The 64,203-nt window shown below is 39.7% G+C and overlaps 1 protein-coding gene and 1 long non-coding RNA gene across 4 annotated transcripts; both read right to left on the bottom strand.

The window, feature by feature from the left end:
- Window positions 1-3,967: 3,967 nt before the first annotated feature.
- KIF5B (kinesin family member 5B) lies at window positions 3,968-37,348 on the bottom strand. Of its 2 annotated transcripts, none has more exons than XM_054650093.2 (26): window positions 36,970-37,348; window positions 29,588-29,675; window positions 27,974-28,047; window positions 27,426-27,530; window positions 26,972-27,020; window positions 26,617-26,672; window positions 26,417-26,504; window positions 24,902-25,026; window positions 23,372-23,476; window positions 22,830-22,975; window positions 21,217-21,365; window positions 19,658-19,851; window positions 18,658-18,726; window positions 17,507-17,713; window positions 15,617-15,760; window positions 14,762-14,947; window positions 13,784-13,901; window positions 13,382-13,443; window positions 13,159-13,268; window positions 12,882-12,983; window positions 10,768-10,828; window positions 10,587-10,658; window positions 10,328-10,432; window positions 9,618-9,834; window positions 7,782-7,911; window positions 3,968-6,527 (listed from the first exon to the last, which is right to left on the bottom strand). In XM_054650093.2, exons 1-26 carry the CDS (start codon window positions 37,093-37,095, stop codon window positions 6,521-6,523), a joined length of 2,895 nt encoding a protein of 964 aa, XP_054506068.1. In that variant the 5' UTR covers window positions 37,096-37,348; the 3' UTR covers window positions 3,968-6,520. The 2 variants fall into 2 exon arrangements, with proteins under 2 accessions (XP_054506068.1, XP_054506060.1); XM_054650085.2 differs by having other exon boundaries at window positions 14,762-14,950; window positions 36,970-37,347.
- An 8,434-nt stretch (window positions 37,349-45,782) lies between these two features.
- LOC129122477 (uncharacterized) lies at window positions 45,783-49,898 on the bottom strand. 2 transcript variants are annotated; one of them, XR_008534589.2, is made up of 4 exons: window positions 49,642-49,898; window positions 48,444-49,539; window positions 46,441-46,550; window positions 45,783-46,208 (listed from the first exon to the last, which is right to left on the bottom strand). It is a non-coding gene; the product is annotated as an uncharacterized LOC129122477 (long non-coding RNA). The 2 variants fall into 2 exon arrangements; XR_008534590.2 differs by lacking the exon at window positions 46,441-46,550.
- Window positions 49,899-64,203: the final 14,305 nt, after the last annotated feature.

The raw sequence follows: 64,203 nt of genomic DNA, 5'->3' as shown, positions 1-64,203 counted from the left end.
TGCATCACTGATTAGCCCATGACAGGCGAGGTGCATGTCTGCTGCATATTGTCATTGAATTATCCTGTGCTGGAATTGCATGCCACTGTTTGTCACTGGGAATGAAACGTTAATTTAATGCCATCTGCATTTATTAGAGAGCAAGCCCATTGTACAGGCTGCCAAGGGAAACTGACAGTCCTCTACAATAATGAGCGCAGGAGGAAAAAATCCATTTCTCATCAGGAATGACTCTTCCCACCTCTTCTGTGCTGCTCAAGTATCTGTGGATCAATGGAGACAAGTCAGCTGGAAAAGAGAGAAAAATACAAAAATGTCTCAAGCTTCACCTATGAGTGGATTTGATAATGATTCACCCGCTGCACAGGTCTGACTTTCTGCCATAAATTTATACCAGTCATTTTACAGTTCAAATAAAGAAACCAAATTTTGCGACATTTCCAAGTATCTTCCTGTAAAAAAAAAAAAAAAAAAAAAAAAAAAAAAAAAAGTGGTTTAAACAAAGAGTGGAAAATGCCTAGCGCAATATTCTGGTCCTTATTCAGAAACATAATGCGCGTCTTTTCCCAGTGTTTTAACGCCAGGACTCAATCCTGGGCAGCTCAGGAGGAAGGAGCAGCACGGCCGCGGCTCCCGGCAGGACAAGAGGGACCCGGTGGGCAGCGGTGCCGGGAGCCCCGGGCCGTGAGGACACCGGGAACCGAGGGCGATCCCGGGAATGCTCGGGGAGCCCCGGACACCGGGAACCGAGAGCGATCCCGGGAATGCACGGGGAGCCCCGGACACCGGGAACCGAGGGGGATCCCGGGAATGCACGGGGAGCCCCGGACGCCGGGAACCGAGGGCAATCCGGGAATGCTCGGGGAGCCCGAGCGCCCCCTGGCGCTGAGCGGGCACCGCGCCGGGGCCGCGTCCCGGGCGGATCCGGGCCCGGCTGAGCCGGGGCTCCGGACTGAGGGCAGAGCAGGGGCCCGGGCCGAGGGACGGAGCAATGGATCCGTGGATCGCCGACCCGGCCGTGCCCGGCACACGAGGCCCCATCGCCCCCGTTCTCGCTCACGGCCGGGAGGTCTCGGGCAGATTCCTGTAGGGGCCAGGTTAGGGCCGGCTGTCCCTCACTAGCTCGGCACCCCTGGAACTTCAGCCCCGGGTGGACAATTCTGGGTTTAGTGCCCCGAGCAGTGACACGAGACAACAAGAGCGGTGGTTACACTTCAACACCACCTTGCAGGCTCATCAACAAAACAGTCCTTTGCTGGGCAGGGAGGAGGACAGCCCTGGCAGTGGAGGAACTCATCATTTGGCTTGAAGTCAAGCTGAACCTCAGACCTAGAAAGTGTCACAGACCGAACTTAAAACCTTTATTACTCCATCACAGCCTGGCCTGAATTCCTTCCTCTCCTGTTGTGTAACCCTGAGCACACGGCCTCGTGTCTGAGAGGAAAGCAGACGCGGAGGAGCAGCAATACCAGCACTTTCCAGGAAAAGCAGGCAGCTTGTCCCTTCCCCCGGCACAAGTCACTCACACCCGAGGTGGGCAAAGGGGAGCTCTGCAGTCTGAAGGGGAAGGGCGGCAGGGGCTGAGCCTGGTGGTGACAGGAGCAGGGCTCTGTTCCCGCGTGTGAGCAGCAGGAGCTGCTCTGCCTCTGCAAGCCAAGCCACCACCAAGTGTGAGAGGACATCCTCTCCTACAGGAGCAGCAGGAAGGAGGCTCACCCTGCTGCCGCCCTCTGCAAAGCAGCCCCGAGCACTGCGGGGACCAGGCTGCTGCAGGCACAGAAAGGCTCGCAGGGAGCTGTGGCTGAAACGAGCCTTCCTGAGCAGCAGACTATTTCTGTCCTGGTTTCTGCTGAAGGGTATTTCCTGCAGTAAAAGCATTCAAAGAATCATTTACACCCTCTCAGGAAGATCGTTACAAAACACCCTCCAAATACTCGCTTGTTTATCGGATGATGAGTGATCACTTCAAACATCTGTCCCGGCAGCACAACCCGCCCCTGGCCGATGGAACCGGGCCTGTTGATGAGGGCGATAAGCAGACAGGATAACGCCCGACATTTACACTTTGTTGAGCTAATTTACCTTTCCTTTTTAATGCTGCTCCTGACAAAAGCAAAATCAAGAATCCACTGAAAGAGCAATGGGACTCACAGGTATCTTCAATACGCTGTTATAAGCTGTGAAGTGTATTTGTCTTCAACCATAGGAAACTATCTAGCTGACTTACAGGACAGGGGTTTTCAGGCATTTGCTCCTCACAACAGGAGCTGTGGAAATAGCTCTCTAACACACACGCGGGGGCACCTCCGAGTTATTTCCACGCCCAGTTTTGTGGATTCAGGAACGCGGAGAATGTGGGTTATGCTGCCCTCCTTGCTGCAGGTACATATCAACCCTTCCCTCGGTACCGGAGGTGGAGACACTCCATGGATTTAGCTCTGTTCCACAACACCGCCGTGCCCACACCATGCAGAGCACAGCCTGCAGGACATCCCTGGGTGCAGATATGCCACACAACGCTATGCAACGCCTCAGCTTTCCCTTTATAACCATTAGCCTCTTACTTTCCTTTTCAAATGCAAATAGAGCCTGTTTAGCCTTTCTTTTGTACTGTATTTTCCTTCTTTTCTTCTCTTCTGCCCATGACCCCGGACAGCGCAGCTGACTGATGGTACCCTCTGCCCCATCCATCAGCTTTGGCAGGGAAACACTCCAAGGAGTCAGCGGCTCAAACTGCCCTCCCCGCATTGCCCCCAGCAAGGGCTGGGTAAAAATAAAACAATGAACAGCCCCGTGCCGCGTTCAGGAAGACTCAGGAGCTCAAAACTCCCAAGGCAAAAGAAATGAGCTCAAAACTCCCCAGGCAAAATCTCTGACGTACCCATCAGTTCACAGTGATCATCTTCCAGAGGTGTTTCCTTCGTAATTTATTTCCTTAATACGTACTTAAGCGGCAGTTTTGCACATAGCACGTTAAACAGTGATTCATTTTGACACTTCCTAAACGGGTGTTACAACTCCTCGGTGCATTCAAGGGGGAAGGACCGAGGCCAGCCAATGAACTCCTTACCAGTTTGACAGTGCAGGTAAACACAGTTTTTCCCTGGCAGAGTCATATTTTTTGCTTTCGAAAGTGATTTTGGACCATTCCATTGCTCATAAGAAACTTCAGAGTGAAAGATTTCCTTTCCTTTCTGAGCAACCCTTAGTGGTTGTCTGCAATTAAAGAGGTCTGAGTTGATCATCCCCTAGCAGATTCAGAGATTTATTCAAAAGGGAGCTCTGTGACTGAGCCATCTTCTGTTAACAGGGCACACTAGGAAATATTTTACAGTCTAGATCAGCTCACTGCTCAACAGTTTTACAGATGCAATTTCTTCCTCCTGAGATCTTTGCTTTTACAGTAACTGTACAGGCAGACTTAAATCATTACCTCCTTTCTGCTTTTTATATATATTTATAGATCAAAGCTATACATCGAGCTAAATTTTTTTTCTGTGAAATTATCCAGAAGTCGTGTGCAGCCTTGCATAACCACACTGCTCCATAAAAAACATCAGTTCAATAGCACTAAGAAAAAGCAGAATCAGCTATTACAGATACTGGTAAAGGAAAATGAGTCCCTGGAAAGGAAAGGAAGCCTACAAAAGTCTAGATGGCACAGAAATACTGGAAATTGATTAATCTGTCTCAACCAGAATGGGGGGGTCACCAAATCAGCAGACACCAAGTTTAAGAAAAGAGAGGCTCACAAAGCAAGTGATAACTCATGGTAATTCCTTTCCAACCAAGTTTACATGGATTCTGGAAACAACTATCCAAGCATGTGGATAAAAAGAGAGCTTTGAGCACCACCATACAGACAAGTGACACCACAGTCAGGAGAGCCCCAAACACAACACACCTGGAAAAGATTGTTGCATCACCACATATTATAGAGATAATAAATGGAATAAATGCACAAAAGTTCAAAGATTTTTCTCCTCTTTATTTAAACACAAATACATTTACAGCATGCAGGTAAGTTAAAACTATATGGCGTCTTCCCCAAACCAATTGTTTTAATGCATCTTAAGTGTACTGAAGTTAAATCAGATTCCACAGGTAGACTTGTCCTCATGTCAAATTTAGAGTTACACACAGTAGTGAGTCAGCATTTAAGTTATGTAAATAATTTAGTTGTTCACCAGAAATAAATATTATTTCACCAAGTTCCTATCCTAAACCATCTTTTAAAAATATGATCTAGAGGAACATAAAAATAAGAACCACTCAAAAACTGCAAGTTGAAATAGCAGTGTTGAACATTCCCTGTATAGATTGAATACTTTCATTTACAAAATACAGTAATTGTCCTGTCTGGCTGACCTATGACAGCCAAACCAGAAAGCACAGAAAGTTGTGTGGTTTTTTTCATTTTTTACATTTTAAGAGGCAGTTCTTGGTAAACTTCATAAAAGGTTTAAAATAAAAAAAAAGTTTAAATATAAAAAGGTGATGTACACTGAGCTACACACTAGTTCCTATTTAATCTAATTTTTTAAACACAGCAATTTTCAGCACCAAAACCCATGACAATTACCTACAGGAATGAAACCCCCATTCACAAGCATGAGAAAAAATCCTGCTTCATTTGAGTGTGTTGTTTTGTTTTTATGATTGCACATTGACAAATGAAGGCCTGAAAACCTGTAGTTAACATTGAGAAAGATGATGGACAGTGCTGATTCCATGATGAGAAATTTAATTCAAACTATGTTGTTTCTTTATTTTTTTCCCTCATTATGCTGCCTTCAACTGTGCTCTAAAACAACTACAAGTTTGGAGTGTTTGGTGGCTTTAGTGAAGAAAACTGTCTTAAAAGCTGAGAACTCCAAAATAGTGGGATTTCCAACTGATACACTCAACCTTTAAAAATCAAACTACTAAAAATTCAGACTACTGTAGATATAGAAAAAAAGTGGTTCAAAGTCTAAAATTTGACTATACTCCATCATAATATAAATATTTTGCCTATTTTAAAATATAAAAATTGAAAGTGATTTGCTGTCTGAACAGTCACAGAGTTTCTACCGTTTCCACAGTAACTGAATACCCAGCAAAAAACTCAAGCCAGAACAAAAAGTTTTATCAACCAGGTCTGAAACTCACTGAATTCTTCCAGCAACACTAAGTTTCTTCTTTCTTAAAGACCTGGTAACTAGCTAGTTTCTATACAGAAGAAGGTTGTCCTAAAAATTATAGTGGCTAAACCCTATGAATAAGTTAAGTAAATTATACTATAAAACTTTAAACCCTGGATTCAGCTCAGTGAGAGTACCAGAGCTCAAAACAAACAAACAAAACAAAACAGAAAAATCAAAACCCCACGTTTTGTTTTGTTAGCCACTTTACAGGACTTTATTGCAAAGAGAAGAAAAAATATTCAACAGCTACTACTTTGGACATTTCATATACCTACTTACAAATGAATTACAAATACAATTCAGGGTAGCACTTTATTTTATTGTTATTTTAAACACATGCCTCTGGCATTTCTGGATACATCAGTTTTAAAAAGTTGTGTCCTTTATTTATGTATCTGAATTCATTGGCCTGTTGCTGAAAAAGGCTTTTTAAATTGAAAATTAAAATTTTAGTCAAAAATTCCAGTACTGTATGTAGTGGAATATAAAGTTACAGTTTAGATTGCCTTCATTTCACTATTACAAAATAGTGAAAGTGAACCGTCACAGATACAGACAAATGGCCAGACAGGCCCATCAGAATGAAGCAGAATGTTTTCACTCCACCAGACCGTACTGTGTGCAGAACCAGGAACAGGACAGATGGGATAATCCATTGCCAAAGTCTTTGTTGTAAACTCAGGTTTGCTCTCATTTCTGTACAGTATTTAACTCTAAGTCACCCTGTGGCCGGGCACTGGGTGAGGTAACAGTTACAGAGCCCTGTTCTCGCCCAGCTCTTTAGGTCGGCGGTGCCTCGAGGCAGCCGTGTCAGCACTTCAGGATCCTCGCACTGTCCAAACACAGTCAGCTCCAACGCTCAATGCAGCATTCCAAAAGAACACTGTAATGAGAGTGCCGCCCTAATTCAGTGGGACATGTAGTGTTATGTGAAGTGGTAAAAATGAAAGTATACTTAAAACACTGTTGCACATTCTCTAAGACAATAAGATGTACACAAATTAAGCTAGAAAATTTGAACTAAGATTTTTGTCAACGTACATTCAGCTTGGCACAGTGCAGACTAAATTTAAGACATGAAAGACAAACTGTGTAATAAGCAGAGCTACACTTTAAGTAACATGTCATTTTTCAAGACGCCAAAATTGCACTCTAGTTGGTTTTTTTTTGGGAATCAGTTAGCAGAATTTGTAGAAGGGGGAAGAGCTGTACAGGCCAGGTATAATTTATACAATTTTCAAAAAATAATCCTACAGTCCCCAAAAGGAGAGATTATTGTCATGGAATGACTCCCTCTACACAATATCCAATCCTCCTCATGCTGCATTTACTTTTCAGCAACTGTAAATGAAAAAAAGAAAAAAATCACAGAGTTAAGACAAAAAAGCAAAGTTATTTGCATTTACAGTAGACCATATCACTATTTACATGGCCTTTAAGAGCCCAGTTCTTAAACCACTCAGATAAGTGCTAATAAAAAAACCACTTTAAAATAGGAAATCACACAGCACACAAAGCATTTAAGCAATGCTGTCTGCTACCAACGATTTTTCAGCACCACAAACTGACTAGGTATGCAATTTGGACTGCAATAATGGAGTAAACATTACAGACAGAAACCACCACTTAGAGCCCAGCTCCATTTCCCACGACTGTTGCTGCTATTCCTGGGTAGTGGCAACTCCTTGGTCATTCAAGGCAAATGTTATTCAAGGCTGAAGCACCCATCAGTTTAACCTCTAATTCACTAAGAGACATTTCTGAACAGAACCAGGTACCTTGACTAGTACTACAGCCCAGTTTTCTCTGAATTGGAGAGAAAGCTTTGAAAAGTTAATCAGCTAATGAAAACAAACAAACAGAAACAAGATTGACATAAGCTGTTCTGGAGCCCTTCAGAAGAGGAGCACCCAGATTTCAAGGACCTCACCCCATTTTAGATGTATTTCAAACTGAAGGTGCAGATAAGTAACTAAGGGAATGTCTACAAGACATTTATAGACACATTCAAAAGTAAAGATGACAACAGGGAATATAAAGTATAGCATTACTGTTAGGTGAACAATAGACAACCAACTATGAAGCAGATTTTAATTAAAAAGAGAGATGATTCAGTAAAGCAACTTAAACATATTAAATACCATGCAACATGTAATTACTTTAGAGATTAGAGAAAATAAATAACATGAAAAATATAGTAAATTTTATTTCACCATCAAATATTTTCCTGAAGAAAACCATATTTAAAAAGATACTAGCAAGCCAAAAGAATTGAAAATATCCAATCCTTTCTCAAACAGTGGCTACTGTCTTTGACTGGTAACCATCTCCAACAGATTGTTTCCACATTTTGTTCTACTCCTGCAGAACACCATCAGAACTACCATTTTACAGCAAACACACTTAAGAAGAAAAGCAGCAGCATCTTTAGTCAGGTGTACATTATACCATCCCACTGGCTCTAAAATTCTCTAAAAAGGAGACTGACTATTAATCTGACTATTTGAGTGGCTTTATGCCACAGAATGAACTGTAATAAACCTAACACAAAGTAGTTTGATCACACATTTTAAAAAAGCTACAAGACAAACTTACACTTTGTCTTGCCGTCCGCCTCCGCGCAGCACAACTGGCTGGCTGTTCTGAGTGAACGCACCTCCACCGCGAATTGCACTTGGATGAGTTGGAGAAGCTGCTGGATGCTGGCCAGGGCGGATAGGCTTAGCTGCACAACAAGAAATGGGACTTACAAATATACACACAACAGTACCTTGGATTATTCAAATTTACTGATATCATTAGCCAAATGCCATAGTCACAACTGAATGCACTTGGAATAAGAAAACGAGTTTAGAGGATGGCATTGTGAGAACGTAACAGATTAGTGTCAACTACAACAAACCCTGGAGAATAGACAAGGTTTTGCTTTTATTGTTCCCTGTTAAAGTTGCAAAGCTTCTGATAAGGATTATCTTCACAAGAATTATCTGTGCCACCTAATGCATTACCTTCAATGAATCCTTTTTTTTGGCAATAAGAACTCAAATAAGACACAACACTAAGGCAGCTTCCTGAGAGTTATGTATCAGTAAGGAATCATACTTGCTGTCCTTCCCACATCTACTTATTTATAAAGTCAATAGTTTCTCTCTCTGCAGGTGGTTCTGTGTACCAATACTCCACAGATAACACTGCTTCATCAACCTACCACCACACAAAAATAAAACTTGCTCTATAGCCAAAGTAAAAACCCAGCAGTTCTGACAGGTTGTTCATTAGCTGCATACACTTAATAAACTGTATTTTCAATCAGTTTTGCACTTAGCTCTTAACAGAACACACATAATGTATATGTATGACTTCACAAAGTTCTGTAATATTAAAGAGAAGCACTTAAAATTTCAGCAGGCAAAAAAGAACCTACAGGCAGCAGCTGCAGCAGAGAAACACTTCTCAATTACTGCCTTATAGGAAACTGATCTCCAGGAAGACATGACTAGTTCATCTAGACATTTAATCACAAGAGGCTGTGTACCTCAGATGAGCTCACCAGAGAATTGTTGTTTTCTTGGAGACCATTTGAGAGAAAATTAAGACACAAAAGCACCTGTCTGCAAGCTGTCACTTCATGTGACCAAAAAATTTTAACTATTTTGCAACAGCTCTTTGCAGACCTGCAGAATATGAGTAAAATTTAACTGCAACATTCATTTTAGTGACATTAACAATTAAGAGAAGTGTATTGCTGACTGAAGTGTTTCAGTTCTACAGCTGTAGTGTAATGTGCACAGTTAAGTTCTCCACAGGTCACACACTTTCTCCATCCTCAGCACTTGGCAGAGTAATGGCAGGTGGAAGAGCAAAGGAATATGACTATTCTGCCTCCACCCTCCCACCCATTTTTCTGTTATTTTCCCCTAGAGAGGGCTGTGGATACTCTACATTTTGGAACAAAGAACTGAAAAGGTAATTAAGGATCTTTGGATATTGTGGGTTTCTGTCTGCTCCTCCGCCCCTTAAGATCAGGTCAATTTTGTTGATATTGTTGTTGAAGGTGATGGCTTAATCTTTCTTGTTTCCTTGAAATACCTATTTAGTCTTAGAAATTGGAATGGAATTGGAATCATCTAAGAGATTAATAAGACTCACATGCAGTGTACTGTTTCCTCTGGGAAATATAACATATTCAGGCTAGAAATCTAGGTTGGTAAGCATTTTCCAAAGCCAAATAAAATAAATAAAAAGGCAAACAACCATAAAGTATCCCCTCCACATACAGTCTGTTAACCAAAATATAACTCACAGCAGAAAACAGATCACATTGATATGTGCAGTTTCAATGAGGGCTGAAAGATCACATATACACAAAAACAAAACAAAAAAAAAAAGGTAGGAGAGATGAAGCTTTGGGGCAGGGGATTCTTCACTCACCAATTTGTGCTGAATGTCCTCTTCTGGCCATATTCTTGGATCTCACAGCTTCCTTTATACGATCTACTTCTTGCTGGTAGCGCTTGCGATCACGAGAAGCGTTCTCTTTGGCCTCCTTCAGGGCAGACTCCAAAGCTTTAACCCTTTCAGCCGTAGCTCTGAGTCGCTTCTCCAGTTTAGGAAGTTCGCAGCGCAGATCAGCATTATCACGTACCAGCTACAAAACCAGAAGTGTTTATTTTTGTGCAATCTCCCTTCATAGGGAGAGCTAACCAAATACCCTCCTCACCCCTAAAGAGGCAAAGCAGTAGCCTTACTACATTAACTTTGCTTAGGCTTTTAGTAAATCTGTGGAGGTCAGTGACATTGAGACTGTCATTTGCAAAATCAGTTACTGTGGAAGAACCTGCTACCCACAGAGACACCTCTTACATCTGAGACAGGCAAGCAGCCCTCAGACTCATATATGCAGTCTAAACACAAACCTGGATCCCCTTCTGTTTAAATGCAGCTATTTTATTATACACCCACATGTACTTAAAACAGCTAATTAATTTATGTTACAAAATAATAGACTGAAGTTTTCCTGTATCAAGAGACACACTTAAGATGTAGAAGTATTTACCTATTTTATTACCAATAGACAGTTGCTTCTGTAATAATGGATCTGGAGTAGTTTCATTAAAATTTGAAATGAAGTCTCACTGTACCTGCTTGTGAACCTTTGTAAGCTGTTCAAGATTATTCTCAAGGAAGGAAATCTTCTGTTTCTGTGCAGCACTGCCTCCTGTATCATCTGAGTCGATCTCAGCACTCTGCAGGGGGAGGGAGACAGGAGGCTGAGAACAAATCTGAACTTCCATAGCCATAAAAATTAAACCAAATAAACATCAGCTCCTACCTTAGTTCTAAACTGAAATTCATGCAGCATTCCCAGAAACAACAAGTTTAGCTACAGCACCACATTACCTTTTTCACTCTAGTAGCCAGATCTTGAACAAACAGCTTCCGAAGATTGTGAAGAGTCTGAAGTTCTTTTGCCTACAATAAAGGACAAGAAATTAACACAACCCAAACAAACTCTGAAACAAAAAAAAAAAAAAAAAGACAAATATTGACATTTGCTTTGGAATATATTCTGACTACTTACCACAGTCTCTTCCAAACCCTTTAAATCTTGCCTCGCTTGTTCCCGTCTGTCCTGCATAACCCTAAAAGAGAATAAATTGTTCCTGAAATATCCTAGAAAAATCAGAAATTTTCTTTTAGAGGACTAGAGTAATTAACACTCTATGGTACAAATGAAAAAAGTATTTTGGCTGAAGTCTTAAATTAAAGATGGAACCAACAGATGACACTCAGAAATCTGTATGGCATGGGGGTGGTGGGATTGGGGGAGTTGCAAAAGGAAAAGAGGGATGTACTTCTAATATGGAATACAAACAAGTACATTCAGATGCATAAATTGTAAAAGTTTCTAGAATAGTAAAAGACAAGACTCTTAGAGTCCACTTTGGAGTGAATATTTGGGGAGATCTTATTCTACAAATGTTCTTAGCTGTGACCAGCTGAGATAAGGATCATGTGCCAGATTAAAAATTTTCTCTTTGTTTTCTTTAACACCTCACTCTCAACACATTGGCAAAACCAGCATCATAAACAACAATGTCAGAGTACAGGAATAGAACCTGATGATTATCTGTATACAGAGCTGCTGTCTTGCCAGTTACTGTGAAAGCATTTTCATCACAGGAAATGTTCTTTCTCAGAACTGTAAGTCAGTGCAGTTACCAAGATGACAGAATACAGGAAAGGAATGTGGATGTTTCTTTTTATGACCTGAGATTAGAATATAAAGTGAAAAAAATGAAGCATTCCTGTTAAGTAGTTAAAAAAACTTCTTTTCCTCTTGGAATTTCTCCTCACTCAGTCAGTTTCACTACTAGCTCACAGTTAAATGACCAAACATTTGATCTAATAAATTTGATCTAGTATTCTAAATAATCCCAATATCCTATCCATTTTCCAGGATAAATAGTTCCAGGCATCTCCTACAACTTCAAATGGAAACAATTAAAGTGAATAATCTGCTTTCTTCCTGATCTGTCATTTGCCATGCACATTTATGATATTCAGTGGAAAACAACTGGATTCAAAAAGTCTAGGGGAGGACACAGAATACAATTTTTAGAACTTCTTTGCAAATATTTTGAAGAGGAATGTTCCTATACAGCAGGTGCTTTAAAGTGGTCAGTACGAGATGTAGCTGAGCCTACAAACTGAAATAGAAAGCAGTAATGTGGTATGTATAGCAAATCTTACAAGAAAACCTATTGTAGTTAATGTAAGTTTTGTAATAATTGTGGTAGATAGATAAATCAAAATAAGATGGAATCACAAGATCAGAGTACTGTTAAAATTTTAGTCAATTAAACAGGACAAACAAACAAAAAGGTAAAAAAAAAAAATAGCAAGCATTGCTTCTTGGTGATCAGCACAGATGAGTCAGGTCCCTCTGATTACTTCAAATACCATGATAAAAACCCCTGTGTGTTTTAAACTTAGCCAAAAAGAACTTTTCAAAGAGTACTTTTAAGAATAATGTATTTTTAGCTTCTGTAAAGATAAGTTTGTATGCACCAGGAAGGGGTTACAACTGATACACTTAGAAAGATTTCCAGGAGTTTAAGGTCAGATTTCTAGAAGCTGAGAACTCTTTTCAAGTTTGACTGGATAGTACCTGCAAGTAGAATGTAATTCCACTTTTCCACTAACTTTCAAGTCTCTAATTCACTAACACATTGTATTTAGTTAATCAATGAAGCATGCAACTGTTTAATTTTAAGAATAAACCGATTAGAGCCACCTAACAAGTTAAATCACCTAAGAACCATAAAAAGATTAAGGGAACAGAAGAACCACAAAAAGAGTAAGGGGAATTGTTAGAAGACTCTTGCACTCTTACAGAATGCAATGCTTAGCTGCAAATTGGAAAGCTAATTCAATCCATAGCATAACAACAACAAAAAAAACCAGTTGTGGCCTTCATATCTGTCAGAGTTTTACTTCCTGTTTTAAGTATTCACGCAGTGCAAAGGTTTTAAAAAAGGTTCAAGAAGGCCTCCTTAACAAGCATGCTATAACTAGTGACATGCTCTATAACTAGTGACCTAATATGATGCACTGCATCCTATTATGTCACTAGTTATAGAGCAAGTGTCCCCACACACATTTGTTTCATGCATCACTTTTATTATCACTCACGTAAGCTCATGAAGTTTTCTGCTTTTCTCCTGATCAGTCGCTTTCAGTTTCTCATGCTCAACTCTCAGACGTTCCTGTTCAAGCATCATCTTCTGGTTTTGGCTGAACACAAAGTAAATATTTTATCAGCTGAAACTTTTGCCCATTCAGTAACAAAATGGAAGACAGGAGGACAGTTCTGGAGGAAACTCTCACCACTTCCTCCCACTGCACTCTGCTTCCGTACTTGCCCAGTCCAGAGACATTTGGCACCACTAAAATAAAGACAAGTACTTACTCTTGAAGCTCAGTGATGAGCTTCTCCTTTGCATCAACTTCATCTCTTAGGCTACTGATTTGTTTCTGATGTGTCTCACGATGGCTCTGAATTTGCTGCTCCACAGCTTGCTATTAGAAAAAACCAGAACATATTAAATGCTCTGAGTTACCACCAGGCTTCACTCTGGAGGGATTTTGGTTGTTGGGGTTTTCTTCTTTTTTAAGCAATGAAATTGACTTACCTTGACTTCATTTGCAGTTTGAACCTTATTTAAGTGCTCTTTCTCCATTTCATGGACCTTTTCTAGAAGGGATAGAGAACAAAAAAACCATTCAGCCAGGTCTCTACGCAATCAAATGGATGATGGCATTGACTTCCCTTCCCTTGCCAACACCTTACAATTTGGAAAAAGTCCCCTCCCACCACAAAAATTAATTAAATTAGTAACACCTTTAATCAATAACAGTTCTTTCAAGCAGCAAACATGTTTTACCATGGATTAATGCTACATGTTTAGTAGCAAAAAAGCCTTTCTATAGCTCTACCTTTCAACCTAAACAGAACAGAGCAATTCCCACTTTATATTTATCACTATATTGTTAAAATGGTGGTGGTGGGTGGGGTGTAGGGAGGCAAGTCCTACCCTGTGCTCGGAGTTGAACTAATTCTTCATTAAGGGAATCCACAGATTCTTCCAGCTGCCTCTTTTTCTGTTCCACATTCTGAAGATATTCAGTCAGTGACTTGATCTTGGCTTCATGCTTGTGGAATGAAAAGATTCATTTACTTTGGAACTAGGTACTATGGAATTACATCTGCATAAACAGTTCATACTTATTTTTTACACAACAAGTAACCTCATCTCAAAACAAAATGGCGCCAGCTAGACTCTTAAAAGAATATGACTACTCAAGTAGATCTGTAATGCAGCCTTTAAGACAATGTCTTTATTCTGGGTTGGAATGAAATACATTTTTGGCTGGGAGATGTTTTGAATGTTAAATACTAGCAGAGGCAAGAGAGGGCCACTGTATTTAGAAAATTGTCCTGAAATGTGCATCTCCTGATTTTAAAAGAGATGATTATCTGTATGAAAAGCAATATACAGAAATATTAAACTGCATGTCTAGATTACAGTTTTCAGAAGTGTTAGAATTCACATTACTTATCTTTTCTAACAATCACATTAAAAGGGCCTTTCTCACATTAGAAATAAATTTAATCTGCTATACAAACCTCTTGGAATTTTACTCTGTTATTACCTCTCCCACTTCCAGCCTGGAGCATTAGCAGGCAGAGTGCCCACTAGCCACTGCTTCTGTAAGACTTGTATTTGTAAAGAATCCTGTGATGGAGAACACACAGGCTCTAGTATTTAATACAAGTGCTACAAAAGCATTAGCAGGCTACAGATGAATTGCAGGAATTCTGACTTCCTGCCATGCAGAATTACTTAGAAGCATCCAATCTGATGACAGTACTAAGGAAACAGCTGAGTCTTATGGCTGTTCACTCAGTGTGCTTTGTTAGGTGCCAAAAAAACCCTGCAACTTTTTTTTTTCTCCTAATAGGTTAATGAATTTAATTTATAAAGAACACTGCACTGTAGAGAAATATTTACCTGTGAGATCCGGAGCTGGCAGGCAGCCAACTCCTTTTCATTTTCTTCCATTTTCTTATTGCTTTCAGCTTGTGTGCCTTCTAACTGTTTGCAACGTTTCACCATTGTTTTCACTTCTGATTTCATTTTGCTAATGTACAGCCTTGCAACTGTGAATTCCTCATCTATCATGCCAGTTCCCTCAGGCTGCTGAAAAGGGTGGAATAGCACATTTAGAAAGCTCACATAACAGAAGTGAACTAACAGTGTACTGGAGCATCTTAATGGCCAGGACACATCCCCAGCCTCAACTGACAGCCACAGAACTTAAGAGAGAAAAAAAACCAACAAACTTACATTTTGGTATTTAAGTTTTCTGATTGATTATTGAGAAGTTTGTACAAAGACAATGAGTTGCTTGAAGAAGTAAATGCAATTCACAATTTATTTCTAATACTGCTCAGAATGACTTACTGCAAGTCATTCTTGCCCTACAGCCATCTTCTAGACTTTTATTTCATGTCCTCATGCTGTCTTTAATGTAAGTATCATCCTGATTGTCACTGTAAGTCAGTATTAGATTTCCAAGACAATGCTGTTGATTAAGACCACTTCATACAGCAGTTTGATAACAAGAATGAGAACACTGCTTCAGAAAAAAATCATGCATGCTCTTCCTTGTCTGTGCATAATCAAATTCTGTCTGGGACCTGATTAAGTCACAATACAAGCAATGGAGAAGCTTATGTCCAAATTATTAATATAGATGAAGCTTCCTATGGTAGTGATTTTTACCATACTAAGAAAATGTCCCCACCTATCCACAATGCATGTGTTTAATACATGGCACTGAAAACAGCAGTGATTAACTCTTACCTTGACATCATTATTTCCTACTGCAATTCCAATCTCTGCAAGATCTTTTAGTAAGGAGGCCATCATTTCTGTTGCCCGTTTCTTCTGATGGTTGGTCATTTCTTTAAGTTTCTGAAGCTCTGCATCTATACTGGCTAAAGTGACCTATAGTAAAAGAAGTTACCTTTGATTAGCAAAACACACTCTTGCTCTTGGAACTAGTGTCATACTATTTACAGAGAACCAGCATTTCTTCTGAAAGAGCTAACAACTACTGGGGACAGAGACCTTCAACTCACAAAATCTTAAAATTCTGCAGCAAAATTAGTGTTAACACTGTTAAACAGCATTTAGAGTTATATACAATTAAATATTGCAGGGAATCACATTTATAGAAAAAGAGTAAATGGACAGCAAGTCCAACACTTTCCACCATATTTTGGTAAATTAAAACAATTTCACCTCTATCTGCAGAGCTCTTAACTCTTTCCTACTTGCAAATCAAAAAATGAGAATACTCTTCTTGTACTGATATTTTATGAGCACAACTTTTATTCTTGAGCACTTTTTCAGTTGGTTTGAGCTGCTGTGGTTGTAGTGGGTGCAGCTCAGCAGCTTGCACGCTCAAGAGTCTGCTATTAGTCTGCATCTGAGGCAGAGATGCCAAAGGATGGTTACTGCATGGGTTAGCAGTGCCAGATTGGGATGTCTTCAGTTTATGACACCTCTGAACAGTTGCTTTCTTGCAGATTGAGTTATTCATGACACTCACTGGATGTTAGTTATAATATCTAGAATCAGTACCTATAACTAAAAACTACATCAATAAAGCAAACAAGAAAAAAAAAACCACATCAAAAAACAAACCATACACTTCAGAATCATACACACAGAGCAAGCCTACCCCAAAAGACTTTAAATGCTGCTCATAAGACTCTGACTTCCATAATTCTCTGACTTTTGGCCAATCTTTAAGTGATGTAAGTTACCAGTTCAGAACACTCAGAAGATTAAAAAGAAGTTTCATGATCTTGTGAACTTCAGTTACATCACCAGTGCTCTCCCAAGTCAAATCTTACTAACTGAAAATTGGAAGACACAGCCACTAGAAGACTCAGACCCTCTTATCTTCAGTAACAGAGAAGAGTGAAACTTGTGTCATGGATATTGTCATGTCTGCAATGCCAGCAAACATGCTGATCCTTTCCATTAATTAGAATTTTAGGACAGTAGGTAGAGTATTAACTGCTTAACATAAAACTGACTGAGGTCTGCCAAATAACTGGCTACCAAAACTGCCAGTTCAGAAATGTAAGGAGGATGTCAGTTCAGGGCTGTAGGGATGTGCACAGTAGCCTGTGAGACTGATGCTGCATCTGTATTTTAAAAGGGTATCTTGTGGAATACATCCCCATCTACTCCTTTCAGAAAGTGAACCAAACTGCTTATTTTTGAAGGCATCAAAGTAAGTTATCTCACATTCCAAACACACAGCAGGCAAATACACATTCCTTTCAAGAGAAACTGCAGTATGCTCACTGCAACTTCAAGATTGGAAAAAGCAGATTCTTAAGTCAGGAGTTTCCCAACTGCACCAGAAAGACAAACAAAACCAGCATGATGTAATGAAAGTGTTCAGTTTTGACACCTAGGATATTTGTGAACACTCTGCAGGTAGTAAAATGTCACAGGCACTAAAAAGACAGGCACTATCAAGGTCAATAATCACCATACAATTTTTCTTAAGCTTACAGGCTTTAGATAATCATTCTCTGCAAAAATAAAGTAAGTTTTAGACTTAAGATCTCATTTTCCCTTGTGAAACACTTTCAAATGACTTTAAAAAAAACACAGGTAAGGCAAGAAAGTCACACTGAAGATTGTCAGTAATTTCTTATCCCAAATTCATACCGATTTTTGATTGAGTTCATCACTAAGCAGTTCATATTCCTTTGCCTTATCTTCTACTTCCTGAGACTTCTGATCATAGTTGACAGCTAATTCTTCAAGGGCTTGTAGCACCTCTTTCACTTCCTCTTTAGAAGCATCATTTTCAGCCTGAAGACGATTCAACTCTGCTTGCAGGTTGTCTTGGTCCCGTCTGGTTGATGCCAGAAGCTGCAACATTGACAGAGGTTTAATAAAAATACAATAAATAATCATTAAGAAAACTCCACACATACCTTGAATTTTATTAATGCTTTCAGCTGCTACAATAGCTTGTAGCACTACATTCTACATTCCTAGTGACTAGCTTCATGCAATAAGGATACCAAGAACAGAATATAATGAAAAACTAAATTCACCACCTATATTCACAGTTCTTTAAGTTTTTAATTATCCTACAAATGGAAGTGATTATAAGTGAAGACATATAGGAGTAGCAACCAGAAATGCACATGGAATATTCTCAAGTTCTCAAAAAAGCCACTGAACACTACTCATGAGTCTGGAATGCTCAATAGTCTAGGGACTAAACTTCAGCATTTTAACACTGTTAGCTGCTGAAGAATAACTAGACAAAGGGTACAATTGCTAAAAAAGCAGATTTATTTATTTAAATTAGATTAAACAGTAGCTTCATGTGCATACAAATAATTTGAATATTCTAGCAAGTATGGTGTGAATTAACACATAGATGCTTCCTTTTTCATTATGGGCCTATACATTTCCCTCCTCTCCCTTCTCTCTCTGTACAGCAACTGACCAGAAGGAAACCTTAGAACAGATTTCTTACATTAAATCAAGTTACCTTCAGTTTTGACAACCTGCTAACTCTGCATAGGGAAGACAACTGTCTTTGAATTAAATACTTTAATTTTTTCAATCTTCATGGATATTTAAGATCCAAGTAAAGCTGGTTTAAGTTTGGCCATCAGCACAGTGTAGGTGGGAGGAAGGAACAGGCAAAGCATTTAGATAAGGCATAAAAGAGAACTATAGTGCAGCAGTAAGCTTTCATTCTACTCCCTGGTCATAAACTGTGACCTATTCCAAATACCACCAATTTCTTTAATGGAAAGACAATGAAAATAAAATATAGATGCAAGAGCAAAAGTCACCTCTTCCTGATCCAACATTTGTGTCTTCAGTTTTTCTACTAGTTGACTCTGCTGATTAATTTCTTCATCCTGTAGTTGAAATAAGACTGTGTTCATTAAACTGACAAATACCACTCAAAAAAACTAATCTACAAGACAGCAGACATTATGTATCTAACTTTTCTCTATTCCAAGATAATTACACAAAAAGCAGTAAAAGTAAAAAACAATTCTTTTAACTAGTTGATCTATTAGGCTCTTAACCTGGCATGTATGTGCAATACACCATGCTTCAGAAACAAAAGTCTTATATCTGTGCTTTTGCAAGCTTTCTCCAAGTTGTTCTAAGGAACAATTAACTGTTAATGAAAATATTTTCTTTATTCAAATACAGTACTACTGCTTACATTTGAGATTTTTTATTTCAAATAAAATATCCAAAACATGAAAAGAAAAAAATTTTGTCTTCAAATTACTCATTTTCCCACATTCATTGTTCTCCAGCTAACAAACAATACTCCTTTAGCACCAGAAAAGGCAACTCTGATTTCTCTTAATCAGAATTAAGAGGAAGTACTCTCAGCAAATACTTAAACAAGCTGAGCTAACAAATGAATACTGGCAAATTAAACACAGAATCACAGAATAAGCTGAGCTGGAAGAGACCCATGAGGATCATCAAGCCCAAGTCTCAGCCCTGTACAGGACACCCTGAGAGTCACCCCCTGTGCCCAAGAGCATTGTCCAAAGGCTTCTGGAACTCTGTCAGGTTTGGTGTTGTGACCACTTCACGGGGGAGCCTGTTTCAGTGCTCAACCTCCCTCTGGATGAAGGACCTTTTCTAATATCCCACCTAAACCTCCCCTGACACAACTTCAGGCCATTCCCTCAGGTCACAAGAGTGAAGAGATCTGTACCTGCCCCTTGGCTTCTCCTCCTGAGAATGATGAAGATACATTATACAATAATATAGTTCAAGACATATTTTCAACAGATCTTACATTAAGAAAGAATGCTATACCTTGTCATCCAGTTGTTTGTAAAGCTTGGCAATTTCTTCCTCACATTTCCTTCTCTCAGCATCAGTGAAATTGCCAGTTACTCCAATTGTGGTAGCTGGTTTATCATTAATAACAGTAATATCCTTGTCCACTGCAAAAGCTTCTAAGTTGGCCTTCTCCTTGTCAAACTGTTCATCAACTGGTACAGTCTCCCCTTAAAAGTAAACTTAATTTTAGTACAGTTATTCGTGACATATTTCCCAAAAAATTACCCTTGAGAAGTATTCCATATTTCCTACTAACAGTTTTACACAGTTAATAAGCAACTGAGTTCAGCTGATTATTTGGTAAAAAAACTCCAAACAAACAAAAAAAACCCCCACTAGATCATCCAAACTATATCCTGCTTACTACAAAACATCATATTTCACCCATTTACTCTGCTATGAGCTCCAAACTACACATCAAACCTTATCTTCTAGAAAGTCACCTAACTTTCCCAGAAGACACAAAACTCTCTGTCTCCCTTGGCACTGTTTTACTAGGTAGCCACATTTACTTTTACATTGCTCTGCTTCTAATGTAAAATCTTTTCAGTTACACTTTTATCCTTTCATGTTCATAAAGATTTTTCTGATGAGAACACTAACTGCACAGAGAAGAAGACAGAACATGCCAAGGCACTTCTCTAGTAAATGAAACTAAATTTCTTAGTGCTTTAGTCAAAACATTTCATGCAGTCCTTGGAAGGTATAGACTCTTTCCAACACTCCAGTATCTCATGTTAAGTATAGTTCTTTCAGAATATTTACATTTCAGGTGTGGCCTCATACCAGCTCTATGAAACAATAAAAAAACCCCAACAAAAACAAACAAAAAACCCCCCTACTTCCTACCAAACCTATTTCAGCAAACCCATTTTTTTTAGATTTTTATCAGGATGTGGTGCAGTTGTCAGATTTCAAAATCACCTTCTACAGCTGCAAAACTCCAAAGTATATCTGCATGACCTATGTTCTCTTTTCTTGAATTTATGGCTTCACTATTAGCCTGCATTTTGCCAGCAACTTGAACTGATAAGAAGTTAATCATTCAGGAAGAATTAACAGGCACATATTTGGTACTGTCAGCACCTTTGGGGTTTGTGTGGGTTTTTTGCCTAGTCACACGTTTTGAGTTTTAAATGAGGGCAGATCTTGTAATATTGTTTTGAATCACAAAACCAAAACAGGGGAAACATTTTACTTAGTTTCTGCACTTACAAATAATATCAGTTTTTTGTCCCCCAAATTAATTTTTTTACAATGTAAGTAACTCTAGCCTGCTAGAAAACTAAGTGTTGAACAATCTAACAGGAATACACTTTCAGACATTTTTGTCATAACACGATTATTAGAAGTTATTTCAGTTGCAATAAAGTGAAAAAAATCATGCTCCAAAGCTGACTCACTCCCATAGCTTTAACATCCTTATTACTGCCTCAAATAGTGCTCTTAGCTATTTCTGGTAGCCTAAAGACTAACTCAGTGTGTGTTGTCTTGCCTAAAGTTTGCAGAATAATAATAAAACTGCTTCTCACCATTCCTCCATCTGTTGAGCTCATTTTCCAGCCACTGTATGGTGTTACGCAGAGTCTTGTTTTTCTCTTTTTCCTTCTCATACTTTTTCTTCCACTGTTCTGCAGTGAGCTCCACATTGACACAGACTGTGTTCTTAATGGTCTTTGCTCTACACAGAGAAAGCAAAAAGCTCTGAAATGTCATTTTTAAAGAAAGGAATTAAAGGTTACTAAATAACACGTTCACATATCACTAGCAAAAACATAAACATTCCCATCTCTTCCAAAACCTTATTTCTATTCCCTGTCAAGTTACTATTCTTCTAACTGGATTGACACAATTGTCAAAAGACAGAGCAACACAACTTTTGGAAAGCTGAGAAATCTCAAACTGATTGAGTTGGATTGAGTTGGTAAGCTGCATACCTTCATCTGAAAGAATTGAGGTCAGGACAGTTGTACACAGTTTTGAACAAAGAACAGTATTCCTCATCTAGCAAACACTGTCCAATGGAGAGGACACTTCTAGCATGCAAACCATCTGGCTTATCTATGAAACAGCTCATTTCAACCAAAAGCAAAATCTTGGGGACACATTACTACTAAAAGAGATATGCTTTTCTACTATATTATATGATTATTACATAGCCTTAAGTTACTACAGCTGAGGGCTTCAGCACAAATTTGATATCCCTATTTAGTTGAATTATTATACTGGGCTAACGATAGCGGCTGAGACAGGAATGCACTCTGTTAACTCCTGAAAACATCAAGAGCACAAGGCAGTGAAGCTACATAGCTGCAGCTGGAAGACACTTTCCAGTAGCTCATTCACTAAATGATAAAAGGAAAAGACCTCCTCCTTCTAAAAGGAAACCCAAAGCCTCCACTGCTGCAGAATGCAGTCATTACTCCACACTCACTGACTACTCACATTCTGCCAGATTTCTAATCTGGTCTATTTTCCGTAATACAAAACTTCTCAGAGGAGGCCAGTAGGAAACTCTCTTGTTGGACTGAAGTGGCAGAGGTACACTAACATCAGATGGACTAGCAAAACACTGACTGGTTTTGGAATGTGCTCCACTAAATGGTGTGATTTAATCTAGTGGTCAGGAACTGGAGTATAACAAGGCAGCAACAGTAACACAATGGAAAATAAAAACTACCTAACAAAGTACTTAATTGGAAATGAGTATGTATAAATTCAGTTACAAATGACAGAGGAATTCACAAGAATCATTTCAAAGTTTACTGGAGTGTTAGATACAGACCAGAGAACAGGCTCTCCTGGCAAATAAAGCATTCAACTTACCAGGGGAGAGCTCCTTTCTACCTTCTTCCTACCTACTTTAGGGAGGGCAGGGGACAGGGAAGTACTTATAGCCCTTCAAGATTATACATTAAGCCACAATTTGAAACAAATTATATGCTTCTCCTGAAAATACAGTCTTCAGGATCCTGGTTTAAGGATTAATATATATTATGAGACAAAACAGATCACAACACTTAGGCACATATACACTGAAGAATTACAGAAAGTAAGTAAACATTCTAATTAATTTGGTTCAGGAATCTTAATAGAGCAACTTATTTCTCATTGTACGTTTATTCCTTTTAAGTCATGTACTCACCTTTGGCCAAACAGAAGAGTAGATTTAGTTTCAGATTCATTGTAAGAAGATGGAGAACAGCAAATAACAATAGTGGTTCTGCAATTACCCCCTAGTGAATCTTGAAGGATTCTGGTCATTTTGCTATCACGATATGGAACATATGTCTACCAAGGAAGAGGTTAAATGATCAGTCACGGGTTTTCAGACACATTTAATTTGCTGAAATATGAACTACACTTTTGCTAGGTATGACCTAATTAGAAAGACATTAAATTCTACTTTAATTCATTAATCATAAGACTGAAGATGCATGGGATGACAAAATTGTATTTCTAGGTTTGGTAACCTTTAGAGCACAAGGAAACTTTCAGTAAGATGCTCAGGTCCCTCAGCATTAAATGTGTAACTTCCTAATCTTTACTGTCAATACAGTACAAGAGTAATGGCCACCTGCAATGCACTGGCTCATATCACTGAGATTGGTAAGAATTTCTGCACAGTATGTTCAGAGATGCAAGCTTTTAACCTTTAAGTAAAAAAAGATGAAAGAGAACACTTACACTGCTTTCAGCCAGGGCTGAGATGACATTTCCAAGAGCAGACAAAGACTTGTTGATGTTCTTGGCCTCATCCAGCACAGCACCTTCTGCTCCAGTTTTACTAACCTATACAATATTTCAGGACATTACTATATGCATCTTCAAAACATACCTTCAAAATTTAAGAGAAAACTTATGTAATTTCCCCACTTATAAGTCAGTCTCCCTGACTTTATGAGGTACACATAAGCCGACTCTTAGTCAGACTTTCCCCAATTCATTATCAATTTCTCATTCAAGACTCAGTGTCTGAAGACATTTCTCATGTTTTTAACTGAAGTGAATATTCCCCCTGCAAAGTACACCTTTTTGTAGCAGAAAAATGTGTAGTTAATAACTTCTGTCAAATTAACAACTTCAGAAGTTTTCTGAAGTCTGTAAAAAAGATTAATTACTTAAAATAAGCATTATGAATAGTTTGTCCAGAGATCATCCTTAAAACCAAACTACCTCTCCCCTTAAAAAACCCTAACAAAACAAACCATAAAACCCAAACCACATACCACTACTACCCCTTGAAAACGGAGCAGAAAATCTTCACAAGCATGAATTGTGAGAACAGATTTTAGAGGCAGAATCTGACCTACATGAGTGCTCTAGGAGCTTAAGTAGGTAGCAGAAACATGAAAAAAATCTGACCTGATGCCATTCTATCTACCTTGCATCTTTTGTCTCTAGGGCTGAATTTGACTTACAGTTCTATAACTCTCCCTTTACTATTTCCACCAAGCTGTGACCATGACTCCAATGAAACAATTCTACTTTCCTGTGTATAAACCAATACAAGCCATTAGAAAACTCCACATATTTCAAAGGGACTGAGGAAATGCACCAATGTAAAGTTTGAAACAAACACTGAAAGGAACTACAGAGAAAGAAGACCTGCAACCCAGCTCTCTTCTTTAAAAGAAAAAAAAAGACTCTGACTAAAGAAACACATTTCAGATTAAATATAGGATCAGAGACAACAATAAGGTCATAGAAGAATGATGTAAGGAAAAACAACAGCAAGCCTGGAAGTAAAGACAGGGATAAACCCAGAAGCAAAGATGAAAAGAATGTCAGAAATCCAGCTCTTAGAAGACTAATTACAGTATGTATTTCCTTCTGTGCTTTAAGCTACTGATAAAGGAAAGCAAGCTGTCAACCAGTGTTAATCAGATCTTAAAATTAAGAAACTTGGTATCACTACGTAAGAAAATCCAGATATTCCATAACCATAAAACTTGATTCCTGTACCTGGCTAACACACACATCCTCAGATACTGAAACTGAACTTTACCCTCTTTCCCCACCCTAGTCTAGATTTACAAATGTCACTTGCAGAAATGTGGATCAGCTTAAAGCATCTAACAGCCAAGCCAGCCTAGGATTCAGAAACCATATTTCAACATCAAAATTGACACACCTCAGAGACGACAACTGAACCATGTAAAATACTTGACTGTAAAGAAAAACAATTTCAGAGCAGAAAGAAAAACTTATAATTACCTTCTCACTACCTGCCAAGTCCACAAGGTAAAGTTTTCCACTTAGTTTCTGTTCTGTTTGAGTATTCTCTTGTTTTACATTAATAAGAAAAATACTATGACTTCGGGAGCTGTGTTCATTCATATCTATAAATCAAAATAAACACATCAAAAAGATTTGTACAATCAGTCTCACTTAAAACAACACCTCCCCACAGTGCAGCAAGAGATCCAAAGCTAATGAAGCTGTATAGTGTAATGTCTCAATGACAGCAGACCTAGAGGCAGCAAAACCAATGGTATCATCTAATTGGGTAAGAAAGATCCAGTTTTCCCTTGGGTTCCTATTAATATCACATAAGTTCACTTATCAGGTTTGCTGGCTTGTCAACCATGGATTTCACACATTAATTTATTAGAACAGAAAGTATATTTAGTTCTTGATAGAAGAGTCTTTTGAAGACTTCCAGTGTACCCATTTTATCCTTCTCTGAAAATTTCAACTGGCCACAGCCTTTCATTCCTGCCTTGTGCTGCCCCCTCTGCTGTGAAACATCAAGAGAAAACAAGACGTGTTGAATTTAAAGTATTATTTTAATCCAGTAACAAAATTTAATCTAAATGAGAACATCAGGCCACTTCTTCTTCCTTTTAAGTATAAATCTCTCACAGTTCTAAAAGTACCAGCTTACTGATGTTAATGAAGCACAGAACACAAAATATTCTATCCAAATTTTCTTAGTGCAGTCCCCACTTGAACCTTTTTACTTAGGAGCAATGAAGCAAAACCACAAGACTGAAACATTCCTTAAAAGGAACATATTATTTTTGGTTTTGATCCTTAACCTAAGAAATGAGAAGAAAATGCTTATATTTTCTAATGACTGTAGAATCTCTTCCTGAATAAAGAACTAAACACAGGAAGATTGTGAAACATCCTGAAATTGGCTCTGAGACTTCTGACAGTCACCTCAGTTGCTAAGAGCTCAAGTCTTACTCTGCATGCACCTACATCTTCCCTTGTCTTCTCTAACCCCTCTGTCATTTCCAAATCCTGCTTTTTGTGGGAATTTGGAGACCTATGGCATGGCTCCTTGCAACTCAATTGCATGCTACAGCCAAAAATCTTGGGATGCTGTTTAAATCTGCAGCAGGTCTGAATTCTGATCAGCTGCTCTTGGAATATGCAACAGAATGATCAAACTGTGGATGAACCACACTTACAGATTTCTAGGTTAAGTGAAAGAAATTCCACAAACTGGGATTTTGCACTATTCCTAAAGCAGAACTACACCTTTTTCTCCAGTGATGCATAGTTCCTCACTGATGACTTACTTTCTCTTCTCAATCCCAGTCTAAGCAACATGATCTAACCAGAAATGGACTGAAATTATTGTTTATGAAAGACATACTGAAACTGCTTATGCCAGACCCTTTCAAACACCTGAATTATTTAGCTCACTATCTGTGCCTCCCCTCCTTTTTTAAGGCATACAAATAGATAAATCACTGAAAGGAAACAGAAGATGATACTTACTTGTAACTGCTACATGTCGATTTGATTTTCCTTCATCTATAGTATCCATAACTTCTTCTGGACTACATACAAACCGCTCTGTGCAACCCTTTGGAAAAAAAAAACGGGGATTGTGAAAAATAACACCACACAAATAAGGCACAAGTAAATGGTGCACACTAGAGGAGTGCAAGATGAAAATACATCAGACTGATGCTCACCTTTACATAGGGAACTCTATTTTTGTCCTCATGAACAGAAAGATTGGTCTTTGAAACTGGAAGAGAAAACATTTCAAAGCTAAGGCAAAACTGAATGAGAGCACTGCATACAACACATGCTCGAGTCATAAATGTTACCTGTCAGCAACACCTGACAAAAACTTAACATACAAGAAAGCACCACCACTGCAGCTTTAGTAGTACCATATAGATGAGCTCCATGCTTTCCCATTGTGATGTACTTTTATCATGCAAAGTTATTAGGATAATGAATACCTAAATAACATAAGGGGTTTTTTAATACGTCCCTCCAGAATAATTTATTTTATATGTTCAACACAAATAAAAGTCTTACCATCCAAAAGGTCCCTTATTTTATCCAAGTATATTTCAAAATATGACACCTAGAAGTAAGAAGAGGAAAAGGGATACATTAGAAGGCAAAAATGCTTTGCTTCTTGATCACAAGGATTCAGCATGATTACTATGATCTCCCACATAACAGTACATCCGGCTCAGTTCTTAAGCCTGAATTAAAATGTATCTTTAAGAAGAAACTGTTTTGATCAGAGGTTTCAATCACTATTAGCACTGCCACAGGTTATCAGCATAGATTCCATCAATGTTGAATGGAACAAAATGAAAGTTTTAACATAATTATTCTTTAGGAAAATCAATTACTTCAGTAATAACCCAGGTTATCAGGTTTCCAAGTTACAGTCATTTGAAACAGATATAGAATATCCATTTACACACAGACTACCTTCGAGTTCTAATACAGATTAAAGTAAAAATGAATAAAAGTTTACCTTAATATGAAACTCAAGATTCTCATCCATGGAGTAAATATAATTAAAAATATCTTGCACTATTCTTGGAATAATGCCCATTCCATCTGGGTCATGAAGTTTCCCCTTAACAGAAAAAGGTAGAATATAACAAAAAAATCATACTCAATCCAGCATTACAAACAGTATTCAAACAAAAGACATCTAGTTCAGTTTAACTGACAAAATACTGACAGGTATAATGCACTTACTCCATGAAGTAAAGTGAGCCCCACAGTTCCCCAAAAGTGAAAAGTTCCACTGGTCCCCAAAAGCAAAAAGAACAGCCTCAGAACTCTCCCAAACTACAACAACGGAAATGATGCTATTGATATTATTCCTGTGTTTCTCATCCTGCTACTGAATGTGAAAAAACCCCCACACTGCCATTCTCAGTCCTAAAAAAATAATGGGCTATCAAAATGTTGCAAGAAGAAAACAAGCTGACATCTTATTTCTACAAAGCAAAGACTATTGTGATGAAAAGACATGACAGTGACAGTAAGAGAAAATTATTTTAACATTCTTACTTCCATAGTGTGTGTCTTTCCAGATGATGTTTGCCCATAAGCAAATATTGTACCATTGTATCCCTCAAGTACATCTAAAGGGAAAGAGTATTTTCATTAGTGTTCATTTCCTTCTTCTAAAGATAAGTTGAATTAAATAGAATTCAAGCAAGCAGGTCCCAAAATACCCAGCAAGGTAAATCACTCAGTGTCTGGGAACCTTGTGCTAGAGTTAGGGGGAGGGAGGTGTTCCTCCCTAAATCTTTTAATGCATTGTGCCATCACTGATGGTGTCTTAGAAGTTCCTGTTTCTTCAGCAAGAAAAATCAGGACTTCACATTTAGGAACAAAAAGGAAATCAATACAATTGCCAGGCTGAACAGATGGTCTTTGATATCTCAGAAGAAACCAAACAGGAGAACACCATCATATTTTCTGCCTTCAGGAAAGTTCATGGGCAATGCCCTAAGTGTCCAACATCTTACTGTTAGGCCATAAGCTTCTATTTCAAATTATGAATGAACCAAGCAAAGTTTTAGATTGAGGGGTGAGGGGCTAGTGGGCTGGCCTGTTTATGTGTAAATTACTCTAGAATCACATCCTGCAAGCAAACTTTTATTTTCCCAAAACAAGCACGAGGAGAGACTCCAGACGGGGAGGTCTTTGCCACTCCACCATACCTGTAAATCCATTTGTCTCACCACTAGAGCTCATCTGCCACTTGATGCAGCACAGGTGAGAAATGCGACACAGAGCTCAGAGGCTTACATGGAGAAAAGGGGCAGCATTACAATTCTTAGCTAAATTCAGTTTTCAAGGAGCAACCTTCTGATCTGAGCCTGATTATTATTTAAGTCATTAAATGGTTAAATACTTGCAGCAGCATGAATTTCCCACAGCAATTTACTTTTCTAATGATGAAAAACACAGTATATTCACCCAATATTCTGTTGGTATTAATTAATAGTTGGTATTTCAGGGATTTCTGACAAGGCTTTATGAAACCTTTGAAAGTTGGGTCAATTAGAATTTATTTATGCCTTCAAGAAATGAATCAATTTGATTATCAGGGAACTAGCTAATTGCTTACTACAAAAATTTACAGTGGCATATCCTTCTTTGTGACAAGACTTGATTTTCTGAAGGTACTAGGCCAAATCTGAGAATTTAGTTTTGGAGAAATTGTACGCCCTAGCATGCACAGCAATAACTCCTATTTCACAATTTTCATTTCCTCTTGCATTCCTCCAAATGAACTTCTGTATGATGTTTCTCACCAGTAAATGTGGGGGGCATAGGGAGGGTAGACACATCTCAAACTTCTTATTAATCATTATTATGTTTAATTTCTGACAAATTGTTTTAAATTATCATTGCAGAGAACTGTAAAAAAATCCCTAAAACATAACAGATAAACGTTACCAAATGTTGCAATCAACTGAAACAGCAGGTTTAATTACAGCACTGACATAATTTATTAGCTCAACTACAGGATGACTGTATGGTGCTACAATCCATGTTGGCACTTATTAAACATTCCAAAGATAAAAGGCAGCAATAGAAGTATTAGTTTGCAACACTAAAATCCACAGGAATATGAGATTTTCTTATGGTAAATTTGCTCTTCCACCTTACCTTTGACAATCTTTTTAGCACAGTCATTGTATACTTGTTCTTGTGATGTGTTTGACTGGAATACACGGTCAAATATATATGGCTTGGACTGTAAAAAAAACCAAAACAAAACAGAAGAGTTATCAAAAAATGCTGGAAGTGGAACTGGAAGGTGTTTGTTAATAGTTTAGAAGTACTCTACACTGTCTCAGCCCAATCTTCTATTTTAAGCACTTGAAGACTGTTGTGTGGAAATCAGCTTAAATAGTGCTGCCTAAATCTTCACACACTTGCTTACAAGGAAGGCCTTGAATTAAATATATTTGGTTTCAAAGTGTTATCTACATAGTTCTGCAAAACTGCTCTGCCACATGACCCCAAGTTACTTGATTTACAAGGTAAGCCAATGCCTGGTCTGTACATCTAAGAGCCCTGTATTCTCACCTACCCTGGTAGTAGGTTTACTCTGGTAAACTACAATTATTAAAAACATACCCCATGACATAGAGTATGTGTCTTGGTAGTGTTTCTTGAAAAAAATCAAACCAAACAGAAACATTCAACATAAACTATTGTACCATATAAGACACCCTTAACATAAAGCTCCCCAAGAAGAATAAAAGGCGATACTGGGGAAGGCAACCTTTCACAAGACTCATTTTGGAAAAGACTACATGTGGAAGATCTGACAGAATTTTGAGAGGAATACTGGTTATTGCTTTGTTATAGAGAAGAGATTCTCATAACAGTTCTAAGCAGCTTACAATCTACTAGGATATAAATGATTACACTCATCTTGCAAAGCTCAATTTTTTTGTAGCTCTTTCAGAGTTTGATTTTGTAGGTAGCCAAGCAGGTGGGTAAAGTTTACAAAAAACCTAGGTCAGTTAACACTGTTAGACTCCTGTAACTGTTAAGTGTTCCATTCTGCCAAAATTTAATTCATTATTATCCTCCCACAAGGATATTCTGGAATTGCCTCTCCGGCAAAGAAACAAGTATGGCTTCCATCTTTTACCCACCCACATTTGCTTTCCCTGGCCTGGCCTTCCATTTGTCTTCTAATAATATCTAGTACCATACCAAACAAAGCTTTTTTAGACTAAACATATTTATCTGAAGCCTTGAAATCAGGTGGATGAGCACTGTCTTGGAAAAATAATTACAGAGTTCACTGTATAAATATGTTCAAGAAACCACAAGGCTCAGTAGGCAGAAACTGTCCCTAAGGGGCTGAAGTTTGTCAGAACACTTGTTTCACAGCAGGGAAAATACCACCCTCCTCCATTACTCGTTTCAGCTTCAAAGACACCTCAAATCCCTGTGTTCTACAGGTAGAATTGAGGCCGTTAGATACACCAGGAGGGAGACAACAAGTCTCCCTGAGGTAAGAAAGTGAAGACTGAGAACACATTACACAAAAAGGAAGCTCCTGTAGAATAGATGACACCATCTTTCTCACTAGCAGCTGTAGTTTCAATAAGCCTCCAATTTCACAGATATCAATCAGCTACACTACACACTGCAAGTCAGCTACACCACAAAACATTCATCAGCTGTTTCGTGCTCCAGTGCATATCTTTATGCACTGAAATAATTCCATTGTGGAACAGAAAATCAAGCTGCAAGGCCTTCACTTGGGCAGTATTGCCTTTAATTGATCTTGTTTATTTATACAGTGAAACCTGCTAAGCACATGACCAATTTCAATTTCCCTCAAGTTAACAATTGCTACCAATATACAAAACTTAGTAATTTTGGCCAAGAGAATCCTCACAAGGGGTCCTGTTGTCACTTGTCACTTCTCCACCCTTTGCATGTGGAAAGTGGAATATTTGCTCACACGTCCTCATTTTTTATCACACCTATTAAAATCCATATTAGTGGCATGTCTCTGCTCCATCATCACTGAGTCACTATCTAATCAAGGAAGTTTAGACAAGCAGGTTCCAGGATAATTACATTTTAAGAATGCAAATTACTCCCACTCAGTATGGTTTCACATCTTTGACATCTACAATGTCTTATCACTTCTCTTTACAGTCTACTTTCTGCAGTAAACAAAGCTAAAACAGTATTACACGGATTACCATGCCCTAGAATGTCTCCTCATTACCTTTAAGAGATTAATCAAGAAAGATTAAAGTGTCAGATATTTTTCTGCACCAGATGCCTTTTCTTTCCCAAGCAGTTAACAATCAGATCTAATGATGAACTGAAGACACAAAAGGCCCAAGCAGCATTGTGTCCCTGACAGGGGTAGGAGCAGTGTCACTAACACAGCATGAGGCTGCTTTGACACACTCCAGAAATTTTTAGAAACTGCTGTTCAAATTCTGTTAAAAATTTAACACATAAGGCCTTATAAGCAAGAGATAAAATACCAAGCAAACAAGCAGAACTTTTAACTTCCTCTCTCAGAATCTTTTAGTTCCTTGCCTAGCATTTCTTTTGTCTACAGTCAACCACAAGACAACTGCAGCTCCCACAGTTGCCTTGCACTTGAAGGGATGTGGTCTCACAGCAAAACTTTCCAAGTGCTCTCACAGCCTTCAGAAAGGTGCAGCTGCCAACATGATTCAGCAGTAGTTTAACTGAATCTTAATAAAGGGATGATGCTGAAATACAGTTCCATAGCTAACTTAAAGACTAGTTACCCATTATATAAAAGGATGCTCAGCCAATCTAAATTATACAAAATTTGGAGTACATGTGAGTTTCTGTGGAGAAGTTTTTTGTCAATATATCCAATCAGGACTACAGAAAAATCTGCAATCATGACTACACTTAAAATTTACATCCAAAGTCTGAGAAATACTAAAGGTTATCTCCGTAGATGTAATTTAAAAAAACCCTTATTACTATTGCAACTTTCCATAAAGTACAGAATTGGTTATTCATAAAATCAACAGAGTTTATCTTACTTCTTATGCACTGATATCTGAAGCAAAGTCAGCAGTAAAAAATTCACTTGAAAAATCAGCAGCATGTTTTTCTACCACAACACATGCAGAAGCTCTTGAATGTTTTTTGCTAGAATGGACAGTTAGAACAGTGCTACAATACCTACCCACGCTTAGCCTATTCTTGGTGAAAGGTTAAAGTGGCACATAATGGGCTTACTCTGCCTTTAAGAGCTGCATCTATACTAAAGAATGTTCTTCCCATCAGCATCAGCAAAATATGTTAAAAGATTTATCCAAAATGGAATAGTTTCTGGAAAGCATGATGTCAGATACCTGACTCACTTCTTCCTATTACTAAGCTAAGGTATTGCTGCTTTGACATGCCTAATCAAGTTCAACGCTGCCAATGGGTGGAAAGGCACAGCTACAAATTAGTATTTTAATTTCAGGATAAAGAAAGAGGATTTTCTTCTTGTCTTAGCTCCATGCACACAAAAGTGCAGCTGATACAGAACAGCGAGTGAATCTCAGCTTTTTGTCCCCTTTTTCTTATTTCTGTGGAAGTACTGCAGTTCAAGTATTAACCATTACAGCAGTTATTTTTTGCCACAGAATTACTAAAATATGTGATTTAAAACACTGTGACTAGAAACTCAATTTCCAGAATGGAAACAGAATATTTTTTTTAATAAATGTTTCAGCCAAACTTTTTACTTTAGTAGAAAGGTTCTTAGAAAGAGAAAAGCAAGTATTGCTGTTTATAAAAATGGTCACTGGATTTCAGGACAACAAAACCCAGCAAATAGGAGCAAGGTGTTTCTCCACAACTGGCACTGCAGCCAGGGAGAAAAGCTTTACTTTTACAGACTCCTGTAAACAAGAATATTTCCTTTCTGTTAAATCATCATGCCACTGTCACTTGAAAAGCACCTTTGTTACCCAACATTTAATGGAATAAAGTAAGAAAAAGAAATAGAGGGTAACACTGGAATAATAGTATTATTCCAGCTACAGATTGCAATTCCTGATTCATTTTTATAGTTCCATTGTAGACATGCTGCCTTTTTTGGTCTCTATTAAACACTGCTTTCTTTCTGCATTAGCAAACAATAATAAAGTTACTTTAAAGAATGCATTTCATTTCTTGAATTTATATAGTCCAATACAGCCTTCAGCATTTTTCTTTTGAAAAACCTACTACTAAAAGCTGCAGTAGTAGAAGTGACCTTCATTACCTGATTCTAACACTTTCTAACCTAGCCATGTCTCATTTACAGTCCAAAAGTAGTTTAAAAGATAACGAAAAAGAAAGCCAAATATCTCAAGCTCTTTCCAGGATCACAGGGGTACATCTTGAACAAATATGAAAATACAGACAAGTAGCCAAGATTCTTTCCTGAAAGCCATACAAATAAGGAATGGACAATGATTGTTACTGAAAACCATTTGGACAATGAGGCATACTGCCCATTCCTGTGCACACCCATCAGGCCCCACCACTGCAGCCACTGGGTAGTGCTGCTTTTGGTTCAGGCTTCAGTTCCAAACCCCAGAGTGTCACTGCATTCAGCAGTGTATACCTTTTGGGTAGTTTTAAGATGAACAAGACTCCATAGAAAGGTTTTTAAAGAAGATCTATAGATACATTAAGCAGAACTATAAAGCAAATCAGCTGCAAGCAGTTTTATATTTGATAAAACAAAGGAGATAATCCCATATCAAACTGCTCTTCCTCCCTGTTCTATCTTACTCAAAAGCCTGAAATCCACTAGCAAATTGCTGTCAGTTTTCACATACGGGTACATTTCTAATGTTTAACATAAAGTCATATAACGAGTAATCCTATAATCTGTTTTAACAAAATCCTTATACTTAATTAACAGGAGAAGCCATTAGGAAAAAATAATTAATAGAATATTAAGACGGAAAGAACCCCCCTGCAATTAAAGAATTACAAGCCCTTTACTAGTTAAAAAGTTTCATCTTGTGGGAAGAAAATACTTTGTTTCAGAGTCTGCTGTTTAAAGCAGACCAACACCATACCTCCCCTCAAACTGCTGTTACACACCAGCTACAGTTAAAACTATTATTTTACCTAACATAAATCAAAATGAGTCACTCATCCAGAAAGACAAGGATGACATTAACTTCATAGGAGCTAGGAAAAGAAGGGAAGACAGCTAGCTCAGAGATGACAGGGGAGTCAAGGAAGGAGGAGGGTTTGGTTATAGGCACTGATTTTCCTCCCCAGCCTCTTCCAGAGGAGTCAAATCTGCAGCCTGGGATCAGTTCTGCTTCCGCTGCCTCCCAGTCTTCACCTCCCATTGACCATTACAGGCAACTCCCATCCCAAGTTTATTATTATTATTATTATTATCATTATTATCATTACCAACGCAGCCTCCACTGCTGCAGCCCCAGCCAGGCACCCACGGGAGGTGCAAGTCCTTCATGCAGCTGAGAGAAGCAGCTATAAAAAACCAAAAGTGGCTCAATTACTGCTCAACAGGCAGCAACAAGGACAGAAACCAAAGAGCTGAGGTAACCAAACAGCTTATGGAGGAAGCCTTTTAGACACTGTTTCATGAGCACTGCTCCTGTTATCCTCCCTCAGGCAATTCTGCAACACACAGAAACAAGTGGTGCCTGGCTACAGGCTCAGATTAGAGGGCCCCTAAATTTGTAAAAAATCAGTCAAGCTATTAAAAACAAAACCACCAAACACAAGTTATTGTCAACAATTTTAGAGATTCAAGTCATAATTTTGAGGATACCAATCTTGTAGCCACCATTACAAAGACAAAATCAGAGAGTATCAAACCTTTATTCAAATTTTGTGAAACTAGACAGGAATACTGTCACTGCTACCCAATTTAATAATTCTGGGGGCATTTTTCCCCAAGTCAGACATAGCAAGTCCTGGATCCAGGACAACTGGGAAATTTGTTGTGATTTTTAGCAAGGTACAGTTGGCAACACTAAACCTCAATCCTGAGCAGAAAGCTCCACATGATCCCACAGGAGCACACCATCGAATTGTTCTACTCAGATACAGAATCACCTCAGCACAATCTACACTTCAGATCATTTCAAAGTGCACCTAAAGAGTATTTAAAAAATATAAGCTTTCATTTATACCAGGGCTACCAAAAGAAAATTTATTTTTTAAGTCAGAACACATAAAAGTTTCTACACTAAACTGTGGATTTTAAACAGACTATGCAGTGTCACAATGAATGGGTATTCACTGATGAAAGTGAGACTATCCACGCTAGTTAAATTTTCTATTTTCCAGGATTGGTTCCTTACTCTGAGTTTACCTGTACAACCTCAGGAAGAAGTGATGTACTCCAAGATAGTAACTTGCCAGCTGAAATGAGCCCAAATTACCTCATTTCACAAGCATGCTATTGTTCTTGTCATTCCAGACTCATGGAATTCCCTATTTTATTGACAAATTCAGCCGAATATTAACAGACTAAAGCATTAGTATTTAGTAACTTCTCTTACAAAAAAGTAATTTATTAAATTGCCTCCTGCAACTTCAGATATTGTGCAAAAAAGCTATTCTTGGTAGCCTCAAAAAACAAAACAAACCCCCAAATTTTTAGACAGATAACTGGCCTGTAAGTTACTTTCAGCAAGAAGTAGTCTCTCATGAAATATATTTACACAGAAACACAAATTAAGAGTTAACAAAAACAAAACAAACATTGGGGCTAAAGTGTGTTTGTACAACACCAACCAAACCAGGCAACAAACTACTGTACTTTATTTTTATATTCCAGGTCGACTTTGTAGCTAGCTATGATCCACTGAAGAAAAAGGAAAGGATCATCTTTTCCCCTGCAAAATCCATATTGTGTTTAACGGGCCTCATAACTTTCAAGGAGACTCCAGTTAAAATACATTTACGAACATGTAGGAAGGCAAATGGTCTGTTTATTCTGATTTAACAACAACAAAAAAGAAGCTGTCAGCTGAAGACAGATCTTGAGCACTAATTCTCTGGAGCCTGCCCTGTCGTTCGCGTTTGCTCCCCAGAACTCTCCGCAGACAGTTACGGGGCGGCAGCTCCCACGCGTGCCTGTAGCAGTCACACACAGGGCCCGGGGAGCGCCCGGCCGGCGGACACTGCGGGACTAGCTCCGCACCTCGGCACTGGGCCTTTGGCCGGAGCCTTTGTCACAGGTTCCCCGACCTGCCCCCACCGCCCCGTCCCCACCGCCCCACGCCCCTCTGCCCCCACCGCCTCCATGCCCAGACCAGCCCACCCCGCCCGCAGCCGTCCCTGCCCCCTTTCCCCTTTGCCTCGGTCTCCAAGGAGGCCGCTCCCCTTCCCGAGGCGTCCCCGCCCGCGGGCGCTCCCGAGCCCTCCCGCCTCACAGCGCGCCCATCCCCGCGGCGCCTGACCCCGCCGACCCCTGACACCCCCTCCCGCCCTGCCTCCCTCCCCCGCGGCGCTTCCCGCCTCTCCCGCCCGGGGCGGCCCCTCACCGCGATGACGACGGTGTCTTCGCCCTGGAACTTAGCGATGTACTTGTCGCCTCGGGCCACTTCGGACTCGTTGAGGGGCCTGAAGCGACACATCACTTTGATGTTACACTCCGCCGGGTCCGCCATCTTAGGCCACCGCCGCCTCCGGGGCGCTCAGCTCCGCCGCCGCCAGCTGCCGCCGCCGCACCGCCCGCGCCGGGGTCTCGCAAGCCGCCGTGGCCGGGAAACCCGCGCCCGCCCCGGCAGGAGGGAAAAGGGAAGGGCTCCTTCCTGGCCGCCGCCGCCGCCTCCCGCTCTCACTTCCTTCCCAACATGGCACCGGCCATGGCGGCTGCGGCCGCGGCTCCCGCCCCGCCCCGCCGGTGGGGCGGGCGGGTGACGTCACCCACCGCAGCGCCCGCCCCGCCCCCAGCCCCGCCCTGTGCGCAGGCGCGGCACCGCCCCCGGGCGGGCGGGGCGGTGCCCGCGGGGCCGCCGGGGGCGCTGGCAGGGGCGGGGCTGCCTCAGGTGGGCGGGGCGGCCATGGCACCGCTCCTGTCGCGGTGCGCCTGCACTCATGGAACCGTAAACTCATAGAATTATAGAATTATAGACTCATGGAATCATCAAGGTTGGAAGAGACCCTTAAGATCATTAAGTCCAACCGCCAACCCAGCACTACCCCTGTGACCCCTAAAGCACTAAACCGTATGACCCAGCGCCCCTAAAGCACTAAACCATCACCCATCGTCAGATCCAGATGCCTCTTAAACACCTCCAGGGGTGGTGACTCCACCATGTTCTTGAGCAGCCTGGCATCATCCACACAGAATCACAGAATCAGGTTGGAAGAGCCCTGAGGTCATCAAGTACAATGTATGACCAAACATCATCATGTCAACTAAATGCCACATCCAGTCTTTCCTTAAACACATCCAGGGACAGCCACCACAGCCTCCCTGAGCAGCTCATTCCAATGTCTAACAACCATTTCTGTGAGGAAATTCTTTCTACTGTCCAATCGAAACCTTCTTTGGGCCATCTTAAGGCTATGTCCTCTTGCCCTGTTGCTGGTTGCCTGGAAGAAGAGGCTGACCTCACCTGGCTACAGCTCCTGGTGGTTATAGAGTGAAAGAATCACCCCGAGCCTCCTTTTTTCCAGGCTAAACACCCCCAGCTCCCTCAGGTTATTGGCTGAGGGCTGCAGGGATGAGGCCTTTTCCTCTGATAGCTAAAAGGAGGAACATCCAAATCCACGAGGTGTTCACAGATGCCAGGGAGATGCCAGTGTGCCCTCATTGCCTGTATGTGTCCTGGAGCTGGAACTCAGCGAGGGGGATCAGAGAACACGCAGCCCACAGCTCGTGGTGTCACCCCCAGGATGGACAATCTCACAACCTCTTCATCCCAAATTAAAAAAAAAAAAAGAAAATCTGGACAGCAGAGTTTTTTTAGGCTTAATTTATTGCAAGTTTTGTTTATGTATTTATTACAGGGGCTCTAAATCTAGTTGACCAAAACTTAGGGACTGTGTCTAGACAAAACCATCAAGTAAGCCATTCTGATAGAGAGCCCCAAGAGTCTCACACTTTTACAACTGTGCCTCTTACATCCAGGCGTGAACTTTCAGATTGGAACAAAGTACAAACTCACAGCTTGGCTGAGTTCAGCCAGTTTCCTGACAGAAATCATGATTTGTACTGGTAATTTTTCAAATACCCTTGAAGTTCATTAAAAAAAAAACAAAACAGAAAAAATGATAGGGAGCCTTTCTCTTGAGTTAGAATGGCTCAGAAGAGCAGTATGCTTCTCTCAAAAGTACTCATTTTTCATTATAAAAAAGGGAGGAACTAGTGTGAATTTTAACAGGGACTAAGTGTGATCAGGCATTCCCCATTTTTAAGACTTTTCAGTTTAGGGATTTCAGTGATGTGGTTTTACTTAGTATAGGTGTGCAAGGCAAACACTTCAAAAGTGCTCCACATGACAGAAAAATGGCCTAATAATCTAGTTGTACTTATAGGTTCTTTTCACACAGTACTGCAAAAAATATTTCTGTGCCTAGTTTATCTTATGAGGTAAGCTAAGTCTTCTAAACCGAGTTCGTGTTGTAACAAGTTTATTTTTCCTCTGTGATTAAAAATGCAGCAGGACTGTGTTGTCTTATGCAGGGCAGCAACAATGATGTGTCCACACCTATGAGCACATGTGGAAATAGTTATCTGGAAAAGCCAAGATACAGGCTCAGTCTGTAGAAGGTGCATTGCTAGTCCACAATATCTAGCATATGAGATAGACATCTGTCTACAGTTTTCAATAAAATGTTTTAAACATAATTGTTACTAGGTTTTACATGTCAGAAAACCTCCTTTAGTTGGTTGCTATTTTAGAAATTATTACATTGTATCTCAAGCAGCAAGATGTATTAATGCTTCTATCTCATCTATTTCTGGGATTATTCACAAGTTTATGGCTAGCAATGTTCTTATGCAGATGCAGGATTTGGATCCTCAAAGATTTCCTGTTACAGAAGGTTATTACTTTTATGAAAGGAGCATGAATTATTTACTACTTCTTCAATTAATTTACTTTTGTACATAAGGAAAAAGAAATATTAGCTGCATAATAAACAACTTTGTGATTATTACTCACAGAAGTATGTTCCACCTGCTGAACATCCTTTACCCTAATGTGTTGAAGAAACCTCTAGTTCTTGTTATCCATAAGCAGAGGGGATGTATCTTTAGCTGCATTTACTGACGTGTAGTGCCCAGTGTAAGAACATCTCAGTCAAAGAAGAAACCTCATAATTACATGATTGTCAAGAAAACAGGGGCTTGGCCTTGCTTACCTGTTGAATGTTTGACAGAGCAGACACTCCAGAAAGACAACACAGACACATGAGTAGATAATTACTCATTTTACCTATGTTGAAACAAAAAATGTCAGCATGTGTGAACTCTGTAGTAGGAACTGGCCACTCTGAAGCTGTTGGTTCTGTGCGAGCTCATAGGAGAAGTGCCTGGGATGGTGTCCTGTCCCTGCGGTGGGAGCCCTTGGTGAAAGAGCTCTGCTGAACCACACGTGTGCTCTCAGATCCCTGTCAGCCACTCAGTCATGAAGTTTCTCTTCTCTGATCTGTTGTTCAAAATAGCAACTGCTCCTTGGCATGACCTACTTAAAGGCTGACACAACAAAGCCGTGTGCTCAAAGAGGGCACTGTGTTATCTCTGCTGGCGCCAAGATGTGTCAGAGGAGCAGCCTTGAGGAGTTGTGTTTAAAGATGTGGTCTCATGAGAACATGGCAGAGACCAAGCATCCTGGAAAGTTTCTCATTTTGTGGCAATAACAGAATGTGCTTTCTTTGCCAATTGAGAATATATTTGCTGTCTTCTATGTTGTTATGTAATGTCTGTAGCATACATTTTTTGGCACTGAGGATAAGAGACGCTGTTTAAAAGTAATATATTATAATGAGAAAAACTATATCTCTGTTGTCATTAAAAGTGAATTGTTCTGTTTGGTGTTTAAGCCTAGTATGCCCTATGTGGCTGACAATAAGTTTGGTAGAGTTTCTTAGTAAAAACCAACATGTTTTATTGAAGCAATTTATGTAAGGAATTTATGTTGTTAGTTCACTAGCCATGGTTCTTTCCATTTATGAACTGTGCAATAAACCCCTACAAATTCTTTTATGACTTATGGCTCTTTTAGACCTTCAGTCTTTCCCAGCAATAAAAACATGTTAAGGAAAGGGAATTGGCAAACTTAAGCCTTACAGGGAAGCTATATCAGGATAATAATGTAATTAACCATCAAAATTGTTCCAGCAGAGCAAAAGTGATCTTGATTTAGTTTTAAAAAAACATTACGTATTTGAATAACTCTTTAAACCAGGTGTTTGTAGAGAAGCAAATTAAAGCTGCTTCCTCCTGCCCTTTCAAGTATTAAATTCTGAGATTCATTGGTTGACAGCGCTTGTTGACATTCAGTGTGCCTAATGCAAACACAAGTACTCTTCTCATTTTAATTTGTAGTGTGCTGGGAAAATATATTATATGACTTCTGAGAATTTGAGGTGCATTCCAGGTCAAATTTATTCCAAATTTGCAAGTCAATTTGCAGGACAAAAGAGCAATTAATCTGCCAGATACAGTGTACCTCAAACAGAATTATTGGTTGCTTGTAGCACAATCTGTAAATAAAGGCTAATAAGATGACTTACGAAGTCTAGCAACATTGTCTGACACTGGAACAATGTAATTAAAATTAACAAAGTGTTATGATTCAAACAGCTTGTGCAAATATATTTTAAATAATATAAATATATTTTAAGTCTCTTTACCAAGAGGCTGTGTCTGGTCAACTCAGCTTGAGGAACTCAGTGACTGGTTTATTGAGATTAGAAAGTTGGTGGATGAAGTTCAATGGCCTAAGAATCTGTTGGAGTCCAACTAGATCATTTTAAGCTCTTATCTGGTTGCAAAACACTAAAGCTTCTTTTCATTCCAGCAAACAATATGATATGGAATGTATCTCCTGTCCAAATCAAGTTTCGGATTTTATGTGAGCTAGAAGGAAGAAACGTGTGTTGAGAGTGTCTCTGCTGATACACAGTAACTTTTTCTTGGAAAAAACGTAATTAATTAAAAAATCAGTGTTATTTCACTTTTTAGCTGGAAATGCATAAAATCTGAAAATCTTCTAATTTGTTTCTAATCAGCAAGATCATATTTAATATTCTGATAGCGATAGACTAATTAAAAGCAAAAGCAAGCTCTGGGAATAATGTCACATTTTAGATGTTTATTTCAGCTAATTTGTGCAAATTCATGCAAAAAAAATCTGTCTGCTCACTACCTAAAGCATTGACTCTAATTCTCTTTGAAGAAGAAACACACTTTTGGACCTTGTTTAAATTCTTAACCATTAAAAGCATCCAGCACATGTTGTCTGAAACATCCTGTCATAAATCTCTATTCTCAGTTGCTTTTCATTGTTTATAACCTTTACTAAACTAACCACTGGATTGTATCTTAGCTTGCTGAGTGCCTGCCTGAAGCAAGTTTTTTATAGTTTTGCAAAAATTGATAATTTATTTCTTTAAAAAAAAATATAAATGCCTTGTTTTCCATTGTTGCAAAAGGAAAACTTAGAATCCTTTCATGTGGGAATTATAAAAGAGAACCTAAAGACTGAAATTTGGTGGGGACACTTTTGTAGGGCTCTGATTTTGATTGTCAAAAACCAAGGCTGACATTGGGGGAAAACCCTCATATGAACATATTCTTTAGAGTCCTGCAGAATCTTGTACTGGAATTAAAGCCCCCAGCCCATGCCTGCTGCAGTCTGTGCTTGTGTGTGAACCACTGAACAAATGATCTCGCTCCTTGTCTTGGCACTGGGGGCTTAGCAGCCTTTGCTTTTTCAGTCTGTTTGATCTGAGAGCCAGGGCTGAAGGCAAGGAGCAGGACTGTCTTGAATTTACAGAAGGAAATGAGAAAAGCAGTTGGGATAGAAGAGGAAAAGCAGAAAAGAGAAGTTTGGGAGCACAGAAGAACCATGCAAAAAGGCCTGTGATTTCTGCAGGAGCTCTGTCAGCATCAGGAATGGCATTTATGACCCCTCATTTTCTACTGTGAGCAAAGAAACATGGAACAAGCAAGTGAAGCTTGGCACACTCAGAGGGACACCATCCTATAGCTGCCATAGGCTTCCTTAGTGGGAGGGGCAGGGGCAAAGTGTGATTGTGAGAGTCTGTGTGGTTTATTGAGGTACTCCAGAAAAGAGCTGGGTTGGGCACTGCAGAACAAAACTCATGCTGGTGCTATAATATAGCAATATATAGAAATAGAGAGAAATTTCCAAGCTTTTTAAAGACAAAGAAATTATGCATTGAACAAGCTTTGCAAAAATTAGCATCAAAAGCATTCAAAAGAGCATAAAATTGTTCTTGGCTGATCCATCTGTAAAGATCTGGTGTTTACAGGAGTGGTGGTCTCACAATAACCTGATTTCAAACCACTGGTGGCTGTGAACATCATTGCTTTGCACCTCAGGTCTCATACAGAAATGGCAAGAAATCCCACTGAGATGATCACTCTGTTACATACTTACCTGCTGGGGAAACTACAATTTCACAGGAAGCAGCTACTACAGCCTTTTCTGAAATGTGAAATGAAAGTCAGCCTTAACTATGTAACACCAGTTTAATCTGAATGCTACACTTTTCTTTGACTCCATTTTGAATTTCCTCTTCTTTCCCCCCCCCTATTTGTTCTCAATTTTGTTTTCTCCTCTTCACTGCAGCATTTTTCTTCTGAAGGAGCATACTCTGATAACCTTGCCTGGAAGCAGCAAAATTATAGATAAAAGGTCTACATTTGAAACCAAAGCCTTTCTTCAAAATGCAGCCTTGCTTTTTGTCTCAACTTTTAAAACAGCACACAAAAATATAGGGAGCACAAGTTACATTGTGAACTTTAAAGGATGCTCAATCTTTGGATCTATTTTTGATTGTAAAGTGCCAGTCACAGCTCCTCATTGGTATGGTCTATAGATAGCCTTGCTTTATAAATGTAAGTGCTTTTATGTGCCAAAAAACCCCACCACTCTAATATCATTTGGGTTAGGTCATAGCTAATTTACAGTCCTTCAGACCCCAAACTTGGAGAAAGAAGAGTACAAAAAGTAGGTTGAATGATAGGAAATGTCAAGCTATGTATTTGATGACCAGAAATCTACGTGACATGTATAATCTACCAAAATTATATATATCTGTTATATCTATCAAAATACATTAGTCATATATCCTGTGTAGTCCCAAGCACATCAGAGTCTGTCCAGTGGTCTTATATGGCTGGCTGTAAGAAAAAAGGCTTTTGTTGGAGTTCAAGGAGTCTTCTCTGACACTTTTTCCTCCACTGTTGTTAAGGATATTTTATTGGGCCCTTGCAAGAAAAAAAATCTAAATTTTCATATGTCCATTCATATATTTTTTGGATTTGAATTTAGAAGTATCAAAGGAATAAAAAGCCCCTAAATGTAGCAGTTAAAGCCCCATCTCTTCATATGCTTCTTTAAAATCTAAAGCTTAAAAGACAGTAATATTTGAGAAGGCCTTTTTGATTTCTTAGAGAAGGACCTAAAAAGCCTGCTTGAACAGAGGTCCCATCTTGCTTTCTTCTTGTTTCTTAATTGTTGCAGATAACCAGCCAAGCTTTTCATGCTTCTATTAGCCAGTGAAAATTAAAGTCAGAATCAGTTTAAGATAAATGGGGTTTCCCTCCCACGGATATTGTCTGAAAAATTATACCTGGCTCGACCTTTTTGTCCAATTCATGCATCAAAAACCATCAAACATCAGAGGCTGTGACTATTGAAGTAAACTGTTTTTCACAGTCATTACACACACACACACACACACACACACACCACACACACACACAAAGTGACTGTAAAATCCAAATGTATTTTGTAGGGCTAATGCTGTTTAAAAAGATGATTGTACACAGCTTTTTACTCAGCAAGTTTGAAATATGCTTATACTCAAATTCATGTCTAAAATCTCTTGGCAAAATTATATTTTGTGAATCTCTGCTCTAAACCTTTGCAGAAATAATGTTGGAAGGGAAGAATCTAACCTTTTTTTTAGTTCTTTTATCAACATAAATTTCTCGGTTCTGACATTTATCATTGGTGACAGTACATGTGATAGGCAGAACAGAGCTGACTTTCAGAATTCAGTTTAAAACTGCCAGGCTGAAAGTTCTTTTTCAAGTTGCACCCTGAAGAAACTTCTCTGGCAATGGTAAACACAGTATTCATGAGTTTTGAGAGGCTGGGACAACTGCACCTCCAAAATCAGCCTTTCCTGTGAAGTTCCTGCTGACCTCACCCAGACTCACCATCCTGACTTCCACTGCTCCCATAAAAGGCTGCGTGCTGCCCTAGGTGGAGGGAGTGAGGGGTGTGGGGGAGTGGGGAGTGAGTGCTTGCATGCACATGTGTGTGTCAGAGTGCAATTCATCTGTTTTCTCCATCTCACTCACATTTTTATCAAGCTCATTTACCATGGCCTCCAGAGGAAACAGTAGAGAGGGTACACCAGATTTTCAAGCTGTTTCGTAAAAATCTCCCTTTTTTTTTTCCTTTTTTCTCTGGATGTTTGCCAGCTCTTACAACATGGATTTAGTATGTGGGAAAGCTGCAGTTCTTAGTGGTTATTCTGGAGCTTTGGTGCTAAAGTGCTGATTTAGCACACTAGGAGTGGCTGAGTAAAGAAAAGAAAATCAGGTAAGGGATGAGACAGGTACTAATCACTTTTTTTGGCAACATCTAAAGAGCTTTTGTCATCCTAAGTAACCTTCTTTCTCATCCCTATTGCATTCATGAGGGTGGTCACTTTTCAGCTTTAATACAGCTCTACCCTGGTCGACCCAGCCCTATAATGGTTTTCTGTGATACATTTGTTGCTTTCCCAATGTCCATCAGGCATCTCAATTTAAAAAAGTATAGCTATTAATAAAGCTTTTCTTGCCCCCACATATTTAATTCTCTCTTTCTCAAGTACCTTCACGACATTAAAGATCATTGGTTTTGTGTTTCGTTATCTGCATGAGTTTCCTGCTCTTTTTTAATCTGTCCTTGCCTCTCCTCATGATTTCCTGTACTCTTTTCTCCCATGTTGAGTGTAGGGTACAGTTTGTCTCCTGGAATTGTAGCAATGTTTTCTGCTGCATCACCCTAGCTATTAAATAACCTGGAAGAATGACTTCTGTCATGCTGCCTACCAAAATGGTGAATGATGTGGGTAAAGACAAAAGAACAGTGAGAACTATTTATGAAACCCCTTTATTTCTGATATTAAGAAAATATTGATTCATCTTAAAAGCCATTAATCTTTTTGACTGTGGTACTCTGTGTTCTTCTTTTTCCATAGACAGAAACGACCTTGTTGTTTTCCTAATTGTTTGTAGAAAATTTTAAGGCATTGCCAGAAATACAGAGAAAAAATGGAATAGTGAAACTGAAATTGCCTTTGTGATTCCCATGCCTCTTGAATAATTGTATTCTGATTTGTCCATATGCATCTCTTTCAGAAACAATAGTATCATCATTCCTGGCAAAGAATGCTTCCTTCCTTGGTTACAGCTCTGAAGAGAGGGCTGGTACTTGGATAGAAAAATAAGGAAATGGATTCCTCAGTTGGTGCAGTCTTCATTCTTGGAGCCCCCCAAAAGCATTAAACTTGTCACCAGCTAAAAACGAAGAATTCATAATAAACTTTTCAGTAAGGTTTATGTCTGTTAAAATGGAAAACAGTGCCCCTTGCAATAGCTGGCATTTACATAGCATAGTGTGATTAAAACTAAAATTTTCTTTTTCTTTGTACCCTTTGCTCTGGCCAAGCATTTAACAGGCAGCACACAAGGGTGATTGATCACTGCATTCATCTGAATCCAGTTCAATGGTGTGGGATTAAAGGTTTACCTTGCAGAGTGTGTGAGGGTTAGGATGTAAGAAGAAGGTTGGGAGCTTAGAGTGAGGCAGCTGAAGCTTTGGCATGTGGTTCATTGGTCGTTGCAATTTGGCAGATCAGCCTGTAGAAGGTTGTAAAGGACACTGGAGGTTTGAAGTCTTGTGTGTCCTTTAAGTCCCCTTCTCCCATCCACCAGCCCTCTACCCAGTCCGGGCTCTACAGAATGGTTACTGCACATGGACAGTAACCAATCAGTGAGGTACTTTTAGAATAACTTGGAAAATAATTTTATACACAGACTTGAAAATTCTCCAGAACATGTTCTAAAGTAAAAATGTATTTGAAAATAATTTATTAATGTCAAAATTGTAGTGTGAACCATCAATTGTCCTTGTATGCTGTGGCCCGGTTTACATTGTACCTGACGCTTGTCAGAGTTAGCAGCCTTGGAACAATTTCATTTATGGATATCAGAATCCTTTTTCAAGTGTTTTCCCTGTAATAGGCCCTTCTGTGTTTCTGTTATAGAATTCCACCTTTGTTTACCTGTTAATTCTAAGCCTTATCAACATAATCTCCCTTTCTACTTACAAGTCAATAATATTGGTGTTTTCCATTTTCAACAGTTAAACTCCTCCTGTTTTCAGAGATATCATCAACCACATTAACAATATGCTGAAGTAATTTTACTGCAGAAAATTTCCATTTCTATTTTTATGGGTATTTGTCATTATTGAAAAGAAAATAATTTGTATTTATTTACTTTGTAAATATACTATCATTATTTTATGTGTGATATTAAAATCATATATAAATTTCTCACTGTTAATGAAATTGATGATCAAGTATCCAGAGCAGATATAATTCCCCAAATTCATTTAAAAATGGAAGAGGAAGGAATACCTCTGTTATCCTGTCACTGCTTCTGAAAATCCTCCCTCTTGAACATTATCATCTCATGGGGCTTACATGGGTACCTAGTACGTCTTGAAAAAAATTATGCTTGTATGTGTTCTGCATTTAATCTAAGACTTATGAATTCAATTGTAGCAGTGTTTTATGCATGAATTGATTATCTGGGGCAGCTGCCCTTTCTGTGTAAGGATTACAGGTCACACTGATTACAGGTACATCAGCCCTACTTCCATTGCACGAAGGTACAGCCTGGTCTAGAGAAAAGAGCAGTGGTCAATATTATTTTAGATGTATAATATTTAGCAGAATGAGGTAAGGGTTAACACGGAAGTTCATGCTGTTTAAATAAAAAAAAAAAAGCATCACATTCTTTCTGTATTCCCCAAGGCTAGCTTTCCCTGGGAAAAGGTAGACAACAATGGTACATTGTTATAAGAAACTCAAAGTGTTTTAAGATGGAGGTTGATAAGTTTATGGATGGGGATCCCAAAACAAGATAAGAATGACTGTGGAGTTAGAATTAAAGCTTGAGATCATTGCTCTTTTGTATCAATTTATTAGTAGGGCTGGTTACCAAATGTTGGTTAGAGAGGAGATTCTGTGTGTTTGCAATGCCTTAGCCTCCCATTACAGGACTTCTGTTCTTAGCTCTGGCAGTCAGGTGGGTCCTGGGCTGGGTGCTCAGTGAGAGGCACTGCTGTTGTTTCTGGGGTTAGGAGCTCTTGGAGCATCTTAGGAGCTTTTGATCAATTTAATTCCAATTCTTACTGCTGTAAGGGCGTTTGGGAATGACCACTCCTGCTTTCTTCTCATGGTACCCCAGATGTACAGCTTTACTCCTTTTTCTTTGTGTCTCAGGCCCACAGGGAATCAGGAATAGCCTGCAAGCTGAGGTATGGGGCTGTTCCTGGAGTTGTATGGATCTTTTCAGACTAAATGCCTATTGCAGTTTTTCTTGGATTGCTTGGGACATCGTTCAGTGACCCAAATAGTCTTTTTCAATCCTCTATTACTATGTTATAGACTGTGGTGGGACCTGAACCCAGAGAAGAACAAGCAGTGCTTGTAAGCTTGGAAGGCTGTTGGTTGTGCCTCTTACCTGCTTAGGGCTCTTCTTCTTGGTCAAATTAGAGATTTCTCCAGAAATCCCTATTGAGCATTTTGTGGATGTTAAATGTCACAAGAGCTGGTTTTGGCTTTGAGTGCAAAGTACATTTTTCCTTTCTCTTCTTTGTATCCAGGTGTAGGTAGTGGCACAGCTCTTTCCCAGAGAGACAGGAATTTCCTTTCTTGCACTTCCCAGCTCAACAGCATGACTTGTCTTTAAAAAAGACAAGTACTGGCATGTACTTGTAAAGCAATTCTAAGGTGATCACATCACCTTAGAATTAACTAAAAAGTCCAATGTGATATAAGTCTTCATTAAGATCACTGAAGGTTTTATGACATCTACAAGACTGTAGAGGAAACCCTTTCAGAAAATCTCATATGTATTAATGAAAGTGCTCACACCAGTGTGTTCTAACGTGTAGAAGATTTTTACTTTAAACAGTATCTCTGCTCTGAGAAAAAAATTATATTAACCTGACAGAATTTCACTTAGCAAATCCATTTCTTTGTTCTGTAAGGATTTTATCTGCACACATAAGCAACAAAAGTACTTTTGCTTTGTTTTTTATTCCTGCTAGACAGGGTAATTATGTCTTAGGTAAGAAGCTGAATTCTCGTCCTTTTTATACACTACAAACAGAATTTACTGCATTGCTAGCAAGGATATTTATGTAACTTAATGAGAACACAGAAAAAGGAGCAAAGGTTTGGATTGCTTCAGACAGGCTTCCCGTGAGATCACCAATATTTATTGCTTTGATCTTTCCTCAAGTTTCAACATTAAAAGAGGCAAAATCATATAAACAAGACTTTAAAGTTGCTGTCAACTGGTTAATTGATTATTAATTTTTTGAGATTACTTTGCTCCTGCAAAGAAAAAACAGCCAAAATAGTAATCTTTTATCTGTGGAAACACTGTTCTTCTGCCAATAACTTTTTCTTGAAGAAACAGCAAGGGAAAACAATTGTCCAAGGAAACATCATATACCACAGTATATAGGAACCTTGGTATTCATGTTCTGTATTCTGGTTGGTGTCCAGGAAAGTCTCTTCAGCATTCTGACCGAGGAAAGCTGAAGTTCTGTCTGCCAGAGAGATATTATGCTCTTTTTTGACCTTGCCTTGGGCAGGAGGATTTCTAGAGTGTTTAAAAGAACAGTTAAAACCTAGAGCAGATTTCACCTTACCTGTTTAAGCATCTATAAGCTAACACATGGCCTAGTGTTCCTAGTCACCTCTTGTAGTCTATGAGCAAATTTAAATAGCCCAGAAGGTGATTTGTGTCACTGCAAGGTAGGTCAAATAAATTATCTTCTGGAGAGGCCCATGTACCTTCTATTTACTGTAAAAGAGCCCAAGTAATCCAACTCAGCTTTGGATATCCAAGTCCTAGATGCCTAAAGCTTAGGTAGGATGAAGACTGAGCTGGACCCCTCAGTGGGGTAATTTTAGTCAGGTGCTTAAGTTTACCCACAGAACCCTTAAATGTAAATTTGGACCCACCTTAAGTAGACTTCCAGAAACCTGCAGTAAGATATGCAGCAATGTGCAATATATTGATAACAACAACACATCAAGCTCAGAACAACATTTCTAATCACGTGAGAGTCTCGGATGTGCTGCACACATTTAGTACCCTCCTCAGAGCAGTTTTTTCCAAAGCAGAGGCTGTATTTGGCACCCACTCGAAGGAAAGCATTCAAATGACATAGAATTGGATTGGTTCTCTGTATCTTGCAAAGATCAAATAGAATCCATTAAAACGTTATTGATTCAAACTTTGTGCTGAAGTGCTGTCTGTGAGAGCTCTGCCATTAGCCCTTTGAAAGGGCTGATTAGACTCTGGCATGAGTTATGAGCAGACAGACCAAATGGTATTAGTGTGCACAGTGAAAGGCACTGGGCATTAGCAGGGGGCAGGACTAGAACCTCTGCAGAGCTCGCTTCCAGCCTCAGCTATTCCATGATTCTGGGATAACTGCACTTTTGGCATTCATGTACACCCCCTCTTCCCATGCCTGACTTCTCAATTGCTTTGCCCACCCTATTATTGCATTTTCTCTACCAAAAAAACCCCCAAACTGAAACTAGATTTTAAAATATTTTTTTAAAACCTTCTACTTTTATGCCAAAGAGAAAAATTTGCCAGGTGCCTGTGGTATATTTGAAAAGAAAGTAAGGAGCACTCAGATTCAAAATGGAATCCTTTAAAGGGTGGCTAACCAGCCTGCCAGTAATGGGCTAGTCTGTGCTTTCCCCACCAGGTGGGAACAGAAACATCAATTCAATGAATGCATGTCAGATTGAGTGGAAACAAGCCCTAAGGACAGAATAGTGTGCTGAAGTTATCTACCCACACAGCATTAAAAAAAAATTGATCTGCCAGTCTTTTATAAGTATTTAACTGACACTTTGCAATGATCAAAATCAGACATTCCATTGGCAGAACACAGCATGCACTTTTCCTTTTAGTTTATGTACTGTTTTATGTGATTAAGAAATTGATCAGCTTTTTTGGAAGGGATAATAAAGATAATTGCATGAAAAATAAGCTACCACATATTATGTTAGAGGGTATTTTTGCTCTTTTCTTTGTCTTTAAATAAACAGTTCATTTGCATAAAATTTAGCTTATAAAATCGTCCTTACTATAATTTAAAATATTTCAATAATTTAGAACCAAATAATAAAATTCTTAGCATATGCAGTCAAAATTAAATTTAAATAGAAAGGCAATATCAATATTTTTAAAATTTCTGCAGTCTTTTCAAGTTCATTTTTCCCAGTAAGAGGATGTTTTCTTTGCTGAGTTAAAAGTGAAAATAATGAATTCCATTCAAGATACAAGATTTGAAGACAGAAAATTGTTTACTATTCTAATTCCAGACTCCCTAAGCAAGCGCTCACAGTCTGATTTATCCAAATGCCATGGTCCGCATTCAAACCATCTCCATGATTTTTTTGGTCCAGTTTTAGCCCTGCAGCAATGCTTTTGATTTCCAAAAGAATCAAAGAAAGTTGATGAATAAAGCTGTGGAAGTTTTATTTATTAAAATCAAAAGATAAAAGAATTATTTTGATTGGATGGATTCCCTTTCAATTTTTTTTCTGCTTTGGCATATGGTGTTTTTAATGAGTCAAACAGATGATTGATTAATAAATGTCATCTCTTAACATTATGTGCATATGATGACACTGCCAAAATTCAAACTCCTTGACTGCATTACACTAACTTACATTTTCAAATAATGATAATGGAGCTCTGTGTCACAGAGATAATCAATTAGAGGAGAGATGATTTGCCTTCCAACTGCGCAAATAAATGCGCAGGATGTGTGTCAGAGATGCTTTGTTATTTCTGAGGGTGCCACAATAAAATACTCTTTTTAACAGAATGCTTAATTATTTTGTCAGAAGAACAAATGTATCAGTAACAAAACTTGAAACATTTGCTCTGTCAAGCCATATAATTTCAAGTCACAAACATCAGGTCTATACAGCTGACTGTATTTATTGTTTTGGCAATATGCTGATTGCCAGGTGTCTGACAATCTACCATGGGCAGTTCTGCACAAGCTGCCATGAGTCAGTGAAGGAAATAATTTCATTCAATTTGGAATGTACAGAATGTTTTGTTTTCTTTTCTTAGGGCATGTATTTTAGCTTCTCAAGGTGAAATTATGATTGTCATCTCTGATATTGCAATTGAGTCTGGGAATGTAACAGAAAGAATGTGTAGACTCAGCCAAACTCAGAATCATTCTGTGTGCCCTGCATCCACTCTGGTTTTTACTTGCAAACCCAAGAGCTGTTTTTTCACTTCAGCTAGTGGCTACTTTGGGATGCAGATAAAGAACCTTTCAATATCAAAATGTTAATTAATAGGATAAGTCTACCTGCAGGTCAACTGAAATACTTTGCAGATGCATTTTACTCTTTCCTGGTATGTCTGTATAAAGTTTGTAAAGCAATACAAGGCCCATCAGTGTTGAGACTGCTTGGGTTTTCACCCAATCTTCATGAAAAAAGCATTCCCAGTGCCTTTACAGGGCAAGAACTGCTATTTGCAGAGGCATTAATAAGCCTTTCCAGGACTTTTCTCCCTTGCATGCCATTTCTCTGCCTGGGTTACAAGTGCAAAGAGAAATTCCCAGTGGCACAACTGGCAAAGGATCAAACACTGCTGATCTCTAGTTATAGATGCAGATCAACTTATTTTAATCCATTTATTGAAGTGTCACACTTTTGCTGATGAAGTCTTTCTTAAATTTAACATTTCTCAATGATTTTCTGCTAGGTGAGATAATATCCAAACCCATAACCTTTTCAGAAAGGGTTGCAAAGAGTTCTGCTTTATTTGACCTGCAAACACAAGCCACTAGGCATAGAGCTGGTTGGGTTTTTTACATTGTATTTGACTTTGTTTTTTCTGCCTATTACGTTGGAGAGCAAAATATCTGTATTACTTAAACAAGGGATGAACCAAAAGCAGATCACGTATTGCCTGTAAGTATTTAGCAGGTATAGCAGGTTCACTTCATATGAAATATTCGTGGTAGTTTTAAAATTCTGATTTATTTAGTTTTATTTACATTATTTCAAGTTTTTTATCAAAAGAGAGGTGTTTTTTATCAAAAGAGAGGTGTTTTTTTATCAAAAGAGAGGTGAATGGGAGCCAGTTTTTCTTTCTATAAGGCCAGGATTAGTTTCACCATATAGATACTGAAAGAAAAAATTACACTTGTTTGAGGAGCTTCCTTTCATGGTTAAATAGTACTAAAAAAGCACTTCTAAATTTCTAGATGCCCAGGTGTTTTGCAATGGGAGGCACAATTTATGCTTCTAACAAACAGTTTGGGTCAATTCTCCCATTGGCAGCAGCACGTTGCTGCCAGGTATTTGCTTGGTGTTCTGCCAGGAGCTGTGGGCCAGTTCCCAGCACAGAGGTGTCCCCAGAACCCAAATTGCCACTTTTGTCACACATGGCAGCAGCCTGGGCAGCAGCAAGTGAAGCCTGAACACAAGGGGACATCAATTTCTCATCCTACCTGTGCTCTTTTCAAGTTAGGTTTGAGACACATTAGAAGTGGGTGAAAATGCTGCTGCTGCTGCTCCCTTCATTCCAGCAGCTGCAGCTCTGAGTGCAGAGGGGGCAGAGGGCCCAAGACACTGTTACTGAATTCCCCAGGTCTCAGTTTGGGCACAGAGGGACTGAAAGGAATGTCATTGATCCCAATGCCCCAGAGCACAGCACAGCTCCAGCCTAAGGAATGGAGATTTGCAATTGTCCTCTGAAAACAATGTTCTCCTCCTGACCACAGCCCTGCAGTGCTTTACCATCTTGTATGGGATGATTTGCCCGAGAAGCAGAACAGAACACTAGAAGTTCTCTTCATATTTTCTTGTTAATTTTCTTTTTCCTTGTCCTGTCTTCATCCCAATTCACATTCAGAGAATTCACTAGCAAAACAAAGAAGTGTTGCTATCCTGCTGTTCTGGACTAGATCAAAGTAATTTGAGGAACTAGTCAAAGCTAGAATTAATTTCTAATTGAAAGAAGAAAACAGTTCCTTCTTCCTTGGTGACAGGAATATTCTTGCCTTGTAATGCTGAAATGGATCTCAGGGAAGGTGCATCTTTGAGTACATTATGGAAGCCATGAGGATGTTTGACTTTGCTGACAGCAGAGTCACGAGAAAAAAGAAATAAAAATATCCTCAGTGGCCTGTGTGGTAATTATAAACACATCCAAAGTAGGGTTCTCATTGCTATCAGTCCTCCTCCTGCCAACTGACCCATCTGGGCATCTGAAAGGTCCTTCATGTGATTTCTGTTTGAAGTGCTGTGGTGTTTTCTGACTATTGACAATGGTCTCTTTTTATGTTGAGCAGACCAGGGTATATTCACTGTCAGTCAGCTGATAGAGAAATTATTTTAAAGTTCTTTCCTGGGTTGAGAGTTGGAAAAAAAATTATTGTTAAAATTTTAGGAATTAATTACTTTTTTCCCCCATTCAAGATAAAAAAGGAAAGAAAAGAAAAATTAACCATAAAGCCAGTAAGAGACATTTGAAGTTAAAATAGATCTATTCTAACTGCTGCAGAATATCATGGAGTATGCGTTAATTCAGGAAAATAATTCTTCAGGCAGTATCATGTGCTTTCCCAGTTTCTAGAAACAGACACTTCATTTCCTTTCTCTAGTGAACGTAGTCTGGTTTTTCTCTGAAGGGCACAGGGACCATGAGTTCAAATGGAATAGAGGACAAAAAGTGTTTTGGAGCTCACCTCTCAGAGGGGTTAAGAAAGGAGTGATACTGCAAAAAGAAAATGGTCTAAGGACTCTCCCTGACCTGTGAAGTCTTTTCACAGAGTCCAAAGGGTCTTTAGCAATGGGCAGTGAAATAATCCTGCACCAGCCATGGCCAGGGATGGGGAGCAATGTGCAGGGTGAGGGCAGGGAGACCCACCAAGCCCTGCTGCTGGAGCCACAGCTCTCCTGAGGCTGCTCAGCAAACAGGCAAAGGCAGCAGGGAGCAGATGCCCTCAGCATGCCTCCCATCCCCAGCCGCTGCCAGCAATGCCAGCAGCAGGGACAGCTCTCCTCCACTTGCTCTGCACCCTGCTCTGCTGACAGACAAGGCAGAAGGCAGTCTATGGAATGAAGATTTGGGAAATTAGCAGCAGTAATTCAGCACTTTACTTTTTTTTTTCCACTCTCCAGCAAACAGGCCTTTCTAAAGCATGCTTTTTTCATTTTAAATTTTAAATTTTGTCTTAGTGCCTGGTCAGCAGTAGATTTCATCTCTTCAAGACATCAGGAAATCTTTTTGACCCCAATTAATGCTTGAGGAACTAAGCTAGTAAGCATTTCAGCAATCATTTTGCCATCATAGAGACATAAATACATGTTAAAACATGTGCTTTGCTAAAATGGTCTTGGAGCAGTTTCTGCATGCCTCTGTCCCCCCTTGGATCTCTCTTGCCATTTTTTCTGTGCTGGCATTCCAAAGCTGCTGATTCACAGCCTACATCTGGTCCTGTAGCATTCTTGCCAACTCAAAGCCTGATGGATTATTTGGACACTTAACTTGCTCAAGTCATTCTCCCTCTGTCACTGATTTGTTTGACATCCCATGTGTTATAAATACATTTCTGCAGGGCCTTTCCTCACTATATTTGATTTTTCAGAAATGAGATGTTTTCTTTCCTTCTTCCTCTCATTCTTTCTTGTTTTGGCTCAGTTCTGCTGTTGAGGATGAGAAGAGAGTTGCTGATTCTTGTACAGAGGCCTGCTAGCTTCAGAAAGGCATGGGGTAGATGAGGACATCTGCTTGGAAAAAGTGACCAGACCAAGGACTGGGATCCAGCTCTGTGAGCTGTCACTGGAGAAAGCAAAAATGGAACTTTCCAGATGTGTTACTGTGGAGACACACCTGGGATTTTTGAAATTTATCATTAAGATATTTTTAGACTGACATATACCCTGTTTGCTTAGTGTTGAATTGTGTCTGTGTTCATTAATTTATAATTGCTCATGAGTTCTTTGGTCATGTAATACAACTTGGGCATCAAAGATAGTATGTGAGATCAGATAGCAGCTGATTTCTGCCTAAATGGTGGCTGTAAGGGGCTGGGAACAGCAGAACAGTGACTGTGCTTCATTACATGCCTGTTAGGAGGGATGCCTTGCTTGGAATTCCTGCAGTAAAACATATGAAAATTTACATGACTTGCCATTCTATGGAGTTCATCTCCACTACATCAAAAGTAGCCAAGGTCCCATCCTGTTGAAATAAAGAAAAATTTGCAAATAATTTCAATGTATCTAGAGTTACTTCCAGTGAAAGATATCCCTTGCCTTAACCAAGGCTGTTTTTTCCTCTTCAGCAATTTCAGTGGGAGTTCCTCATTGAAAAAGCTGCTTAGGGCATGAGTGGCTTTTCCAGAGTGAGGGTTCCTCCACTGAAATATTTGATATGGGGAGGGAGGATCTGTGAAGCCCTCTTTGTCAATGCACTTCACAACCATCATTTCTGGCTTCACTGGGCAGAAATAATTCCCAAGGGTGGGATGTGAATTTAACATCCCCGGCCCTTCAGTCTTTTCCTGTTGAAACTGAGTTATACCACCCATGTGCTCTGCCATTGGTGCCAGTGGCAATGAGCACTGGGAACAGGACAGGCAACTCCTAAGCCACTAAAAAACTTTGTCCAGTGCTTTCAGTCAGTGCTGGCTATTGTTCAAAAGCCACAACCAGCTGCCTTTCAAGAAACCTGCCTATAAACTGGCACAGAAAGCCACAATTACAGACTTGGGACAGCAGTCGTGTTGTATGGTGTGCAGATGGAGACAGGATGGACATTGGCTGTAGGGATCCTTGTCCATAGCACAAATAAGCAAAATAATCCAGACTTGACAGAGTCCTGTGTTCCTGCAGCTGGGTGTTCTCTGCTGCCCCCAGTCCTCAGCAGGATTTGCAACATCAGGTTTTTGTCATCCAATCCATCATTCCTGCAGTCTGACCATTGTGTGGGAATTTTCACTTTCAGGGATTTTCTTGCTAAGAAGCATGTCTCAAGTGTTTGAAAAAACTGCTGAATGTACACCCCACTGGCTCAGAGCCAAAAGTACAGCACAATGTGTGTGGTTTTCATTTGTTTTCAGGCAGTCATAATTTTTTTATTAACTTGAGTTGAGCCTAAGGAAGTAGAAGTACATGGTCAGAACAATCCTTCAAAAATGCAAGGTGTTGATTCTAAGTTAACTAAAGCAGGAGGCAAATTTAGAGACCCCTGGTCTGGTTCCTGTAAGCTTTGCACCTCTGTGCTGCCTTGCCTCCTCTCTCTGCTTTTCTCTCCCCTGAGCACATGGATCCTGACACTGCTCTGTGTCTGACCCCACAGCACAGAGCAGCTGCTGTGCCAGGACAAATCTGCCTTCTGAGAATCAGTGGGGTCCTGGCCAGCCAAGCCAGGGCCAGCTCAGGAGCTTGCCCTGCATTGCAGACAGCAGCTGAGTTTCCATGCCCAGCCTTGCCCTACCAGCAGGCTGAGCTCAGCTTTTCAACTTCCTTCTACACATTGTCCCAGAGCAGGATGCTACAGGAAGCATTGCAGGAATCTTCCTGGAGGTTTTCAGTCTCAATTATTTAAAGCCACTGTGACTTATGGTCAAAAGTAAAGTCTCTATCAGCAGATGGAGCTGAGGTCACAATGATCCCATTTGCCATATTCTGAATAAAAGCCTTCTAGATGAAACTTAAAAAAAAGGTTCTTGTGATGCTTCACCAGTACTGAAAACAAGCCAGTTTAGTGCTGGCTGTGACTGGTGAGACAGCTCCTGTCCTTGAAGTGTCCTGATGTCCCTGGTGATATTCCCTACACAGGGAATGGTGACCCAGGAAGGGCTGCTGCACATCCTTGATGATGGCCAATCCTTCTCTCCCCACAGAGTGACAGCTGCTATCAGACAGTGCAGCTCCACTGCCAGCCAGTGCAAAGTCAGTCTCCTGGCAGAAAGTCAGACTTCTGTTCTGGGTACTCTTTCCCTTCATCTCTGTGCTTTTCTGACTAGAATTCCCTTTGCTGTACTTTCACTGAATTTTCTCAAGCCTGAGAGCTGGCCAAAAAGCCATGTTCACAGTGAGTTGATAGAAATTTGCACCAGGAAATGTAGTGGGAAGGACAGAGAACAGCAAAATGTATCCAAAATGACTATCAAAGAGAGGAATAAAAGCCAAACTAGGTTAGAGAGATGAGACTTCTGGGTGCCAAGCACGTAATCACCAGAAATCTTCTGACAGTTATGGTATGGGTGTTTTGAAGATATTTGAGGAAAGAAGTACCTAAATGGAGGTAGATGCTAAGTCACTGCAGGAGCATCTAGTAATGACCATATGAGAAAGGCCACTGAGTGCAGTGGCATGGATGTAATTTGCTCCCAGGCACTGAGCCAAGCCAAGGCCCAATCTCTGCCAAATTATTTTGGGCCAGGTTTCTGTGGTTGCTGCTGAATCTGTCTTTTTCCATGCTACAGTAACAGGCTGTTTAACCCCAGCAGACACATGGAACTGAACCAGCAATTTTTTTTCAGGGAACGGGCTTAATGTTCCTGACAAGATGGAAAGTCACCAGCTGGGTTATCTTCTGCATCTCATTCAATCAAATATTTTCATTATAATGTCTATTAGACCAAGCATAAGTGAAAGGTAAATCTTCCCAGTACCCACAAAACTCCATAGCAACTGGGAGGCCAGATATCACATATTTTTTTTCTATTGAAACAGTCAGTATCTAAAAAGGCACAAAGCCTTGACAGGTTTCCATACTTTAGTGAGTGAAATTTTAATGGTGTTTTTATACAAATAATCTCATCACTGAAAGTTGTTTGTTCAGCTGATCTGGCAAAACTGGATGTATTATAGAAAGATGGATTATGAGATGTCTCCCTGAAACTTTCAGGTGAAATGTAAAATCCTGTTAGAAAAGGCAGTGTATGAAGACATTCAACACCTTCAACCAAATTGTTCTTGCTCCTGAGAGTTCTTTCAGGTCTACCCTGGGATCATCACAGGTAACAGTGTCAGGTGTCAAGTGTCAGCAAGATTTCTCCTGTTGCTGTAATTTCAGAAGTTGTAAATTCAGCAAGTTGTTCCTAATTCCAATTAGGTTATTTGGTTTTCTGGTATGTCAATATTCAGCAGAGATTTTGTGCATGCTATCTTCCTTGCTGCTTTGCCTTGTTGCTTGCCGCTTTCTGTGGATCTCTGCTGAATCTACAACTTCTCTATAGAGTGTTCCATATAATTATCTTGTCACCCTGATTTACAGGGAATGAAAGAAAGTAGTAAATCCCTGAGAAGTAATGTTTGTCATCACTTGACTTACTCAGAGGGAAGGTTTTTTTGAGACCATCAGCAAGGAGATAATTACATAGCTGGATTCAGTGTATCATCTAACCCATCTTTTTGGTGCCTTTACTTACATAAAACAATTCTTTCCTACACCTGCCTGATGCAAAGGGGCAGGATTACTTTAGTACCACTAAACCTGAAGTGGGAAATGAAAATGTAGATTCCCAGTGAAAGGGAGCTGGTATGTCTGTGTTGGCTCTGTTTAAAGCTGAATCTTCAATGCAGAGCACTGAAGCACATTTACATTACTTTTTCAGGACTGAGATTGTATCACCAGACCTCACATGTCTGCTTACAGAGGTCCAAATTACTTGCAGTTGTGGAGTTGTGGCGATTGGTTTAATGATTATGATGATGCATGTCTGTCAGGACCTGACTTGAGACAAACTGCACTTTTTTGTACCAAAGAGCCAAAAGATGTCCTTTGATGAGCTCTGGCCTGTGCTGCAAGCAGACAAACGCCCTCAAGGCAAGCCCCTGTTACCCTCCTGCAACACCTTTGAATCTTCTGAAGTCTCCAAACCAGACAACTTCACTATATCAATATTATCTGTATGAAGAGAAATAATGAGGTAAAGCAGAAGGCCAAGAGACAGCCAGGGGCAGTGGCCAAATCTAAAGGAACAGCAGGAGAAAAGTCAGTGGCTGGTGAGCAGCTCGGGAGGGCAGATCTGTGAGCCATTCACCCGGAGAGAAACAAGGACAAGCAGTTGGAAATATGAGATCTAAAAAAGCCTGAAAGTGGGTTTGGCTGGTGGCACCTGCTGCTGCCTGCAGCCAGTGAGGGATTCCTCCCCAGCACGGACAGACGGAGCCGTGTGTCTGTCCGCCGCTGCCAAGGGCTGCGCTCCAGCAGGAAGCGCCGGCGCCAGGGGAGCTGCCAAGGAGGCTGCTAATTTTCATTCTCCATGTCTATTCAGTGTTTACTCACATCCATCTCCTCTTCCTGGGCAATCTCCTCCCCCCAGCCCTCTTGCCAACCTGCAGAGAGCGACAAAGGCTCCTGCAGGAAGCACCTGCCCTCCGGCCAGCCGTGACCCCAAGGGACAGTGGTCACCTACCCTGGCCACCAAGGCTGGGCTGTGCACACCCACACAAATGTGCCGAGGCATTTGCTGCCGACAGCTCTTACAAATAAGGAGGATGGTTATGAAAATGAAGAATGGGATAGATGATTTCTTGGTGGACACACTTTGTTACCCCTCCTGAGCCTTACTTTCTAACATCCAAATGATACCGATTATCTCTGGAGCACAGGCTAAATGTTAAATCACCCAAAACTCAGAAGGTTTTTCTTCTGAAATTCTTCATTTTGATCCTATTGCTGACAAAATACTAAAACACACCACAGATTCCAACTCTGGGTGGCAGTCTCCTGGGCTAAAGCAACAGCTATTGCCTCAATATGCATTGAGCTTTAAATTAGGCATTTTTTGAAGCTGAATGTTTCAAAAGCCTGTTCTCCTGATAACATCAATGAACCAGAGACTACTAAAGAATTAAACAAGCTCTGAACTCCCAGCAGATGCCAAACTTCTGATTTATCTGTGCTATACTATCTCTGTCCAGATTTTTGATGTGGCTGGTTTCCTTTGTCTGTGCACAAGCACACTTAGGGGGAAAGATTTATCACACTGAGCCATGCAATTATAAACAGAATGAGAACTTTCAAGCCTTATGAAATACTGATCTCAAATATGCACATATCTCAAAACTAATATTGCTCTTAAGATGATGCCATCTTTGCTCTTAGAGAATACTATTGAACATGGAAGTGCATTTATTCAGGTGATTTGATCCCATTTTACCCATAGCCTCAATTATGTAATCAAACACATTAAACAAATTCTCTCTTTTTTTCATCTTGAATTCTTTGATGATTAAAGCTGCTTTATCCCAGAAGCTTACTAAACCAGAAGGCCAGTTTGGAAAGCATGATTTCTAACACACTATCAAGAAACTGGACCATGATAGTTTATGTTCAAAGCTGGGATTTGGCTGGCTGTTGCTGTCTGTAGAAAGTGGTAACCTAGTGAACCAGTTTCTATTGCCAAAAAGCCATGATCCTGGTCCTTTTGTGTGTATGCCATCATCTCAGGCTTTTATGGAGACTAAACACTTTCTTGGGCTGCAAATTTTGTTCTGCCTCCTGGACCTTGTGTTCATGTCCTGCACAGCATTTATTTTACCGAAGAATAGTTGTTCACTTCCATTACTTCAGTCAGGGCCAGACTGCTAAGATTTTAGATCACACATCCAGTGAAATTCACTTTAAAACCTTGCCAAAATTATTTTCAGCCACACTTTCAAAGGTCTGCTCCTCAGATGCATCAGTGCTAGCACTCACATTTGAAGTTCCAGTAAAAGCCACATTGCACTGGAGAAGTGAAGGAAATTGGCTTTGGGGACAGTGGCCAGAGTGGTTTTGATTCAGTGGTGGAGAAATTCTCTTTTGCCTCCAAGAAGTTTAGATTTCTCTGCATCCCCTGCAGCCTGAACCTGAATCTGTGCCCCTGAGTTAATCCTTCCTTCTCTTCCTGGTGTTTCCAGGGCTGCTCCCTGCTCAGCTGGAACTTACCCACTGGGACCTAGGGCATGTGGCATTTCCTAACACAGTCTGTAAGGTGTTTAAGGGGTTTAAGGGAGAATAAAAGGGACCCTGAGTTTTTCAGTGGGGTCTGTGGTCACCCTCTGAAGAGACCTTCTCAGCTTCCCCTCAAATGAAAACAATCCCTGCAGCCAGGTCAGAGCATCCTCAGCACCACCCTGCACATCTCTGTGAGCTGATATTCCCTCAGTGCTGCCAGCAATCCATGCTCCTCCCCTGGCTTCAGCAAGAAGGAGATGTGGGTGCTAACCCCTGTTTTTGCCCCTTTCCCTGCTGCTGAGGCTGGGCTGGTGGTGATGGATGCCTGTGTGATTCTCCTCAGCCTCTTTGGCTTGAAGCTCATTTTACTTTGACTCCTCCTCCCACTCCCACCTTGTTTTTTGTTGTTTGTTCTTTCTCATCCTCCTTTTTTCTTTTTTCTTTCTTTTTTTTATTTAATTTACTGTGCTAATTTACAGCTGTGTTTATGCTTAGGCTGGGCTGATCTGCAGCCCTGTGTGCCATTCCTAGCTCAGGACAGTAACATACAGACAGAAATCAGTTCCATGCAGAACGCCTGAGCTCTAAACTCCAGCGTTCCCAGAGTTCCAGAACTTCTATCCTTTATCCACAATAGCATTTGGTGCTCAAATGCCAAAGACAGTCAGCTGCACTACAGAGATGTGTTGAAAGGCTTTTGTTAAATATGGATTAAAAGGTGAATTACCTCTGCTTCGTGTACCTGAAGATTACAGTAATCCCTCATGGCATGCAAATAAAATCCACTAAACCCACAGAGCCCTGGGCACTGCTGTGGAGAACACAACTTCCCTGCTCATCACAGGAGCCCTGGGTGCAACCAGAGCATGGAAAGCTTGCCTTGCTTCCCTTTCTGCTGGAATCCTCATGAGGAGAGTGGCTGTCCCACAGGGAGGGAAGGAAGCAGCATAGGACGGAGAATGAAAGGCAACTCTACAGTAGAATCTGGCAGAGATGAAAAGATCAACAGTTGGAAATTTGTCAGTTTTGACAATTTTTTCAGATTACTCTGCATATGCTGGCTATATTCCTTTGTAGCTTTGACAGAATAAAAAAAAAAAAACAACACCAGAAAATGGTTGGAAGTTAGATAAAAAATAATGGGAATCCATGGAACTAGGCAATACAGGGTAGCAATGATAGGTACCTCTGAGGCTGAGAAAATGAATCATAATGGAAATATCACCTTCTATGCAATTTTGCTATTAGATGTACCAAAGGAGTGTTGTTAAGGTCAATGCCTGGTATTTATGGCTGGGGATTGATTTGACCTCAAGTTCTTTCATTTTGTTATTCTGCCAGCAGTTAAAGTACACATTGTGCTGCCAGAAGAGTGGCTACCCAGCCTCACTGCAGGCACTTTTCTTTTTGGCCTGTCTCGCCTTGAACAGTGTAAAATAGCTTGTGGCCAGAAGCTCTTATCCCATTTGGTTTAAGGCATTTGCTATACAGCTGGGAAAGGAAGGGATTGATAACAGAGACTCAGAGTTTCTATGAGTAAAGCACTGGAAGTTTTACCAAAAAGAATTCTGCACCAACAAGGGTTGTTTTTTTTTATGGCTAGTGCTCATGGTTTTGTAATGTACAGATGTGATTCCTGATTACATTAGATTAAAATAAATTGGCTTGGCATGGTGACCAAACTCTTTAAAAGCAGTAACAGTCCCAATAGTTGCAGCAATTAATGACATAACTATGCAAAGTGTGCTTCCTATTTTCCTAAAATATCTCCTAAATCTTGCAGATTTCTTGCTTTTGGTTGCTATTTTTGATTATTATATTTACATGTTAGGAGCAGGGAATTTGTTTCCTGGAACTAATAGACTTGTGTCTATGTTTACTGGCTAGCTGGAAGCTATTTGTAAATATTTCTATATCACTAACACCTCCTATTTTCAGAGATATCACTAAATACTGGAATACCAAATTAGCAATTACAAATCTGCTAATCACTGCAGTGGTGCCTTGTTTCACCAGGCTTTCTTTAGCCCAGACAGGTTAATCTCCCTGTGCTGCCTCTACAGCCAGGAGGAAATTTCTGTAGCAAAATTTGGACCAGAAACTCAACATTGAAGTGCTCTGAACAATTCTGGGGAGTCAGCTTGGCTACAGGGGGTCTCCAGAGACAGCTTGCCACGGCTGCAGGAGTTCGTGCATTATACACATTATACCCATGATTTTTAAAAAATATTTAAGAAAATAAATTCTA

This window comes from Agelaius phoeniceus, chromosome 1 (genome assembly GCF_051311805.1).
Source record: "Agelaius phoeniceus isolate bAgePho1 chromosome 1, bAgePho1.hap1, whole genome shotgun sequence".
Taxonomy (NCBI): Eukaryota; Metazoa; Chordata; class Aves; order Passeriformes; family Icteridae; genus Agelaius; species Agelaius phoeniceus.
The sequence above is the reverse complement of the archived record's forward strand: the minus strand, read 5'-3'. Positions and strand labels throughout refer to the sequence as shown.

Coding starts and splice junctions, on each gene's coding strand:
- KIF5B (XM_054650085.2), bottom strand. CDS start 37,095: ATGGCGGACCCGGCGGAGTGTAACATCAAAGTGATGTGTCGCTTCAGG. Junction 28,048..29,587: donor TGCTAAAAAGATTGTCAAAG/GTAAGGTGGAAG, acceptor CTTTCCCTTTAG/ATGTACTTGAGGGATACAAT. Junction 13,902..14,761: donor GCCAGCTCCGGATCTCACAG/GTAAATATTTCT, acceptor TCATTCCACAAG/CATGAAGCCAAGATCAAGTC.